Genomic DNA, 60,442 nt, shown 5'->3' with positions numbered 1-60,442 from the left:
TATTCAATTTAAACGTTTACAGAGTTCACAACTGGGTACAACTCGAAAACAAAATCAAAATAACTCAGGATGTTCTGAACGCATCCTGCTCTCAAGCTCCCAAGTGGCTTCTTCAGTACCTCGGCGCTGCCATTGAATTAGAACCAGAGGAATAACTTTATTACGCAAGACCTTATCCTTACGACCCAGGATACGAATAGGTCTCTCTACATAAGTGAAATTTGTATCCACCTGAACTTCAGATGGCTGCAGAATATGAGACTGATCTGTCACATATCGTCGCAACAGAGATACGTGGAACACGTCGTGAATACTGGACAGATACGGTGGCAAAGCTTTCTGATATGCTAAATCGCCAGTGCCCTCCAAGATCTCAAACAGACCGATAAATCTAGGAGACAACTTGCCCTTGAGGCCAAATCTGAGAATCGTACGAAAAGGTAAAACTCTCAGAAACACTTTTTCCCCAACATCAAACTGCAAGGGCCTACACTTAGTATTAGCATAGCTGGCCTGACGATCCTGTGCAGTCTTAATCCATTTCTTGATCTGATCAACAATATCTGCTTCCTGCTGGACTAACTCCGGTCCCTCAGCCTGTCTCTCCCCCACTTCTTCCCAAAAGAGTGGAGTACGACAACGTCGCCCGTACAACGCCTCAAAAGGTGCCATCCCAATGCTACTATGATAGATGTTGTTGTACGCGAACTCAATCAATGACAAATGATCTTGCCAGGCTGAACCAAAATCCATAGTGCACGCTCGAAGCATATCCTCCAAAGTACGGATAGTACGCTCTGACTGTCCATCTGTATCCGGATGATAGGCAGTACTCAAACTGAGAGTAGTGCCCATCGCACACTGAACAAGTAAATCTGGGGTCTCGATCGCTGACAATGCTAAAAGGTACTCCATGAAGTCGAACGATCTCCTAAATGTACAACCGAGCCATACGATCTACAGAGTACTCTCGGCTATAGGCAATGAAATGCGCTGAATTGGTGAGTCGGTCCATCACAACCCAGACAGCATCAAAATTCCTCGAGGATACCGGTAAATGGGTCAAAAAATCCATCGTGATAAGCTCCCATTTTCACTCAGGAATAGGCAGACTGTGAAGCAAACCTCCAGGTCATCGGTGTTCTGCCTTAACCTGCTGACAAACTAAGCATTTTGAAACATACTGATACACGCTATGTTTCATCCCCTTACACCAAAATCGAGTACGTAGATCCTTGTACATCTTGTTGCTCCCCGGATGAACACTCAACTTAGTGCAATGTGCCTGAGACAAGGTATCTTCTCGCAACTCTTCATCCTCCGGAATCACAAGCCTACCAGACAAACACAGAAAACCATCTGACTGATAGTGAAATCCAGACGTGCTACCCTCGTTAGCTAGACGAGCCAAACGCTGGGTCTTCGAATCAGACATCTGAGCATCTCGAATCCGCGAATACAAAGCTGGCTCATATAGTATCGCAAACATCTGGATACTCTGCATACCTTTCTTGTGCTTGAAGGTATACCCTGAAGAACAACACTCCTCGATCGCACTAGACATCGAACAAGTCTGCAGTGCGGATAGTCGCACCTTGCGACTCAAGGATTCAGCGGTGAGATTAGCAGCTCCTAGATGGTACTTAATCTCGCAATCATAGTCCTTAAGCAAGTCCATCCAACGTCTCTGCCTCATGTTCAACTCCGGCTGAGTGAACAAATACTTGAGACTCTTGTGGTCGGTGAAGATCTCAAATTTCTTGCCATATAGATAATGACGCCAGATCTTCAAAGCGAACACAATAACTGCCAACTCCAAATCATGAACTGGATAATTTTCTTCGAGCAACTTCAACTATCTAGAAGCGTATGCGATCACATGCCCATTCTGAGTCAGAACACAACCTAACCCCTGAAGAGAAGCATTCGTGTACACCATATACCCTCCAGATCTTGACGGTAATGCCAACACTGGCGCAGAAGTCAACCGCCATCGAAGCTCACAAAAATTCTCTTCGCACTCCGAGGACCACTCAAAATCAACACCCTTGCGGGTAAGCTGCGTCAATGGTCGAGCTAGCTGTGAGAAGTTCAGAATGAAACAACGATAATATCCTGCTAGACCCAGAAAACTACGGATCTCAGCAACCGTCGTCGGATGCGACCAATTAAGCACACCCTCAATCTTGCTCGCATCAACAGAAATCCTTTTCCTGGATATAATATGGCCAAGAAAGACCACTCGATCCATCCAGAAGGTAACCAAGAGTTTCCATCTTTTGCACCTTGGTACAGTGAAATGTCTGAAAACAAGTCTCCATGCGATCTAGCCAGTTCTCCGCATCCTCCGGAGTCTCACCTCCGACCAAGGGCTTAGGACCCATCTGTAAGAACCTGCGCACACTGAAACGGTTCTCATCGTGACGATGATGATGGCTTTCTCGACGACGCTCCCGATCACCATCGCCCCAACGTCCACCGATACTGCCATGACTACTCTGATCATTGTGATCCGCCATCTACAAAATTACCTCACGGTTATCTTATGAAGAATCTAAATCCCAAGAATACTATGCATACTCTGATACCATAAATTTAGTGACCCTTACCAAGATCACCTACTAATCAAAAACTTAAGCATGCAATTAACTTAATAAAATAGTAAACCAAAATTAAACTGCGGAAGCAATAACAATTTACAATCCCAAGGAAAGGAATCTATAAATATCCAAATAGTTATACAACCAAATCGAATACTGCATAAACCCAATACAATAAATCCCTAGGCGAAGTTCCAGCTTGTCATCCACTGCCTAGCCCCTCTTGGATCCACCCGCCTCATCCAATCGCAAACCTGCCCCATGGAATAGGGTGTCTAGATACACAAAGTAAGAGACGTGAGCATAAAACGCTCAACACGAGAGTATGAGTATACATGCATGCAAGTGTACCATCTACTGACTAGAGGTCAAGAATCGGATAACAAAGATAGACCGGTCTCTAGTATGTAGCACGCTGTGCCGTCGCTTCAGGAGGTGGCTCACATACCGAAAACCAGTGGATACTCCGGACCCAAATTGATGGAAGCCCATCCACTAACAAGATAGAATAAAACCCTACTACCAGACATCTCAAAAAGAGATAGCTCAATATGCAAATGTATGCAGCATATAATCATGTCATATAAATCATGCAGTCACATAATACATCCATACTCAGTCAGGATATCTCGAACAGTACTTTCGTACCTCAATTACTAGGCAAGTTCTATCAGCTTTAGGTCCACGCCTAAAATCCGCACTACACTGCCAAATGATACTAATATCATTATAGTGCTCTAAAAGCGTTAACTAAGCTATTGCATACTCCTAAATATTTTTAGGAAGCAAAAGCTATACCTGCGTCCGTCGTCAGCCCGTTGCTGTTGCTTGCCTCACTACTAGGCCACAGCTCCGCTACGACGTCTGGATCGCTACCCCACTCCCGGATTCCCAATGGGATGTCTAGAATTCCCTAGATCTAAGCTAGAAGACTAAGGAATCTAGAGAAGAGAGGTGAAAGGTGTGCCTGGAAATGAATCTCGGCACCTCCATTTATAGACATCAAACGGAACGTCCGTTCCTCCATCATTGCGTCCGTTCTACCTTTGTTTCGTTTGTTTGCCATCGTTGCGTCCAAACGCCACATCATGTGCGTAAGCAGTGACGCATTCTTGCTGGCACAAACGTTGCGTCCTATCCTAGGACATTGCATTCGTTCCTCTTGACCCTTTGGACCATTTCTGATCATTCTGGGTCTATTTACGGACTTCGATAATCCATTAAGAGTTCCCTTAATCATGTTTAACTTAACTAACATGATTTATTGTAGTGATTAACACTTAATCACCAATTTTGGGTATGGGTTACTACTTTCGCTGAGGCTAATACTTTCCCATATAATCATCCTACCTTTGGTTTGTGTTTTGTGTTTGTTCGTCATATGTCTTGCTCGAGGGCGAGTAAGATTTAAGTATGGGGGAGTTGATAAGTATGTTTTTGTGCTATTTTCAAGTTTAGTTTGCATGCTTTTGTTGTGTCTCATCAGTTTTTTTTCATTTCTTTTATTTATTATTTTATGCATGTGGTCTACATTTCATTTTCCTTGGTTTGACTTATGGTACAATGAAAAAATCAAGAATTTGGAGTAAGACAAGAGTCGCAAGAATGAATTACGGAGCAGCAATGGTCAAAAATTTTATTTTTAATGCTAGATAGATCCAAATCCGATCTTCACCGTTCAAAATGAAGTTCAAGATTTATGAAGCTGCTGTCTAAATTTCAGCTCGATCAGACGGCTAGAGCTCCATATATGAATTTTTTAAATAAGCTGCGCGCTAGGAAGAAAATTTGGCGGCCAACGGCAACTTCTTGCGCTGGGGCGCGATCTGCACAAGAAAAACTTGTCTTAGGACAGAAAATGTCTTGCTGGAGCGCAAGATCTTGCGCTCGAGCAAAAAATCGCACAGAATCAGAAAATAAAATTTTCGAAAATTAAAACTCTCAACTTTCCGGGCTTTATTTCTTGGGCTTTCAAAGACATATAAATAAGAGAGTTCAGAAAGTGATAAGGAGAGGAGATCTCATCATAGGAAGAAGGATGGCGGAAAGGGCGTGGGAGATTGAAGACTAGGAAGATCACTCCATTCTAGTTTCTTCTTTCTTCTTCTTCATTTTATTTTTGAATTATATTTTCAATTTTTGAGTAGTTTTTCTTCAACCAAGACCACGAGATTGAGTTCAACTTAATTTATGTTTGAGACTTGGTTACATGTTTGAGATTTTGAATATTTTCGATTATTGATTGATGTTGTTTAATATTTCGTGTGAATAGTATGATCACCTCTTTACATGTGTGTTGATTAATCACGAATCGAAAGAGGATTGATTAAAGATAGCTTCAAAAATATCAATTAACATATTGTTAAATCGACTAGAAATAGTATTCGGTTTCAGTATGCGGTTTTTGGTGGAAACTTAATTTTCATAAATATTTAATGAGTTTGAGAAGGATTATAATTATTAATTAATTCATCCCACTTGAATAAGTTTAGAAATTCTAGAAATAGATTGTTAAATAAGATAGAAAAATTCACCGTGATTGGATTAAACATGATTTTCAGTATGTGCCACGTTGATGCATAAATTAATTCGATACCTTCGTGTGTCTTGGTTTTCTATTTTTAATTAAATTTATCTTTCAGAAATTTTAATTCTTATTTTTTTAGTAATTGAATTTTTATTTAATTCATCGCACCTTTTTTATTATTCTGTCTAGATTAATCTAAATAATTAAATCTTGAGAATAAACTACAGTATCTGTGGGATTGATATTTGGACTCAATTGTCCACTTACTATTACTTGACCTAGTGCACTTGCTAGTCATATCCGAAATTTATGGTCAAGTTTTTTGCGCCGTTGCCGGCGACTGTTTAGTTAATATTAGGATTGATTATTTGCTTGAGACTAGACATATTTTTATTTTTTTTATTTTGTTTATTTATTTATTCTATTTTATTCATGTGTGATCTACCATTTTCTATTTTTATTTTTGCAAGAATTTATCTTGTGTAATACTTCGAGATTTTCCATCAGCAAGTATTCACAAGTTTTACCCAACAATACGGAGAACCAACTGAGATATTCTCTTCCCATATTTATTCTATTTTATTCATGTGTGATCTACCATTTTCAATATCATGTTTAGTGATCTTAATTGTGTCTTTTTAATTCCAATGTTCTTCTAACATTGCACTTATGACCTTGGGTGCACCAAAATTTTGAATTTTTTTTTTGAAAAACTCAACTCCATCCGGGTCATGGACGAGGAATTGAAATCCTAACTACCAAGTACAAGGCTAAGTATGCGGATTAAATAGGTTTGCTTTTCCATTAAAGAAGAAATAAAATTATTTTTGAAAAATAATGAAAACTTCAATCGGGTTTCAGACAAGGGATTGAAATTCTAATCGCCTAGTCTAAAACTAAGTCTGCAGATTCAGTGAGGTTGATGCTCCATCCGGGCTATAGACGAGGGGATTAAAATCCGAATCCTATCACAGTTATGTCTAAGTTTGCGGGTAATGTATGGGGCTTAAGAAAGTCGGGTGCAAAATTCGGCGGTGCGTAAGTAAAATCTCGAGGGAGGTGTGTTTGTTAGAGGTAATTGGAAAAAAAATAGATTCATGCGAGTGACTCTTGTATTGATGTGTTATTAGGTCGCTAAGCAGCTTTGAAAATAGATTCTTTCTAAGCTGCATGTAACTAGAATAACATCAGACACACACACGTTCACACTAAACCGAAGGTGTATTATGAAGAGTTGAGGGCGTTTGTGATTTTGGTTTGTGTTTGAACATCGCTGAGGCTAATACTTTCCCATATAATCATCCTACCTTCAGTTTGTGTTTTGTGTTTGTTTGTCATATTTCTTGATCTAGGACGAGCAAGATTTAAGTATGAGGGAGTTGATAAGTATATTTTTGTGCATTATTTTGTGCTATTCTCAAGTTAGTTTGCATGATTTTGTTGTGTTTCATGAGTGTTTTTCATTTCATTTATTTATTATTTCATACATGTGGTCTACATTTCATTTTTCTTGGTTCGAATGAAGGTACAATGAAAAAATCAAGAATTTGGAGCAAGAGAAGAGTTGCAAGAATGAATTACGGAACAGCAATGGTCAAAAATTTATTTTTAATGCTCGAGAGATTCAAATCCGATCTTCACCGTTCAAAATAAAGTTCGAGATTTATGAAACTGCTGTCCAAATTTCAACTCAATCCGACGGCTAGAACTCCAGATATGAATTTTTTAAATACGATGCGCGCTGTGAAGAAAATTGGGCGCCCCAGCGGCAACTTCATGCGCTGGGGCGCGACCTGCAGAAGAAAAACTTGTCTTGGGACAAAAAATGTCTCGCTTGAGTGCAAGATCTTGCGCTCGAGCGAGAAATCGCACAAAATCAGAAAATACAATTTTTGAAAATTAAAACTCTCAAATTTTCGGGCTTTATTTCTTGAGATTTCAAATACATATAAATAAGAGAGTTCAAAAAGTGATAAGCGGAGGAGATCTCATCAGAGGAAGAAAGACGACGACTAGTGCGTGGGAGATTGAAGACTAGGAAGATCACTCCATTCTAGTTTCTTCTTTCTTCTTCTTTATTTTATTTTTGAATTATGTTTTCAATTATTGAGTAGTTTTTCTTCAACCAAGACCACGAGATTGAGTCAAAATTAATTTATGTTTGAGACTTGGTTACATGTTTGAGATTTTGATTATTTTTTATTATTGATTGATGTTGTTTAATATTTCGTATGAATAGCCTGATCACCTGTTTACATGTGTGTTGATTAATCACAAATCGAAAGAGGATTGATTAAAGATAGCTTCAAAAATATCAATCAACATATGGTTAAACCGACTAGAAATTGTATTCGGTTTCAGTGATCGGTTTTAGGTGAAAACTTAATTTTCATAAATATTGAATGTGTTTGAGAAGGATTAGAATTATTAATTAATCCGTTCGACTTGAATAGGTTTAGCAATTCTAGAAATAGATTGTTAAATAAGATATGAAAATTCACCGTGATTGGAGTAAACACGATTTTCAGTCTGTGCCACGTTGATGCATAAATTATTTCGATACCTTCGTGTGTCTTGGTTGTTTAATTTTAATTAAATTTATCTTTCAGCAATTTTAATTCTTATTTTTTTAGTAATTGAATTTTTATTTAATTCATCGCACTTTTTTTTATTATTCTATCTAGATGAAGCTAAATAATTAAATCTTGATAATTAATCTACAGACTCTGTGAGATCGATACTTGGACATATTTTTCACTTACTATTACTTGACCTAGTGCACTTGCTAGTCATAACCAAAATTTACGGTCAGTACCCTACAGATCTATGGTAAAAAGTCGAGCTTTACACATATTTAAAATATAAAAATCGAAATAATAACAATGTTAGTGCAAGAAACATAATATCTATGCTTGGTGGTTCAAGGATTGACATAAACTTGCCTAGAACTTGAAATGCACAAGAAAATGGAAGGAGAGCAGCTGGCTTCGACCTGCAACTGCTAGGACCTCCAAGGGACGACCTCCAGACGGCGTGGTGGTGGTGAGTGGTCGGCAGTGGCCGAAAAGTGCTTAAGGGCTGCGGGATTGTATGGAGAGAAAGTGAGGGGCGACGGGTTAGAGGGGCTAGGGTTTGTGATTGGTTTATTTTGTGTTGTGTTTTAAGTTTTAGGTGTATAAATGTGTGTATGTATATGTGTATGTATGTATAAGCATGTGTGTGAGTGTTGAGAATTAAAAGTGTTACTCTCACTTGTAAATGTGTTATTCACTCATTACAACTTTAACACTACTAACTTTACACCTATTAAAATTTTTAAGTTTGAAAATCCCAAAATTAAAATATTAAAATTGAATTTTACTAGTCCGGTCTTGAAAATGCTAATTTTTGAAAAAGTTTTTAAAATAAACTCAAGAATGCAATAAAAGCGATTTTAGACACTGGGAAAATCCAAAAATCAAAATTTCATTTATTTTTCTCAATTCTCACAAATATTAACTCTTGAAATAAAATTTTAGAATTTACCGCCAAAATCCACCGTCGCATCGCGTCGGACCCAGAACCACTGAACTTAGAAACTCAAGAATTCTTTTAAAAATCAATACTTAAATATTTTGATGTCACAGTGATAAGTAAAATATTTAAATAATAAACAGAACGATTAAAATAATTTAAATAAACTAAATGAATGTTTAAAAGTCATTTAAATAAATACACAAGCGGAATAAAAACCTTTAGAATAATGGACAATTATAAGCATTTAAAATAAATAAGCTAGACATTTAAAATAATTTTAAATAACTAACCGCTAAACTTAAGTTATTTTAAATAAATAAGTTGGACAATTAAAATCATTTAAGTAAGCAAGCTTGTACCTTTAAAATCTTTAAAACAATTCAGTTGCACAATAAAATTATTTAAATAGATAAACTTAAACAATTAAAAACATTAATTAAATAGCCAGTACAATAAAATCATTTGAATAAATAATTAATATTTTATTAACACATAATTCAAGTAAAGAATTTAAATCAATTAAACTTAAAAATATTAATCATAATATTTATTTAATTTTAATGCATGCGATTTAGTAGATTGGATTTTAGGTGATACAGAAGCAATTTATTTTAGATATATGCCTTCGAAGGCTTACATTTCTTGAGGTGCTTCAGTACCTTGTGATAACGTTTTTTTATCTAAAATTTTAATTTTTTAATTTAAAGAAAAGAAAAAGAGAAACATGGCAATGTCCTATTCATACTAGTCAACAAATATGATAGAATAAGCTAACGACTGAATTTGCTTTTCCTTGCTTTTATCAATATGCATTTTTCCACAATTTTTACCAATTTAAAGATCGAACTTTTCAAAATGATATATTGTAATGTATTGAGTTTGTTTAATTTTATGTATTTTGACGATTTCTTTTGTTCATTTTTCTGCAGAAATGAGTGGGATTTTTTCCAATCAATGAAGGAGAGATCCAACTCGCCGTGGTGTATCCATGAACAAAGGGATTCATTATTAAATATATATCCAATATTTTGTATTATCTCTGTGAATTCCCCGTTGGATTTCTGATAGATGGTAATGCTTGTTCGAGGAAGCCAACCTCCTAAGAATTGTACAAGGGAGAAAGGAAGAATTTTCAGAAGAAGATTTTTATTCAGTTTTTGTTTTTGGTTACAAATCAATACAATATTCTCCCTTTTTCATCTCTATTTATACTCATTCTATTCTTGTGTAACTACATAATCCACCAAATGTGTTGGTAAGCTCCTCATTCTTGTGCTCATGTTGTGTTGTACCATTAATAGTCGCATCATTACCCTTCCCCTGTAGCACCACCTTGTCCTCAAGGTGAACTGAAGGAAAACATTTTTGGAAAACAGACAAGTCTTCCCAGGAAGTTTCCTCTAAGGGCAAGCCACTCCATTGCACCAAAAGTTGGGGTATATTGTCAGCACCTCTACAAATCATCCGAGATCCAACTACCGCCAAAGGAGTAATAATAGAGTGATTGTCCACCATTACATCTGGTAAAGAAAAAACAGGACCCTGTGCTGGATTTGGACACAATTTCAGGACGAAAATGTGAAAAACATCATGAATTTTACACTGTGGTGGAAGCTCAAGCTTATAAGCCACAAGTCCTACTTTCTTCAAAATCTTGAAAGGACTATAAAATCGCTTGCTAAGCTTAGTGAACTTCTGGCCAGAGACTGAAATTTGCTTATGTGGTTGTAAACGAATGTAGCACCACTTCCCTTCCTCACAGTACACCTCCCTGCGATGCTTATCTGCAGCAGCCTTCATCCGAGATTGTGCAAGCTGCAAATTTTCCTTGACTGATTGTAACACTTTATCTCTATCAATGATCCAATGATCTACAGCTTCCATGGCAGAAAAACCAGCAATGTAGGAAGGTAGAGTCGGGGGAGCTTTGCCAAAAACCACTTCGAAATGAGACATTCGAACAGCAGAATGATAGCTTGTATTATATCGAAGCTCAGCCCATATCAAATACTTAACCCATCGATGTGGTTGTTCTTAAACAAAACCCCAGAGGTACTGCTCAAGACAACGATTCAAAACCTCAGTCTTACCACAGTTTTTTGGAAATGAGGATAACGATAAGGTTTGACATTGACAGGTTGTGATTGTGGGAGGAGATGAATATGGTGATCAATGGCTCAAAAAGGAGGAAGTGCTTGAGGAGCCTCAATTACATCCTTAAACATGTCAAGCAGGTGAGAAAGCTCCAGAGATTGAGTATGTGCTCTACTGGAATCAGGCCCTTCTGCTATTAATGAGAACAATTGAAAACAACCTGAGATGTCCTCTGTATGTGAGAGGCGGCGCAACTGATGTAAATGGACCTGCTGCCACTGCAACAAAGGATCTACCTGTAGGCGCACAAGCTTGTTTTCCCAAGAAAATTATAATCAATTGTAATCTGGCCTAAAAGTTCCAAACACTGAACACCAAGTCCCACCTCAGCCCCTTGAAGTTGTAAGACAAAGAAATCAATAAGAAATGTCTCTGACCCAAATTTGATTTGAACTCTAGGGCAATGACCTTCACAATGCAAGGTTTGACCATTTCCAACCAAGACCTTACAATTTGGAGAAGAATGGATTGGAAATTTTAAGAATTTGGCAACCCGATCCTGAATAAAATTGTGGGTACTGCCTCCATCAACTAATGTTTGAACCAAGAGGCCCCCAATCTGACCCTGGAATCTCAATGTACGTGGAGAAACCTGACCGGCCATAGCATGAAGGATAATTTCCGGCATGGCTAAAGGACTGTCATTCGAATCATCGTCATCCAAGGACACGACCTCCTCGATATCATCATCAGTGATGAAAAAAAACAATTTACCTTTACAACGATGATTCATAGAGTATTTTTCATCACAATTATAACAAAGACCTTTCTCACGCCGAGAGGCCATCTCTGTAGGGGATAACCTTCTGATAAAGACCAGTGGTTTATCACGGCCATTACGTGTACCCGAAGCAGGAACCACCGGAGTAGGCAACAACGGAGGAAGATGTGAAGCCTTAGTGTGCCCCCACGGACGCTCTGATTTGGAAAATTCATGATATGTGTGTTTTAGTTGCATATTTTAATGAAGTTTTACTATCGTTTAGCATGCATTTATTTAGTTGATTTAAGTATTTTGTTTATATTTCATGCATCATGCCTACATAACATGCTCCCAGATTTATTGTGTAGGAAACAACATTTTATGAAGATTTATTGTGTAGGAAACAACATTTTATGAAGAAAGTTTGGAGTGCAAAAGAATTGAAGAAAAGAAGCAAATAAAGAAGATAAAAAAGTAGAGCGGTTTGTTAGGAACAGCTCTACCCAACAGCTCTAACGAACAGCCCTTCAAAGAGTGCTATTGCTCTACTCAACAGCTCTTACTGTTCACAACAAGAGAAAAGAGGAGAAATAATGGAGCGCGTTAGCGCTTGTGTTCAGTGCCATAGAGCGCGCTATCGCGCTAGGAAGAAAGGCTAGAGAAGAGGAACATCGCATGGATTGAGCACTATCGCGTTGGCTGTTTTTGCGTGCAAAAATATTTCCGCTCGATCGGTTGATTTCTACCGATTGAGCAGGACACAAAAGAATGAAAACAGTAGGAACCAAAATTTTTTCTCGCTCGCTCGATCGGTCAATCTTTATCTTTACTGGTCAATCTTTACCGATCGAGCGAGAGATTGGGCGTAGAAAAAAAAATAAAATTTCGGGATTTTAAAACTCTTATTTGCTTTATTTCGTGGGCTTTAAATGACTAAGCGCTATCAAATTTTGGCGCCGTTGCCGGGGAAAGGCGTTTCATTTATTTGTGTTTTTTGTTTTTTTTTATTGTTATTATTCCTCCTAGTGCTACTCTGGTTTTTTTTTTTCGTGCGTGCAGGTGAATCTTCGGAAGAAGAAGACTTTCCATACGACCCAGAGATAGAAAGAATTTTGCATAGGCGAAGGAGGATTCTTGCGGTGTAATACTTCGATATGTTAAATCAACAAGTATTCACAAGTTTTATCCAGCAACACGGAGAGCCTTTCTACGCAGCATGGAAGAGATTCAATGATTTAGCAACCATCTTCCGGTATCATGATTTTTCTAACTATTGTCTCCTTACATATTTTCTTAATGGTTTGGATGCAGTGACAAAAAAAATGGGTAATTTATGGAGCTTTCACAGTCGGTATTTCAATATTTTGCCGAGATGATGATACCATGAGACACCTGTTGGATGATATGGCCGAGTTTGACTATTACTGGTATTCACACTCTCAATACCCGGATTTTACAGACCAACCATTTGAGCTTCAAAATGAGGAGGGAAGTTGTTCGCAGTTGATCTTACATCCGCTAGAGGATATCATGAGCAAGCTTGTGGCATCGACTGTGGAAACTATAGAAGATCTGAAAAAGTCTAGATGTGACCTTGTGGAGCACATGGAGAATATCAAGAAATCACTCGTCCATGAATACCGAGAACATGAAGTGAAGCAAGATACTCAAGCATTGACCAACCCAATTTGGTTTAATGATGATGACTTAGAGAACCAGAATTGGGAGTGCGAATCAATTCCTGCTGAAGATTTAGAGGCGTTTGAGTCTTCTCTTCTTATTGAACCGCAGTCGGAAGATGTTATGGAAGAAATAAGGTATGATGGAAATATGCTGCCACTCGAGTTTGAGGATGAGGGAATTCAAGAGTCTATCAATATGAGCTCATCGATAGTATTATCATATACACATCCCCAAAATCTTTCTCTTCCATCAGTACCAGTTTCAAAAGATGTTGGCGTCCGAGAGCCAACGGAGGTGTTCTCTTCCCATTTTTACCAGTTACTTTGGAGTGTTGTTGAGGTGACGAGCTTTAACTGTTTACATCTAGCCAAGCTTGAGGGCATATGGAACAAAGACCCATTTGTGGTGTCATATGACACTTATTTTGGGCGTCAGCCGCTCTTTGAGGAGTGCTTCTGAGGGTCAAGCTGAAGACTAAAAATCAAGCGCTGGTTGGGAGGCAACCCAGTATTCTTTCTTTTATTTAGTTTTTCTCTTTTATTTAGTTCTTATGTTTTATTTTCGTTGTTTTCAGAAACCTAGCCGCCCCATCTGCAGTCCAATTTTCATTAGGAGTCTCCCATTATTCAGTCTGAGGCCAAAGAGGACGACAACGCCAACACTTGAACCAGGGGAGTTCTGTTTTAATTTTGCATCTCATTATCATTTTGTTATTTGTGTTGTGTGTTGTGTTTTTAGTGCTAGAGCATTGAGGGCAATGATTTAGATAAGTGTTGGGGTGGTGCATTCAGTATTTGGTATTTTGTCTTGCATTTGTTTTTTGTTTCGTATTTGCATATAGTTCGTAAATTATTTCATGTGTGTTTTGTGTGCATAAGTAAAGCATGATTTCTAGCCTTTCTAGTCTATGATGAGATGGTTGAAAAATTTTGAAATTTTGAAAGAAATTATGAATTTTTGAATTTTTTTTTACTCTTGATTGGATATGAGAAACTGGAGGTTGTTTGTTGAATATTTTAAGCACGCATGTTTAAACCAGTGAAGTGTAGTGATATATTAGATTTTGTGGATGTCTGTTGGACCATTGCACGACAATAGGTGGGTTGTGGATCTTGATTTTGTTCTATGAATTTTGATGAGACTCTAGTAAGACACTTATGATCTTGGGCGCACTTAGAGAAAATTTTTTTTTTTATACAAATCCATCCGGGCCTAGAGAGGATTGAAATCCTAATCCTAAAAGATTAAATTCAAGGCTAAGTATGCGGATTAAATGGGGTTGATGCTCCATCCGGGCTATAAACGAGGGGATTGAAATTCTAATCCTATCTTAGTTGTAGCTAAGTTTGCGGGTAATTATTGGGGCTAAAGCAATTCCGGATGCAAAATCCGGAGGTGTGTAATTCATTATCTCAAGGGAGGTGGGTATGTATAGAGGTCGTTGGAAGGAATGGAAACTTGAAAAGTGAAACTTACACTGAATTGTATAGGTCGGCGAACAGTCTTGAAACTTGTCTTCTGAAGTTGCATGTAACTGGGGTAACATGACACACACACACACATTCGCATTCGACTGAAGGTGTATCATTGACGATTGAGAGTAACTATGAGCTTGTTTTAGATGAAAGTGGTTTTCTCTGAGGCTATGATGTGTATACTCATTCTTGCTTATGTATTTGTTTTGTTTCATTTTGTTTTGCATGACTTGCTCGAGGGCGAGCAAGGATTAAGTGTGGGGGTATTTGATAGGTGTGTTTTAGTTGCATATTTTAATGAAGTTTTACTTTCGTTTAGCATGCATTTATTTAGTTGATTTAAGTATTTTGTTTATATTTCATGCATCATGTCTACATAACATGCTTCTAGATTTATTGTGTAGGAAACAACATTTTATGAAGAAAGTTTGGAGTGCAAAAGAATTGAAGAAAAGAAGCAAATAAAGAAGATGAAAAAGTAGAGCGGTTCGTTAGAGCTGTTAACGAACAGCTCTACCCAATAGCTCTAACAAACAGCCCTTCAAAGAGTGCTATCGCTCTACTCAACAGCTCTTACTGTTCACAACAAGAGAAAATAGAAGAGAAATAATGGAGCACGTTAGCGCTTGTGTTCAGTGCCATAGAGCGCGCTATCGCGCTAGGAAGAAAGGTTAGAGAAGAGGAACAACGCATGGATTGAGCGCTATCGTGTTGGCTATTTTTGCGTGCAGAAATATTTCCGCTCGATCGGTTGATTTCTACCGATCGAGCGGGACACAAAAGAATGAAAACAGTAGGAACCAAAATTTTGTCTCGCTCGATCGGTCAATCTTTACCGATCGAGCGAGAGATCGGGCGCAGAAAAAAAAATTTTTGGGATTTTAAAACTCTTATTTTGCGGGCTTTATTTCGTGGGATTTCAAGGCCATAGATCTTTAAACAAAAAAGAAGGGAGATATCGAGTAGAACTAGAGATTGGAGACGGCTGAAGAACACAGAGAAAACATCTGGCGGCTAGGTTCTATCTTCTCTGTTTTTAGATTTTTATCTTTCTAGTTTTTATTCTTGGTTGAGGAAGACGAACCCTTGATTTTATTTATCTTGTGAGATTCAGATTTTTATTGTTTGATTTTTATCGAGTATCAAGAGTTGTTCTGGTTTATTTTATGCTTGTGTGTTTGATTATTAGATTGATCACCTGATAATTCTTTCATACTATCTACTGCTAAATTAGAATTCAAATCCGTAATTGTTTGAACCATCTAACTTGTGAAGCAACTATGATTAATATTTTCTACTGTTGAATTTGTTAACTCGTAGGAACAACAATTGACTAGATTAAATACAACTGCTGGTGTATGTGTTGTCTAGATTCATCAGTTTTACTAGTTTGAATGCTACCGTGGATTTAAATCTAGTTTGCTGTTATCGGGTTAATTTATTGGTAAGGGTTAATTTAGAATGTTGTTTTCTAGTTAACTAAATTTAAGGTGAAACAGGAATTAAATTTTCAATGATGAATATTCGATGTGAATTAATTATTTTTAGGAAATCGATGATCGAGTGAATGATTTCAAGGGTGTAGTCGACCGATACAAAGTCTCGTTAATTTATTGATCTTCCTTATTTTTAATTCTTGCATCGTAGTTGATAAAATTCCAAAATCCCCTTTCCAGTATTTTTAAGAACACAAATAAATTTCACTTTCCTCGTGGGAACGATCCCTACTCTCGCTACTACATGTTTAATTGTTTAATCTGAGTTGGGTTAATTTGGGCGTGACACGACTAAGCGCTATCAATTCACCACCCGATCACAAACTAGATCTGCTTGCTGCAAATTTGTCATCAAATAGACGAGCTAGGCCCATTGCCTGAACCAGAGAATGCGGCTTATAAACTTGGACTTCCCTGTGCAACTCTGGTTGAAGTTCGGAGACAAAACAGCTAACTAGACACTACAAGAAAAAAAGGATACGACAACGGATATAATCCGTTGTCGTAGGGGTCAAAAAACCGTTGTACTTTTAGGTGTTGTCGAAAGTATAACATACGAAAACGGTTTATATCCGTTGTGGATTCCAACATACGACAACGGTTCATAACCATTGTCTTAAGTTTCCTTTTACGACAGTTATAAACCGTTGTCTATGTTGGTATACGACAACAAATTTACAACAGTTTATATCTGTTGTCGTATGTTGACATTATTCAACCACATTTTAAAACCGATGTCTTATGTAGGTGTACGACAACAGTTCTGCAAGAGTTTAAATCCGTTGTCTTTTGAGGCTTACGACAACAGTTTTGCAACAGGTTAAATCCGTTGTCGTTTTTTAAATAAAAAAAAATTAATATACAAATTTTCAATATTATAAATCAATCAAAATTTAAAATTTTTAAAATGAAATTTAATATAAAATTTTTCAATATTACAAAAAATCATATCAAAGCAACAAACTTTACAAGGGAATCCTGAAACTTGGTAGTTCATTCTTTGATAAACACAAGACACTTCACCATAAAAGCATCGAAAATGTTTCTTAGGAATCTGCTTGGTTGCACAGTATGCATGTATTAGCTGCCTTCGTTGCCTTGAATATTTCATCTTTACATGTAACTTCAACCATGCATGTATCTCTTCTCTGTTGTTTGCTTGTGTATTAGTGCCACCTTGTTTTTCACACTTTCTGCATAATATTTGTTCTTCTCTAGTTTTTCCTATAGATTACAAGTCTGGCTCAACATATAAAAAGCTACATTAGCAAAACTCAGCATATAAAAAACTAGAAGACTGCTAACACATATGATAACAAGATGCACTCTAATCATTCTCATGGAAAAAGTGACTGACCAAAATCATATATAGTTATATTAGAATATAATAAAAGATATCTTCATTAGTAATCTGCAATGCAATCCAAAATCAATATAGCTGAAGCCAATCACACAACACTACCGAAATTAACAAACAAACAAACAAAAGAAGACAATTATCCTATAAAAATCAATATAATGCACCAAATTATAAGCATGATGATAGATATATAAAAACAACTATGCATCACAAATTCATCAATGCAAGAGAAAAAAACCTGTAGATATGAGAATATATCACCAATCGTGACTCCTAGAATATATCCAAGCACCCTAGAATCACATCAAACCAAGAAACACACATTGAATCTTGTACAAAATTTATTCTATTTGACCAATACGTACATATTTATTTGTACATACAAGCATTTGTGTTATTTCTGTAAGATATTGCAGTTAATTAATTGATAGCTATTTCAGTGTGCAAATACTCTGGGTATATGATTGTCCGGGTATAATAATTGTCATTTAACCCAATGATATTACATATTATATAACAATACGGCTAACTAAAATATTGGAACCAATATTGACTAAAGAATGACTATATGCGGGTAATCTGGAATACATACCCAAGTATACCTAAAAATAATAAGGCTACTTGTCCAAACCTAAAAATAATAAGGCTACTTGTCCAAATGCTAGAGTTATGATGACAGATCTGTTATCAATAACCAGTACTTGATGCTCGCGAAAGACCCATACTGACCTTATATATGTCATTTTTTTATTAACAGCAATCAAATTATAGTTTTGTAAAGGGTTTACTTATATGGGTACTTGATAGTCAGAGCATATCTTAACATGTTAATGTGACTAATATTATTTGGCAATAAAGATAATGCCTAAAACACATAGATTATAATGCTCAAATTGGATAGCACTGCACTCTTAATCTCCAATTGCCTCGTTCACATATTAGACTTTTATGTAGTAATAAAGCATAGTACATTGAGTAAGAAAATTTATACCACATAGTTTGGGTAACCTGGTGAAGTTATATTATATCTACAAGATGAAGCCCTCATTCAATAGTCCTATCGTCCTACAAAGGATAGCTTTGTCAAACTCCTACAGAGGTCAAACAAATAATTTCACCTCTTCAAATCCATAATTCACATAAATTATACCCAAGCACCCTAGAATCACATCAAACCAAGAAAGAAACACGAAATTGAAACAAAAAAAAATATAAGAAAGAGTACCAGCGCTGCATGAAGTGGGTGGATCTTTCTGAAGATCCTTGAGCTCCACCCAAATCCGTTTAGAAGCCATTTCAGCAAATCGACTCTGGAAATCCCTAATCTGCTATTTGTAATTTAGGGGAAAAAATAAAAGGAAAAATGGTGAAATTTGTGCGTGGAGAGAAAAAGAGATGTGGCTGTGGACTAACCCGACGAATTCGATTGGAAGAAATTTGATACTTTATGAATTTTCGAGTCAAGAAAACTGCCATACCGTTGTCCATGTACAAAAAAATTTTAAGCATCTAGAGACTTGATTTTTGTTGTACTTTCACAATTATGCTCTTGTACGTGAAGAGCATGTGCTGGATATCACTTTTTCTTATGGAATTGAAGACATATCCTGCAAGAAAACAATTGTTGATTAAATATTGGATTGGCATGGTTCAGAAAACAATTTGTTGAGCACAAAGCCTATGGAAATCTTACTCCAGCACTTGCCTCTTTGTTCCAATTGGTTATAGTACTACTTTACCAGAACTCCAAAATGAGCAACATAACCAAGAACGTATCCTAGAGGCAAACCGAACACATAATAGCAACCCAAGTTAATGTAAGCTGCTAGGGATTGCCATCCACTTCCTATGGCAATGCCTACATGGTGGTTTTACCAAAAGGATTAGACCAAGTTTAAAAGTCACGAGTGAATTGGATGTTCATACAGTGCGAGTGAATGAATCAAATATAATCATACCTGATATCACTAGCTGTAGGCTGTTGAGAACCATCGTAATTCCAAGAAGCGGCAAAAGATGAGCCACAACCCGTATCATTTCTTTGCTTCTGGTAAAGATTATATCAAATAATTTCGAGTTGCTAGAACAACAATCATGCAAACAATCCCAACCAGTAGTGACTGAAAGATCGTCATGTAAACCGAATATTTCTCTTCTCTTGGATGTCCCATGCCGAGTTCATTCGAAACCCGTACACTAAAATAGATAAGATACATGGCAAGGCGATCGAAATGGTTTTCCACTATTAATTATATATGAAGAACATGGAAGCAAAAACAGATTGCAAGAATATTATATGGCTTCTCATCACTTATAAGTGATGCCTTTTGCCATCAACTTGACCACCGGTATTATCGTCTTCTTCTATCATGTCCTTAAAATTTGAACCCTAATTACACTCAAGTAATAATATGGATAACAAAATAATATATTAAATTGGCACGAAAGTCCTAATATGATTAGATTAATTTAAGAAAAAAAATGAAATGAACCAACTTTTAAGAAAATAATAGTATATATATTGAGAGCATAACTATCACTTTATTTCAAAATAAGAGAGCATAGAAACCTATAATAACAATTTAAAAATATGAAATTAACTAACATTTGGACAAATTCGATCGAATAAACGTTGAATACACATTAATGAATGAAGAAGCAATATTTGTCGTATTTATTTCAGCAAATTGCGTGTGCATATCCTTACCAAGAAAGCTTTGACAAATTGAAAAGTTATTATATATGTATATATATAACTCTGAGTGAAATGTTTATAGGTTTATTTTACCTTGTAGCAGCATTAAATCCTATGAAAACTGTGGATTCCCAACCGTCAATATTTGTGCTGGACGAGGAACCAAAGAAAGGATACACCTATGATAACATCTGAAAACAAAGTAAAATGAGGCTAAATACTAAGCAATTAAAGATGTTACATGAATGGAACTCACAAGATAGAAAGGGCTCCCACGATAAAAATCGTGTTTCCAAGCACAAATATACGATACAAAATAATCAGAGATAGCCAATTACCTATTACAAATTAGCAGACGTGCAAGCATTGAGCCACTAAAGCAATTAGCAGAAACTATATGAATTAGACAAGCAGGTTATTAACTAACTAACTGATCATATATATTGTAGTAGCCCGTAACCAAAATCAGTAATTAAGGAATTAATCATAATTACTTGGATAGAGTTCGAAAGCTCCGAAGGTAAGTTTGGAAGTTCCGAATAGGATCGGAAGCTCCGATGCAGGATCGAAAGCTTCGATGGTATTACATCAGGCATGACGTGTGGCAAGATCGGAAGTTCCGATCAGGATCGGAAGCTCCGAGCACCCCTATCCGAAGTCAACAAGTGATATTTTGACACGTGGCAGATCAGGATCTTCGGAAGCTCCGATGGCAGGATCGGACGTTCCGATCGAGGTTCGGACGTTTCGATCGAGGATCGGAAGCTCCGATCGTTGTCTATAAATAGAAGGCCGAGAATTCAGTTTCAATTGCCAATTCCGGATTTCCTCTCTACTCTAGTCGTATTCAAGTTGTTCTAGCCTTCCTAGGCTTGACCCGGGAGTCGTCGAGGCGTTCGATAGTCGTAGCAGAGTTGTGCCCAAGTTCTGGAGGCATCGACATCAAAGAGCTAACGACGGACGAAGGTATAGCTTTTGCTTCCTATAAATATTTAGGAGTATGCAATAGCTTAGTTAAGGCTTTTAGAGCACTTTAATGATAGTAGTATCATTTGGCAGTGTAGAGCAGACATAGGCGTGAACCTAGAGTTGGTAGAGCTTGCACTGTTTGGAGGTACGGAAGTACTGTTCGAGATATCCTGACTGAGTATGCATGTATTATGTGACTGCATGGTTTATATGTCATTGATTTATGCTGCATTCATTTGCATACTGAGCTATCTCCTTCGAGATGTCTATTAGTAGGGTTTTTCCCTATTCTGTTAGTGGTTGGACTTCCATCGATTTGGGTCCGGCATATCCACTTGTATTTTGGTATGGGAGCCACCTCGTGAAGCGACGGCACAGCGTGCTACATACCAGGGCCCGATCTGTCTCTGTTATCTGATCCTTGACCTCGAGTTTATAAGAAGTTCACTTTGCATGCATGTATACTCATACTCTCGTACTGAGCGTTTTAATGCTCACGTCTCGTACTCTGTGTTTCTGGACACCCTATTCCATGGGGCAGGTTTGCGATTGGACGAGGCGGGTGGATCCAAGAGGGACTAGTCAGTGGTTGACCAGCTGGAGCTTCGTCTAGGTTTTATTTCTGTTGTTTTGAGGTTGATACAGCTATTCGATTTGGTTGTATATTATTTGGGTAAATTACAGATTCCTTTACTTGGGATTGTATAATGTTTATGGTTTCCGCAGTTTTATTCTGATATCCATTTATTTAAGTTAATTGCATGCCTAAGTTCTGTTAGTAGGTGATCCGGGTAAGGGTCACTACATTTATGGTATCAGAGCATGCAAAAGTATTTTTGGGATTTAGTCTTATCAAGAGGTATTTTTGTAGATGGCAGATCGTGATGACCAGAGTTCTCATGGCAGTATTGGTGGGCGTTGGGGTGATGCCGAGCGAGAGCATCGTCGAGAACGGCGTCATCGTCATCATGACGACGAGCGTTTCACTGTGCGTCGATTCTTAGCTATGGGTCCTAAGCCCTTAGTTGGAGGTGAGTCTCCGGAGGATGCGGAGAACTGGTTAGACCGCATGGAGACGACTTTTCAGACTTTCCAATGCACCGAGGAGCAGAAGATGGAGACCCTGGGTTATCTTCTGGATGGACGTGCGCGCAGGTGGTGGAGGTTTACTTCTGCACCTTTTGTTGCGGCGAGAGGAGTGGCCACCTGGGCCGAGTTCCGCACAGATTTTTAGAAGCTGTATTTTCCTCCTGCACTCTATCAGTCGAAGGCAGGAGAGCTACTGAGTCTGCGACAGGGAGCCATGTCTATCGATGAGTATCAGCAGAAGTTCTTTGATCTGCTATCCTATTGCCCCGAGATTGCTGACAGCTCTGGGACGAAGTATAATCTGTTCCTTCAGGGCCTTAACCCTGAGATCCATGATCGTGTGGCGGTTGGCGACGACATGTCCTATGAGGGCTTGGTGAGCCGTTGTCACCAGGTGGAGGACAACATTCGGCAAAACAGGTCTTTCCCTTAGTCGAGGCCTGCTAGTTCTCTGGGTCCCTGTGCCCAAACTTTTAAGAAGTCTGGATCTACTTCTTCTTCCTCTGGCTCTGCTGGTGTTGTCCGTTACGGTAAGAAGGACAAGTGTGATCACTGTAGGAAGAACCATCCATCCGACAAGTGCCGAAGAGCTTCTGGAGCTTGTTTCCGTTGTGGAGAGACTGGTCATATCCGGAGGTATTGTCCACTGTCTGGGGGAGGCGGTTCTGGTTCTGGTTCAGGATCTGGTTCTCAGGACACCATTCAGCAGCGGTCGCAGGGACAGCCTGCTGGGAGTTCTCATTTGAGGCCACGAGCTTCTGGCCAGGTGTTTGCCTCGAGGCATGATCAGGCAGTGGAGGAGAATTTGAAAGTCATCGCAGGTACATTTTTGATTTTTGGTATACCTTCTCTTGTACTTATTGACACTGGTGCATCTCATTCCTTCATTTCTGCATGTTTTGTTAAGAGGCATAAGTTACCATGCATTGCACTAGACGTAGTGATGTCTGTTTCTACTCCGACGGGCCAATCTGCTTTGGCTAAGCGTCTAGTGATGGGTTGCCCTTTAGAGTTTGAAGGGAACATTCTGTTAGCGAATCTCATGGTCCTGGCGATGGACGACTTTGATTTCATTCTGGGAATAGATATGTTGACTACCTATCGAGCTTCAGAGGACTGCTATCAGAGATTAGTACGCTTTCATCCGAAGGAGAGTGAGAGCTGGTTTTTCTATGGTGAGGGAGCGCGACCCCCGATGCCTTTGGTATCAGCTTTGAGAGCCTGTCGAGCTCTAGAGTCTAGCGGGGAAGGCTACCTTATCTATGTAGTTGATTTGTCCGCTGAGAGTATTGGGATAGAGAGCATTCCTATTGTGGATGAATTTCCAGATGTATTTCCTGATGAGATTCTGGGTTTTCCTCCTGCTAGGGTAGTCGAGTTTGGCATAGAGTTGATGTCGGGTACTTCACCTATTTCTCGAGCACCGTATCATCTGGCTCCGTCAGAGATGCGTGAATTGAAGAATCAGCTACAGGATCTTTTGGACAAGGGGTACATTCGTCCTAGTGTATCTCCTTGGGGAGCTCCTGTTCTCTTTGTAAAGAAGAGGGATGGGTCGATGCGGTTGTGCATTGACTATCGGCAGCTGAATCGAGTCACTGTGAAGAACAAGTATCCGTTGCCTCGTATTGATGACTTGTTTGATCAGCTGCAGGGCACGTCAGTTTACTCCAAGATTGACTTGAGTTCTGGGTATCATCAGTTGAGAGTCCGTGATCAGGACGTAGCCAAGACTGCATTCTGTACTCGCTATGGGCATTACGAGTTCCTAGTGATGCCATTTGGTTTGACTAATGCGCCGGATATATTCATGGATTTGATGAACCGTGTCTTCAGGGAGTATTTGGACAAGTTTGTCGTGGTCTTCATTGACGACATCTTGGTGTATTCGCGTAATATGGAAGAGCATGTTTCTCACTTGCGATTGGAACTGCAGACTCTTCGAGATGAGCAGTTGTATGCCAAGCTGAGCAAGTGTGAGTTCTTGATGGATAGAGTGGTCTTTCTTGGCCATATCATATCCAGGGAAGGGATTTCTGTTGATCCAAGCAAGATTGAAGCGGTACTTAATTGGTCGCGTCCAACGACAGTTGCTGAGATCCGTAGCTTTCTGGGTTTAGCAGGGTATTATCGTCGCTTCATTCTGAACTTCTCTCAACTAGCTCGACCTTTGACGCAGCTTACCCGCAAGGGTGTGGATTTCGAGTGGTCCTCCGAGTGTGAGGAGAATTTCTGTAAGCTTCGACGGCGGTTGACTTCTGCGCCGGTGTTGGCATTACCGTCAGGATCTGGAGGGTATGTGGTATACACTGATGCTTCTCTTCAGGGGTTAGGTTGTGTTCTGACTCAGAATGATCATGTGATTGCATACGCTTCTAGACAGCTGAAGCTTCATGAGGACAACTATCCAGTCCATGATTTGGAGTTAGCAGCCATTGTGTTCGCTTTGAAGATCTGGCGTCATTATCTGTATGGCGAGAAATTTGAAATCTTCACCGACCATAAGAGTTTCAAGTATTTGTTCACTCAGGCAGAGTTGAACATGAGGCAGAGACGTTGGATGGACTTGCTTAAGGACTATGATTTCGAGATAAATTACCATCCGGGAGCTGCTAATCACACCGCTGATGCCTTGAGTTGCAAGGTGCGACTATCTGCACTTCAGACTTGTTCGATGTCTAGTGCAATCAGTGACTGTTGTACTTCAGGTTATACCTTCAAGCATAAGAAAGGTATGCAGAGTATCCAGATGTTTGCGATATTATCTGAGCCAGCTTTGTATTCACGGATCCGAGATGCTCAGATGTCTGATTCGAAGACCCAGCGTTTAGCTCGTCTAGCTAACGAGGGTAACTCGTTTGGATTTCATTATCAGCCAGATGGCTTTCTGTGTTTGTCTGGTAGGCTTGTGATTCCGCAGGATGAAGAGTTGCGAGAGGAGATTTTGTCTCAGGCACATCGCACTAAGATGAGTATTCATCCTGGGAGCAACAAGATGTACAAGGATCTACGTACTCGTTTCTGGTGGAAGGGAATGAAACGCAGTGTTTATCAGTTTGTTTCGAGATGTTTGGTGTGTCAACAGGTCAAGGCAGAGCACCGACGACCTGGAGGATTGCTTCACAGTCTGCCTATTCCTGAATGGAAATGGGAGTTTATCACAATGGACTTTGTGACCCATTTGCCGGTATTCCCGAGGAACTATGATGCTATCTGGGTTGTGGTGGATCGACTTACAAAGTCAGCACATTTCATTGCCTATAGCCGGGAGTACAATGTGGATCATATGGCACGGTTGTACATTCAAGAGATCGTTCGACTTCATGGAGTGCCTGTTAGCATTGTTAGCGATCGGGATCCTAGGTTTACTTTTAGATTCTGGGGGAGTGTTCAGCGTGCGATGGGTACTACTCTCAGTTTGAGTACTGCCTATCATTCGGAGACTGATGGTCAGTCAGAGCGCACTATCCGTACTTTGGAGGATATGCTTAGAGCGTGCGTCATGGATTTTGGTTCAGCCTGGCAGGATCATTTGCCATTGATCGAGTTCGCGTACAACAACAGCTATCATACTAGTATTGGGATGACACCTTTTGAGGTGTTGTACGGGCATCGTTGTCGTACTCCACTCTTCTGGGAAGAAGTGGGGGAGAGACAGGCTGAGGGACCGGAGTTTATCCAGCAGGCGTTAGACATTGTTGATCAGATCAAGAAACGGATTAAGAATGCACAGGATCGTCAGGCCAGCTATGCTAATATCAAGCGTAGGCCTTTGCAGTTCGATGTCGGGGAGAAAGTGTTTCTGAGAGTGTCACCTTTCCGCAAGATTCTCAGATTATGCCTTAAGGGCAAGTTATCTCCCAGGTTTATCGGTCCGTTTGAGATCTTGGAGAGCATTGGCGATTTGGCTTATCGACTAGCTTTGCCACCGCATCTATCCAGTATTCACGACGTGTTTCACGTATCTCTGTTGCGACGGTATGTGGCGGATGAATCTCATATTCTGCAATGGTCTGAGGTTCAGGTGAACAAGGATTTGACCTATGTTGAGAAACCTATTCGTATCCTGGATTATAAGGATAAGGTTTTACGGAACAAAGTCATTCCTTTGGTTTTAGTTCAGTGGCAGTGCCGAGGCACTGAGGAAGCTACTTGGGAGCTTGAGGACAGGATCCGTGAAGACCATCCTGAGTTGTTTTGATTTCATTCTTAAGTTGTATTCAGTTGCAAACTCTGTAAACGTTTGATTTGAATAAGAATGTTTCTGATTTCTGTATTACATTTAGTACTTAAGATCTGATTTCGAGGATGAAATATCTTAAGTGGGGGAGAATATAGTAGCCCGTAACCAAAATCAGTAATTAAGAAATTAATCATAATTACTTGGATAGAGTTCGGAAGCTCCGAAGGTAAGTTCGGAAGTTCCGAACAGGATCGGAAGCTCCGATGCAGGATCGGAAGCTCCGATGGTATTACGTCAGGCATGACGTGTGGCAAGATCGGAAGCTCTGATCAGGATCGAAAGCTCCGATCACCCCTATCCGAAGTCAACAAGTGATATTTTGACATGTGGCAGATCAGGATCTTCGGAAGCTCCGATGGCAGGATCAAAAGTTCCGATCGAGGTTTGGACGTTCCGATCGAGGATCGGAAGCTCCGATCGTTGTCTATAAATAGAAGGCCGAGAATTCAATTTCAATTGCCAATTACGGATTTCCTCTCTACTCTAGTCGTATTCGAGTTGTTCTAGCCTTCCTAGGCTTGACCCGGGAGTCGTCGAGGCGTTCGATAGTCGTAGCAGAGTTGTGCCCAAGTTCTGGAGGAATCGACATCAAAGGGCTAACGACGGACGAAGGTATAGCTTTTGCTTTCTATAAATATTTAGGAGTATGCAATAGCTTAGTTAAGGCTTTTAGAGCACTTTAATGATAGTAGTATCATTTGGCAGTGTAGAGCAGACTATAGGCGTGGACCTAGAGTTGGTAGAGCTTGCACTGTTTTGAGGTACGGAAGTACTGTTTGAGATATCCTGATTGAGTATGCATGTATTATGTGACTGCATGGTTTATATGTCATTGATTTATGCTGCATTCATTTGCATACTGAGCTATCTCCTTCGAGATGTCTGTTAGTAGGGTTTTTTCCTATCCTGTTAGTGGTTGGACTTCCATCGATTTGGGTCCAGCATATCCACTTGTATTTTGGTATGGGAGCCACCTCCTGAAGCGACGGCACAGCGTGCTACATACCAGGGCCCGGTCTGTCTCTGTTATCTGATTCTTGACCTCGAGTTTATAGGGAGTTTACTTTGCATGCATGTATACTCATACTCTCGTACTGAGCGTTTTAATGCTCATGTCTCGTACTCTGTGTTTTTGGACACCCTATTCCATGGGGCAGGTTTGCGATTGGACGAGGCGGGTGAATCCAAGAGGGGCTAGTCAGTGGTTGACCAGCTGGAGCTTCGTCTTGGTTTTATTTCTGTTGTTTTGAGGTTGATACAGCTATTCGATTTGGTTGTATATTATTTGGATAAATTACAGATTCCTTTACTTGGGATTGTATAATATTTATGGTTTCCACAGTTTTATTCTGATATCCGTTTATTTAAGTTAATTGCATGCCTAAGTTCTGTTAGTAGGTGATCCGGGTAAGGGTCACTAAATATATACATATATAAACAGAAATTATTTTGAAAAATGAAAGAAAAAAACAGCTCAAATTAAATTTCATGTTAAAGTGAGTGTAGAGGTGGAAGCTGGACCATCACGGAAGGTGGCTGCTATACGGTCCATAAAGAAGTTGGGGGCAACATGGACTATTCTTGACAGGTAGCAAGCTATTGATCATGTAATTAATAATTTTATATATGTATGTCATTAAATTTTATTATACATATATATACATATATATAAAATTAATAGGGAGAAGAAGAAAGACAAGCAATACTTCATGGATCGGCTGTCTTGTGGGATATCGTGCAAGAAAAGTAACAACACTGAGGTCCTATCAATGAGCATGTTTCTTATGATGAAATGATACCTTCTTGAATGCATTGCTAACCAAAAAAGTCATATATATATATAAGCATGAAGAATCTGCCCCACTAATTATCCCAAGCAAAGAAATAGCATCTTGTTGTTATCGGAATGAAACTAACAAGATAGAAAGGGCTCCTACGGCAATAACCGCGTTCTCAAGCACCAATATACGATACAAAATAATCAGAGATAGCCAAATACCCGTTACAAATTAGAGGACGTGCAAGCATTGAGCCACTGAAGCAATTGCACAAACAGGTGAGGGGCAGAAGTACACACCCCTCAAATTGCTCTATCTCGCTGACAGCCCAGCCACTACAACAAGAGAAAATCAACCAAACACCACAACCACAAGCTCCAGACCCACCAGATCAGCCAAAGAAGAAAAAATATCAAATCGCACAAAGAGCTTCCTTCACAGATGAAGAACAACGCAAGCAAAAAACCCAGTGCTAAATGATTTGAATTCCAGTAACAAAACGATGCAAAATCATCCTAGGATTCAAAAACACACAACCCACAGTGAAATATAAAGATCCCGAAACCACGACAACTCACTCCCAATTGGCCATTAAAAGACAACGGAGAACGTGAAGACTCTGGCAATCATGATCACCAAACAAAGATAAAAAATAAAGAGATGACCTGCTCCGGCAATCGATCGACGAATAGGGCGACAAGATGAGCAGGGTCAAAGGAAGACGGGTTTGGCTAGGGCTTGGGTTCCCTTCTCTTTATATTTTTCATTTTTTCAGCGTTATATATATATATATATTATGTATATATATATATATATATATGCAATTTTGTTTTTAAGAAAAAAAAGAAAAGACAACGGTTTTAAAAAACCGTTGTCGTAGGCCATAAAAACCCGCTCATAGACAACGGTTTTAAAAACCGTTGTTTTTGACATATATAAGACAACGGTTTTTTAAAATCCATTGTTGTATTTCATTAAAAAAGGGCCAACAACAACGGTTTTCGTAAAAACCGTTGTTAAAGGTCAAAAGACAACACTTTGTGTCTAAAACCATTGTCTTTTTAGTGTGGTTAATTAGCATATTTGTTGTAGTGAGAAGAGGCTCAGGAACCCCCCGACTGCGGTTAGACCACTGCTCAAATGAGTGTTGGTAATCGAGTAATGATCTGGATTGCACCAGTTTACAGAGCTGACCAAAAGAGTCCTCAAATTCTGACGGTCCAAAACATTTTTCCACGGCAACCAAAAATTCCGCCCAACTAGCCAACAATTAATTTTTGTGCATCCAATCGTACCAATCGAGCGCATCCCCATCCAAATGAAATGAAGCTATGATTAAACGTTGGGGATCGGAAGTTTGATAGAAGTCAAAATGCCTTTGAATGCGAGAAATCCAAGCGGACGGATTGGTGCCAGAGAAACGCGGAACCTCTAACCGCATTGTATTGAATGGAGTTTGGGCATCCAGCAATCCCGATGCGGACGGCCACTGGCGAGGAACAGGCGAGTGCACCGGTGAATCCATGGTGGTTTCCTCTTGCGAAGTAGGGTTCCGGCGAATATACTGCTCAAATTTCGCATCCAAAGTTTGTAACCCTATCGCCAAATCCTTCATTGAATTATTGAGTAATTCAATGTTATTCGCCTGATTATCTTGCATTGTTGCCAATTTAGTCAAAATCTCATCGATTTTTTCCTGCCGCGTTCCATCGGCCATGGTGAGAATCACAATGAAACGAGAGCACCATTGATAGATGGTAAATCTTGTTCGAGGAAGCCAACCTCCTAAGAATTGTACATGGGAGAAAGGAAGAATTTTCAGAAGAAGATTTTTATTCAGTTTTTGTTTTCGGTTACAAATCAATACAATATTCTCCCTTCTCATCTCTATTTATAGTCATGTATTTGATACTACACTTTCACCCTTTCTATGACCTTATTTGCCTATACATCCTTCTGTAATATCCCTATTTACTCCTTCTATTCTTGTGTAACTACATAATCCACCAAATATGTTGGTAAGCTCCTCATTCTTGTGCTCCTGTTGCGTTGTACATCATCAATAGCCGCATCAATTTCTCAGCAATCAAGTATAAATTAAGTTTGGTTAGCATATTAACTTGTATTCTTCCTGTCATACTCAACATTTTGTTTATTCTAGCTTTAATCACTTCTACATGTATCAAGAGATATAGTAAATAGCAAAGGATTTAAGGATGTCACTTGAGCCAACCACAGGTTCTGTTTTTAGTCTTTCTAGCTTGCCTTCTTTATGTCTGAAAACTTGATTGTTCAATTTTACTTTTGGCCACTAATCGTTCATCTATTTGTGGACGGTTATGATCTTCATAACAAAATAAGTATCAATGTTATCCTATTCTTTTATTTGTTTGATTATTTATTGAAAGCTACTTGGTCCTGGGAGTTGTACAAAGTCCATTCTTCTAGTTTAACAAGTCAAATCAATATATAACTTAGCTTTCCCAATTAAAAGCAAAACCATGATATACTAGTTCTTCCTGCAAAATTCCACTTTAATCATAAAAACCAACCATTTTTATGGAAATTTTATTTGGTGTTTCTCTCAGTCTTTTGAATACCCAAACAGAACCATATTGTCAGAAATGCGCGGATCTCACTCTTTCATGCACAGTTGTCGGTGATAGGTTAGTAATACTGTTTCTATGACTTGATCTCATTAGTCATTACTTTTATTAACCTCCTTGTATTTTCTAGTTTATGATTTAGACGTCAAAATTTAGTTCTAAGTTCCAAGATTGATTTATTTATAATTTGTGGATTCTTGTCATATTTGATTGAAAATCTGCTTTATATTTCAGCCTCGCTTCGGATTTTGGACTGGTGAAGATTGATAGCCGAGTATGAATAACACAATTTGTCGAAACTTAGTTCTTTGGAGCTTTCAAAATTGTTCTTTGGAGCTTTCTAAATAGTGAAAGAGAAGTGTTGAAAAGTGAAAATGAGCCGAAAAATCAGCAGAATTTTCAGGAATTCAGAAATTTCAGTTATGAAATTAGTCATGAAAGTTACAAAGAAGTGGGGAGTACAAAAAATGTTGTTAATGAAGATTTGAATGGGATTGTTGGAGTTGTAGCTAATAGTAGTTTTCTTGTGAGATGTATTGGAACTGTTACTTTTTTCTTTGAAAGCATGTTATCTTCTTTATATATTATCTTTGCAACTAAGCATACATCTTTCTAATCACAATTTATGTTTTGGCATGTAGGACCATGGAATCATGCAGCATCTCCACCAAGGTATTAATACCCTCTTGAACAGTTTTTTCCACTTTTATTTATGATCTTTTACTATATGTTTATGTAACTTTTCAGGGACTCATATTCATGTAAGTTTCAGCTTTTGATGGAGTCATATACCATATTTGTTGTCGCATATGAATCTCCTTCTGTTTTTCCAAAATGGGAATTATTATGTTGTCAAGTAATAAAGATTTTGTAAACTTATGGGCTTGAGATGCTCTATAGATCTGAGATGAATTCTCTTCTAGCACTGACCAATGTGATGTTGGTATTGTTGGAATGTTAAGAAGATGGTCTAGGAGGATGATATTGACTATTGGTTTCTTCCTTGCTTTGTTCACCTCTCATTTAATGTTCATATTTAAATACTTGATTGATTGAGACTACTAACTCAAATATGTATTTACCAGATCTGATTCCAAAAAACATGAAGAGAAACCAAAGTTGAACAAGTTGTCTATCAAGAGAAAAGAAATAGGTTCAGAAGCAAGGGCGGAACGCATCTTTAATGCTTATTCAGACTTACAGTTGCTTGGTGTAGTATAACGAGAGAGACGACTGCAGAAGCAGAAGAGACGTAGGTGCCAAGGACAAGAAAATGAAGTATTCTTAAGGGAGAGTTTCAAGATTATCAAGATATTAGCATAGTTTTATTTTCTAATGTGCATGAATTAGGATTAGAATTTAGAATTTTGAGTCATTTGTAATACTAAAATATTTTATAATAAATTTTATTTTCGGATTTTGTGTAATTTATAATATTGGATAATTGTATATTAATTTTTTTTTGTAGTTGAAAAACAACAAGAGTGAAAAAACGTTGTTTATTGCATGTTTAAAACCGATGTTAAAGGTCATGTGAGACAACAGTTTTTCAATCAAATGGAATTTTAATAACATGGATTTTAACATCAGTTTCAGACCCCTCTTTAACAACATTTTTTCACACTTATCTATTACCTTTTTTGTTGTAGTGAAAACATAATAATAAATAAACAGCGAAGATAAATCGATACAACCAAATAACTGGCGGAATACAACCAGCCCTTAAACCAACAGTGAAAGATTGTTTATTAAACCTTATCGAATAAGGTACTAAAAATAATATCCTCAAACTGAAACCTGATGCCAAAAACGTCGAACTCAAAACTACTGCAACTCATCGACCGCTACCTCCTGGTACATCCAACCTAAGCCCTGTCCCAGGAAAAACTGAGGACGTGAGCGATAATGCCCAGTAAAAAAATATGATTATACACATGCTATGAATTCTAATACAAATGAATGGGTAACAAAAACCTATCACGATAAAACTCTTGTTCAATCAAATGGCGCCATGGTATGTAGTACACTTGGTCATCTCATCAGGAGGTGGCTCACACACCAGAATGAAACTGTGGATATCGGTGACCCGATGCATTTCTAAAGTTTTTAATGATACTAGTGAACAATTATCCGATGTTTATTATCCTACTTCACATTTAGTTTCATCACATTGTTCCAACATTTCATGTATTTTTAATGAACATATTAAATCTAATGATGTTACTTTATTTCAATGTATTCAAGTTATGAAATAAAAATGAGAAAAATAATTTTTACACGTTCCTAAAATATTTTTATGTGCTTTTTTTTATATCCTAGACTTAAATTAGATGGTTTACTAGATATGTTGTAGTAACCCGTAACCCAACAATGTGATTAAGGAAATTAATCATAATTAATATTCCTAATGTTCGGACGGCCCGAGGAGAAGTCTAGAGGATTCGAAGACGTTCGGACGATCCGAAGTAGTTCGAAGGCTCCGATCGTGATCGGACGATCCATCGGTGGTTCGGACGGTCCGATCATGTCTAGGGCTTACGTCATCAATTACATCAGCAAGTTGACGTCATGGTTGATGCATTGATGGGACTTTCGGAGGCTCCGAACTGGGTTCGAACGGTCCGAACTTTGTCTATAAATAGAGGGTCCGAGAGCTCATTTCACTCGCACCTATCCTCTCTTCTCTCTTGATTCCTCAGCCTTCTAACTTAAATCTAGGAGTTCTAGGCGTCCTATTATGAATCCGAAAGTAGCGGAGCGATCCAGGCATCATAGCGGAGCTGTAGCCTAGTTTTGAGGCAAGCAACAGCAAAGGGCTGACGATGATGCAGGTATAGCTTTGGCTTCCTAAAAATATTTAGGAGTATAAAATAGCTTAGTTAAGGCTTTTAGAGATTAAATATTGATGCATGGGTATTTGAATTGTAGATGCCGTAGTGTGGACTAGTAGGCATGAGATCTAGACCAGTGGTGTTAGGATTTGACCCGCAGTGTTAGAGGTACGTAAGTACTGACCGAGATAGCCGACATGATATATATACTTATATGTTGCATGAGTATGTCCTATATGTTTTCCCTAATTTACTGCTTTAGCACATGCATGTTTTATACGGGACTACATCTTGTGAGATGGGAGTCATTGATAGTTTCCATAGGGAGCTTGTAATTCATCATGGACTCGAGTCAGGTATTGTCAGTTTCCATGTGATCCTTGTGTCCTGTTTTGGATTCAGGTCAGGTTTTGGGGAGGCTCAGCCCCTGGTTTTGCTATCACTAGGAGCGACCATAATGGTGGAGTAGACGCTATAGTTGATAGGGTGAATATACGAGTACCCCGCGGAGTCGCTCTCTGGCAAGGTACTGTATATTTGGTGGCGCCCTGAGTAGACTGTTTTACCCATGATTTTAAAGTCATTTGCTTGCTGCATATTAGTCTATATATCATTGCTTTCGTATTGAGTGATGTCGCTCACGCCCTGTGTTTGGTGTTCTTGGGATACCTTGTGTTTGGGCAGGTTTGATGCTAGACGATCCAGGAGGCTCGCACCAGGAGTGAGGCCGGTGCCGGAGGCAGTGAGAGTTAACGGTAAGGTTATGACCCTATGAACTTTCAATTTTGTTGTATAAGGATTATACACTTTTGTTATCGTCGGCTGTATTCTGCCGATCAGATTTGTTGCATTTTGTGTAATCCGCTATTCATGCTTTTAATATTATTGCACGCGCTTATTTACTCTGATTAGGTAGTGGATCCGGGTCGGGTCGCTACATTTATTGGTATCAGAGCGCATTGCAACTGGGAATTAACCAATGCAGATTAATACATTATCTGTTATTAATTGACATATGGTAGATTACGATGAGAGTCACGGCAGTGGAAGAGGTCACTGGGAGGATCGTCCTAGACATCGCGAGGAGTGAAGTAGTTTCGGCATGAACCGATTCCTTCAGATGGGTCCGAAGCCTTTGGTAGGTGGCGAGGCACCCGAAGTCGCCGAGAACTGGATCGAGCGCTTAGAGAACTGCTTTCGACAGTATCAGTGTACCAAGGAGCAGAAGATGGAGACGTTGGGTTTCCTACTTGAAGGCAATGCCAGGAAGTCGTGGATAACCGTATCTACATCTATCATAGCAGCCAGAGAAGTTGCTACTTGGGCAGAGTTCCGGGCGGCTTTTGAGAAGCTATATTTTCCACTGCATTTAAAGGCCATCGAGTTGTTGAGCTTGCGGCAGGGGATGATGACTATCAACGAGTACCAACAGAAGTTCATCGAGCTTCTCCCTTATTGTTCACAGTTTTCCGGTAGCTCTACAGCGTAATATACTCTATTCCTTCAAGGTCTTTAGCCTGAGATTCACCAGATGGTCGTTGTGGGTGGTGATCTGACTTATGAGGACTTGGTGAGATGTTGTCACCAGGAAGAGGACAACATTCGGAGGAACAGGGCCATGAGTTATTCTTCTTCCAAACCGACTAGCTCTTTGGGGCCGAAAGACCAGTCTTTCAAGAAACAGGGAGACACTTCTTCTTCTTCCTCTGGATCTGGCGGAGTGCACCGATTTAGTGGTCAAAAGTGGAACCGTTGTCAGCAGTGCAGACGGAGGCATCATGCAGGTCAGTGTCCTCGAGTGACCAGCGCATGTTTTCAGTGCGGACAGAAGGGACATATGAAGAGGGACTATCCTACTCTGATGGGAGCAGCGAGTGGATCCATAGGCATTCAGGAATCTGTGCAGCAGCAGCAGTACTCTTAGCAGCAGCATCAGCATTCGCAGACATTGCCACGACAGACATCTTCTCGAGGTCATTTTTCCTTACGGCCACATGTTCAGGGGCAGGTATTTGAACTAAACCAGGAGCAGGAGGAGGCAGACAGTGACCGTATGATTGCAGGTACCTGTAGCTTGTGTGTTTTTCCTGCGTATGTCTTGATTGACATTGGTGCGTCACACTCATTCATCTCAGCATGTTTTTTTAAGAAGTATAGATTGCTGTATATTCCTTTAGACATGTTGCTAGTTGTCTCTACTCCGATGGGTAGCAAGGTTTTAGCTAAATGTCTAGTGGTTGGTTTCTCTTTGGTTTTTGATTGGCATCAACTTAGTGCTAACCTGATGGTTTTAGACATGGAGGATTTCGACTGTATTATTGGGATTGATCTCTTGACTACCTAAAGATTGATAGTGGATTGCTATTAGAGGTTTGTTCAGTTTCGTCCTGAGGATGGTGAGGCGTGGTACTTCAATGGTGAGGGAGGGCGACCCCCGATGCTAGTGATTTCTGCTCTGAAAGCCAGGCGTGCTTTAGAGTCTGGCGAGAAAAGCTACCTTATCTACGCCATCGATGCATCCTTGGAGATACCAGACATCCAGGAGATACCCGTAGTTCGTGAGTTTCCCGATGAGTTTCCAGAGGAGATTCCAGGCTTACCACCAATGAGGGAGATCAAGTTTGGCATTGAGTTACTACTAGGGACAACACCGATTTCCAGAGCTCCGTATCATTTAGCACCCTTAAGAATGAGAGAGTTGCAGAATCAACTTCAGGATCTTCTTGATTAGGGATACATTAGGCCGAGTGTTTTGCCATGGGGAGCCCCAGTCCTTTTTGTTAAGAAGAAAGAGGTGTCGATGCGTTGTTGCATGACTATCGACAGCTTAACCAAGCAACTGTGAAGAATAAGTATCCTCTACCGCGAATAGATGATATGTTTGATCAGTTACAGGGTACTTCTATTTATTCAAAGATCGATTTGTGCTCGGGATATCACCAATTGCGGGTTAGAGAGGAGGATATCTCTAAGATATCATTTCGTACGCAGTATGGTCACTACGAGTTCTTAGTGATGTCGTTTGGTTTGACGAATTCTCCATCAGTTTTCATGGATTTGATGAACATGGTTTTCCGCAACTTTCTGGATAAGTTCGTGGTAGTGTTCATTGATGTATCTTGGTATATTCTTGCAGTATGGACGAGCACGTTTTCCATCTTCGTACAGTATTTCAGACACTAAGGGAGAGACAGTTGTACGCTAAGTTGAGCAAGTGTGAATTCTGGATTGACCGAGTTGTTTTTCTTGGTCATGTGATTTCACGAGACGGTGTTTCAGTTGATCCTAGTAAGACGGAATCCATTTTGAACTGGTCGCGTCCAAGAAAATTTCAGAGATTTGTAGTTTTCTTGGGATGGCAGGCTACTACCGAAGATTTGTGGAGAATATTTCTCAGGTCGCTAAGCCTTTGACTCAGCTGATGAAGAAGGATGTACCTTTCATTTGGACGTCAGAAAGTGAGGAGATTTTTCACGAACTACGGCGCCGTCTGACTACAGCTCCAGTGTTGGCCCTACTGTTGGAAAACGGTGATCAGATCAATCAGAATTGATACCCGATGCAGCGGAAGTTTAAAAATTTTATATGGAACGATTCCATATCATGGGTATCAAAACTTTACGATTAAATTGTGCGTGTAAAAATTAAATAACAATTAAATTTTTACCTTGAAATCTCGAAACGAGATTATGGACACCAACAGATAACTCTGCTCTTGTTGTATATCCCAGGAACTGATGGACGAACAATTCTTCAATCAGGTCCACGAACAGAAGTTTAATCCCTCTGATAGATTGCACTAGAAAATCTATCAGAAGTTTCTACGAAGAGAATTAACGAATTTGATCCGTTAAACCAGACTGCAAATTCAAAATTCACCGGCTGGAATTTTCAAAGAGAAAACACAGAGAGGGGCGGCCGAATTCTCTAGACTGGAGGCTAGGGTTTTCGAAAATTTTACCTCTATTATTTAATTTCTGTACTGCAATAACTTATTTATAATGTGGGCTGCTAACAGCTTTGGGCCCATTAGTCATAAGTTCAAGCCTGACAAGCAAAGCCCGCATATTCAGAAATTAATATAAAATTCATCGTGACTCAGATTGATAAACCAATTTCACCAATGTGCACAGAAACCATTTCTGCATCTTTTAAAGTCAAGATAAATTTTCTGAATCTGAATTCAGTGATTTCCAAAAATGCCCATCCCTATGTCATTTTAGGAAATCTTACTCTTCTACTCTGATATAAGAAGTCCTACTTCTTTGTTCATTAAATTCGACTCTTTAAATTTAACTATCTCAACGGGGATTAAAAAACCATTACTTGTGTGACCCTCAATGGTTCAGGGATACAGCTAGCCGTGGGCTCACAACTCCTTGTGACTCGAAACAACAATTTCCGACTTGCCCATCGAATCATGGTAAGAGCGCCTAGCAACATCGCCCCATGATTCCCTAGGTATCACTGATAGTGCCTGCAAGAACCAATAGATTTTGGTTAGCTTACAGTACGGTCCCTTCATCCATATATCCCGATCGAATCAACAACCATTGGTAAATCGAGAGTCGTTCGAGATTCGATAACTATGCAATGCATCTTGAAGATCAAATAGTGACATCGCATGTGCTACTAAGAAACCATTTCTTAAAACACATCATGTACTCTGGCCAGAGATTCGTCACACTAATATCTCCTCAGATTGCATAGGATATCCACACTAGCAAGTATGTGGTGAATCCTTGACAACAAAGCATCGACTCCTATATGTGTCGTAACTGTACCCAATCCCGACACCTGATGACCCCAATAGAGTCGGTAAATGAGTCAAAGTACAGTACTAGCATATAGAGTCTCAATGATGTTTCAAGTAGTAAGGACTAATGGTGTACAACCAAAACCGCGGACTTTATCCACTCGATAAGTGATAACCACTTGGAAAGTCCGGATAGGGTAGTTCGATCATTCATCGTATGAATATCCATTTGCATGCTTTGAACATCTCTATGTTCCATACCAATGAAACGTGGTACTCGGCATCGCAAATGCTAGTCTCAATCTCGAGCGATCCTTATCCTTATTAACGGACGGCTCAATCGACTTGGAACTGTTTAGAATATACAGTGACTATAAGATGTGTTTCATGATAGCCATCCCCATGTGCCACCACATCTTACATACACTATAGTATATTCAAGCTCTTCATCTAAACATCTTATAGTATGTCACAACATAATAATATGATAAAAGATAAAGTAAACGCCTTTATAAAAGTGTAAATTATATTAAACAAAAGATTGTTTATACATAGAGTCATCAAAGCCCTTAGCCACAAGTTGGCTCATAGGGCACCCACTCTTTCAATCTCCCACTTGCCCTAAAGCCAACTAGTCATACTACGCAGTCCCATTGCTTCGCGATGTTTGTCAAATAATGGTCCTGGCAAGGGCTTAGTAAGTGGATCAGCGATATTGTCTGCAGAGGCCACTCTCTCGACAGTGATGTCTCCTCTTTCCACGATCTCCCGGATGATGTGGTATTTCCTCAGTATGTGTTTGGATCTTTGATGAGACCTTGGTTCCTTTGCCTGAGCAACGGCACCCGTGTTGTCACAGTACACCGGGACTGGACCAAAAACTTCAGGAATAACGCCCAACTCTTGGACGAAATTCCTCATCCAAACGGCCTCTTTAGCAGCAGCTGATGCCGCAATGTATTCTGCCTCAGTGGTGGAATCCGCTGTGGTGTCCTGCTTGGAACTCTTCCAAGAGACAGCACCGCCATTGAGCATGAACACAAATCCAGAGGTTGACTTCGAGTCATCCACGTCACTTTGGAAGCTAGAGTCGGTATAGCCTTCCAATTTCAGTTCTCTTCCTCCATATACCATGAACATATTCTTAGTCCTTCGTAAGTACTTAAGAATGTCCTTCACGGCTTTCCAATGCATTTGACCGGGATTAGCTTGATATCTGCTCGTGACACTCAGAGCAAATGCTACATCCGGTCTGGTAGATATCATCCCATACATGATACTACCTATGGCTGACGCATATGGTACATGTGTCATTTTCTCTATCTCTTCATCAGTCTTGGGACACATGGACTTGGATAGAGAAACTCCATGACACATAGGTAGATTTCCTCTCTTGGACCCATCCATTGAAAACCTTTTCAATATGGTTTCGATGTAGGTTGCTTGAGTGAGTCCTATCATTCTCTTAGATTTATCTCTATAGATCTGTATCCCTAGAATATAGGATGCCTCACCCAAATCCTTCATCGAGAATCTACCTGATAACCATATCTTTGTTGATTGCAACATCCCTACATCATTCCCAATGAGTAGGATGTCATCAACATAAAGTACTAAGAATGTCACAGCATCCTTAACTACTTTCTTGTACACGCACGGTTCCTCCGGGTTCTTGATGAAACCAAAATCCTTTATTGTTTCATCAAATTTCTGGTTCCAACTTCTTGATGCTTGTTTGAGACCATAGATCGATCTCTGAAGCTTGCATACCTTATGCTCGCTTCCCATGGATGTGTATCCCTCAGGCTGCGTCATATAGATCTCTTCCTTAATGTTTCCATTAAGAAATGCAGTCTTCACATCCATTTGCCATATCTCATAGTCATACCAAGCAGCTATGGCAATAAGGATTCTTATGGACTTGAACATTGCAACTGGTGAAAAGGTTTCATCATAGTCAACTCCTTGTCTTTGAGTATAACCTTTCGCCACCAATCGTGCCTTGTAGGTCAATACCTTACCATCAGGCCCAAGCTTTCTCTTGTAGATCCATTTACACCCTATTGGAACAATTCCATCGGGAGGATCTACTAAAGACCAAACTTGGTTTGTATGCATCGAATCTATTTCCGACTGCATAGCTTCAAGCCATAAATTTGAATCCGCATCAGAAATTGCTTCCTTGAAGTTTCTTGGATCACATCCAACGTCGGGTTCATCTTGATCCCCTTCAAGAAGAAGACCATATCGAATAGGAGGTCTAGAAGTCCTCTCGGATCTTCTAAGTATAGGCGTGTCCTCTGAAGATTCTTGAGGTATGGGATCATTATTTTGTATTTCGGGTTCTTCTCGAATTTCTTCGAGTTCCATCATCTCGCCTTTCTTATCCAATAAGAACTCCTTCTCCAAGAAGGTGGCATTCCTTGAAACAAACACTTTTGTTTCAGTAGGATGATAGAAATAATATCCGATTGAATTCTTCGGATACCCTACAAAATAACATAAGGTGGATCGACTATCCAACTTATCTCCCACTATCTTCTTCACGTAAGCTGGACATCCCCAAATCCTCAAGTACGAATACTTAGGAGCTTTGCCATTCCATAACTCGTATGGTGTTTTGTCCACTGCTTTGGTGTGGACGTTGTTCAACAACAATACCGCCGTTTCAAGCGCGTAGCCCCAAAACGAAGGTGGAAGCTCAGTGAAGCTCATCATGGATCGAACCATGTCCAACAAAGTTCGATTACGACGCTCCGATACACCATTCAGCTGAGGTGTCATAGGAGGAGTCCACTGAGAGAGAATCCCATTCTCTTTCAGATAGTCCAAAAACTCGGTACTTAAGTATTCCCCGCCTCGATCCGATCGAAGTGCTTTAATACTTTTACCTAGCTTGTTTTCTACTTCAGCCTTGAATTCTTTGAACTTTTCAAATGCTTCAGACTTATATTTCATTAAATATAAATACCCATACCTTGAATAATCATCAGTAAATGTAATGAAGTAGTTGTGGCCAAATTGAGTACCAATTCTAAATGGACCACAAACATCTGTATGGATCAAATCCAACAGATTTTGACTACGCTCAGGTTTCCCCTTGAATGGAGATTTAGTCATTTTTCCTTTCAGGCAGGATTCACAAGTAGGTAGAGAGTTAATATCAGACATATCAAACATGCCCTCTCCCACTAGCTTGTTCATCCTCCTTGAGGAAATATGACCTAGCCTAGCATGCCAAAGGTTTGCCGGGTTTTGACTATCGATTTTCCTTTTGTTCGTTGTTACCGGTTTATCAACATAATTTATTGGAACGTCTTTTAATTTTAAGTTATATAGATCGTTTTCAAGTTTTCCATTTCCAATCAAACATTCATTCTTGTAAATATTGCAAATCCCATTCACAAAATTGCAAGAAAAACCATCTCTATAAAGCATAGAAATAGAAATAATGTTTTTAATCAAATCTGGAACAAATAAAACATCTCTCAAAAGTAACTTAAAATCGTTCTGCAAAATTAAATAAACATCTCCCACAGCTTTAGCTTCAACTCTAGAACCATTTCCGAGCCTCAGCTGGGTCTCACCCATTCTAAGCTTGCGACTTCTTGTCATCACCTGCAAATCATTGCAAATGTGAGATCCACATCCGGTATCTAATACCCAAGAAGTAGTATTAAGTAAAACATTTATTTCAATATAGAACATACCCTTCGCAGTTCGCAACTGCTCTAGATATTCCTTGCAGTTACATTTCCAATGACCGGGTTTCTTGCAGTGATGGCAAACATCCTTGGACTTTTCCATGTTTTAAGCCTTTGTCTTGTTCTTCTTCTCGGGTCCGGTTTTCTTGGGTGGGGCAGAACGTTTCTTACCCTTTGTACTTGGCCCCTTCTTAGCTGAAGAAGAGGAGCCCACCAAGAGAACTGGTTTATCCTTCTTTAAAGTGGCTTCATATGTTACAAGAATATTGACCATCTCTTCAAGGGAGGCCTCTATCTTGTTCATATTGAAATTCACCACAAATCCGTCAAACGAAGAAGGAAGAGAAAGAAGTAATAAGTCCACATTGATTTCATGCTCCAACACCAAATCAAGCGTTACCAACTTCTGTATGAGCCAAATCACTCGTACCCCATGATCACGGACCGAAGTCCCTTCACGCATGCGACACGTCATTAGCTCTTTTACAGTAGCGAACCTTTCAGCTCTCGATTGAGCCCCAAAAAGTTCCTTGAGTTGTACGTGAATGTCAGCAGCATTCACGGTATCCTCAAATCGCCTCTGGAGTTCATCAGACATCGAGGCTTGCATATAGCATTTGGCCTTGATATCATGGTCCCACCATATATCAAGTTTGGCCAACTCTTCCGGACTTATATCAGCTGGTGCTTCCTTCGGAGGAGATTTTTCTAACACGTAGAGCATCTTCTCCGAGGTCAAGACAATCTTCAACTTACGGAACCATTCCGTATAGTTTGCACCAGTCAGTTTATTTTGTTCGAGAATAGAGAATAGTGGATTGCGCGAATTCATCTTAATGAAATACCGAAAAGAAACAGACAATAATCAGTGATTGTTTAATTAATTTACTAAGACATAAAATAGGCAAAATTTATTTTATGAATCTCACTCCCACTATTTTAACGATTTCACTACCCTCTAGTGAAAACGGGAAACTGTTTTCCTTAGTGGGAACATGGAGTCCAATTGACAAACTATGGTCCCGAATAATATCAGCCAACCATAATTTTCAAAAGGTAGAGCCCAATTTCTTCCAAAGCAACCTCCACGTTTTTACCTCATGTCCAATAAGGGCCCAATAATATGATGTCGTTTATTGTGGCATGTCAAGATGATCCATCAATATTAAGTTGTGATGGACGGTCGCCATGTGGATCCCCCAATAATATGAGCCGATCCCATGGGAGTTCCACCCAACTTACAACATGTGTCGATCCAATGTATAGCTTTCCGACGAACGGGCCCCCCAATAATATGAGCCGGACCGTATCCGCGGGTAGCATCTCATACATTGATCGTTGATGGAAGGTAGGAACATTTAAACAATATTTAAATTTCCTTTATTTATCTTGATATCAATTTTAAATCATATTTAAAATGAGGGATTTTAATTTTGAAAATTTGTCTCATCATTTAAAATTTGTATGTTTGCGGGATTCATACAATTTAGTCTAAAACATGCATACAACGATAATATCATATATTATATAGGATGATCGATTCCATTTCTAATCGACCCGTGGTTGCCAATCACGAGTCTAAGTCCAATCCTAGGTAATATGCAGGTATGCAATGCAATCCTATTACATTGAGCTTCCAATTTACATTTCTTCAGTCTTTATTGTCTGCTGGGCCCACCTCCGTCTTCAATTCTTCATCTCCCACTAAGTCTAATGTATTTACAATAAATAACTATGACAAGTAGGGGATACATTTTAAGGGGTGGGAACGGGCCATAAACCAGGCCCACTTTTATTACATATGACAATTCATATTGGGCCATAAACCAGACCCATTAATAAATCCAAAAACAATAAAAACAAATGTAAATTCCCTAACATACACTTACAAAATTGGTCATGGCAATCGATCATCCTTATCCAATAATATTTAATTCAAAATTAATTTATTGGATAACATGCAATGGCAATTTAAATTAAAAGGATAAAATCATATTCCATATATAAAATTTTATTTTACATACAAAATCATATTTTATCTTTTTATCAAATAAAATCATATTTTACATATAAAATCCAATTTTATACATAAAATCATATTTTACTCAATATTTCCATAAGATCATATCTTATCATCAATTGTACCAAAAATAATTAATTTCATAAAATTTGATTTAACGGATAAAATCTATAAATTTTCAAAAAATTCAAATTTATCCAAAAATCAATTTTAAAATTTTCGGACTCGAACAATTCGATCCGACGCCTCGTGGACCAATCAAAAACAATTTTTGATCGGACCAAAAATAGAATTTTAACATATTAAAATTTTAATTAAAAATAAAAACTAATTTTCCCGGGCCGCCCGGGACGATCCCGGGCAGCCCGCGCCCCAAAAGGGGCTCGGGCCGGGCAGCCTGTCGCTGCCCCTTGGGCAGCGACGATCGCTGCCCTGGGCAGCAGCGTGCGCTACCCAGCGCAGCGCTGCAGTGTCGTGCGCTGCCCTGGGCAGCGACCATTGCTGCCCGTGTTTTGCCCGAAAAAAAAAATTTATTTTAAAAAATTTATTTTGTTTCAAAAACCGAGGCTTAAAAATATTTGTACAATCGATTAATTTAATCGCTTGATCTGAGCAACCTGGCTCTGATACCACTATTGGAAAACGGTGATCAGATCAATCAGAATTGATACCCGGTGCAGCGGAAGTTTAAAAATTTTATATGGAACGATTCCATATCATGGGTATCAAAACTTTACGATTAAATTGTGCGTGTAAAAATTAAATAACAATTAAATTTTTACCTTGAAATCTCGAAACGAGATTATGGACACCAACAGATAACTCTGCTCTTGTTGTATATCCCAGGAACTGATGGACGAACAATTCTTCAATCAGGTCCACGAACAGAAGTTTAATCCCTCTGATAGATTGCACTAGAAAATCTATCAGAAGTTTCTACGAAGAGAATTAACGAATTTGATCCGTTAAACCAGACTGCAAATTCAAAATTCACAGGCTGGAATTTTCAGAGAGAAAACACAGAGAGGGGCGGCCGAATTCTCTAGACTGGAGGCTAGGGTTTTCGAAAATTTTACCTCTGTTATTTAATTTCTGTACTACAATAACTTATTTATAATGTGGGCTGCTAACAGCTTTGGGCCCATTAATCATAAGTTCAAGCCTGACAAGCAAAGCCCGCATATTCAGAAATTAATATAAAATTCATCGTGACTCAGATTGATAAAACAATTTCACCAATGTGCACAGAAACCATTTCTGCATCTTTTAAAGTCAAGATAAATTTTCTGAATCTGAATTCAGTGATTTCCAAAAATGCCCATCCCTATGTCATTTTAGGAAATCTTACTCTTCTACTCTGATATAAGAAGTCCTACTTCTTTGTTCATTAAATTTAACTCTTTAAATTTAACTATCTCAACGGGGATTAAAAAACCATTACTTGTGTGACCCTCAATGGTTCAGGGATACAGCTAGCCGTGGGCTCACAACTCCTTGTGACTCGGAACAACAATTTCCGACTTGCCCATCGAATCATGGTAAGAGCGCCTAGCAACATCACCCCATGATTCCCTAGGTATCACTGATAGTGCCTGCAAGAACCAATAGATTTTGGTTAGCGTACATTACGGTCCCTTCATCCATATATCCCGATCGAATCAACAACCATTGGTAAATCGAGAGTCGTTCGAGATTCGATAACTATGCAATGCATCTTGAAGATCAAATAGTGACATCGCATGTGCTACTAAGAAACCATTTCTTAAAACACATCATGTACTTTGGCCAGAGATTCGTCACACTAATATCTCCTCAGATTGCATAGGATATCCACACTAGCAAGTATGTGGTGAATCCTTGACAACAAAGCATCGACTCCTATATGTGTCGTAACTGTACCCAATCCCGACACCTGATTACCCCAATAGAGTCGGTAAACGAGTCAAAGTACAGTACTAGCATATAGAGTCTCAATGATGTTTCAATTAGTAAGGACTAATGGTGTACAACCAAATCCGCGGACTTTATCCACTCAATAAGTGATAACCACTTGGAAAGTCCGGATAGGGTAGTTCGATCATTCATCGTATGAATATCCATTTGCATGCTTTGAACATCTCTATGTTCCATACCAATGAAACGTGGTACTCGGCATCGCAAATGCTAGTCTCAATCTCGAGCGATCCTTATCCTTATTAACGGATGGCTCAATCGACTAGGAACTGTTTAGAATATAAGTGACTATAAGATGTGTTTCATGATAGCCATCCCCATGTGCCACCACATCTTACATACACTATAGTATATTCAAGGTCTTCATCTAAACATCTTATAGTATGTCACAACATAATAATATGATAAAAGATAAAGTAAACGCCTTTATAAAAGTGTAAATTATATTAAACAAAAGATTGTTTATACATAGAGTCATCAAAGCCCTTAGCCACAAGTTGGCTCACAGGGCACCCACTCTTTCAACTACCATCTGGATCAGGTGGATTTGTAGTTCACACCGATGCTTCTCTCCAAGGTTTGGGATGTGTGTTATCGTAGAGAGGTCATGTGATTGCCTATGCCTCTAGGCAATTGAAGACTGATGAGAAGAACTATCCCGTACATGATTTAGAGTTTGCGGTCATTGTCTTTGCTCTTATGATATGGCGTCATTATTTTTACGGTGAGAGGTTCGAGATCTTCACTGACCATAAGAGTTTGAAGTACTTGTTCACTCAGGCTGAGTAGAACATAAGGCAGCATCGTTGGATGGATTTGCTGAAGGACTACGATTGCGAGATCAAGTACCATCCAGGCTTTTCTAATCCAATTGCGGATGCTCTTAGCCGCAAAGTGTATGTGAGTTTGCTTCGTACCAGCTCAATTGCACGAGTGGTAGAGGAGTGTTGTTCCTTGGGTTTCACTTTTCGACACAAGAAGGAAAATCAGGGAGTTTGCGTTTCGTCAGTACTTGCCGAACCAATGCTGTATACTCGTATATGTGAGTCGCAGACCGTTGATCCGAAGACGCAGAAGTTAGCCCGATTGGCACAGGATGGGAATAATTCTGGTTTTCATTTGCAGAATGATGGTCTGTTGTGTCTCTCTGGACGTGTGGTGGTTCCTGATGATTCCACACTAAGGGAGGAGATTCTGACACAGGCTCACCGTAGTAGATTCTCTGTTCATCCAGGAAGTATGAAAATGTACAAAGATCTACGTACGAGGTTTTGTTGGAAAGGAATGAAGCGCAATGTTTATCAGTTCGTATCTCGATGCCTTGTGTGTCAACAGGTCAAGGTAAAATTTTGACGACCCTGTGGTTTGCTCCAGAGTTTAGAGATTCCTGAGTGGAAGTGGGAGCATGTGAGATGGATTTTTTCACCCACTTGCCGATGTCTTTCAGGAATTGCGATGCCATTTGGGTTGTTGTCGATCGATTGTTGAAATCCGCGCATTTCTTGCCTTACAATCGGAACTTTACATTCGACAGAATGGCATATCTATACGTGCAAGAGGTTGTTAGTCTGTATGGAATTCCGTTGAGTATTGTCAGCGACAGAGATCAGAGGTTTACCTCTAGGTTTTGGGGTAGTTTCCAGCGAGCTCTTGGCACTACTCTGATTTTGAGTACATCTTACCACCCGAAGACCGACGGGCAGAGTGGGAGGACTATTCGTACCCTCGAGGACATGCTTCGATCAATAGTGACAGATTTTGGACCAGCGTGGCATGATCATTTGGCGTTGGTAGAGTTTGCTTATAATAACATTTACCACAACAGCATTGACATGGAACCATTCGAGGCTTTATACGGACGCCGCTGTCGTACGCCTTTGTTTTGGGACGAAGTTGGCGAACATCAAGTCGAAGGTCAACAGATGATTCAGCAGATGACCGATGCAGTGGATTTGATCCGTAAGAGGATTAAGGCAGCCCAAGATCGATAGGCTAGCTACGCTAACACTCACCGCAGGCCGTTACATTTTGAGGTAGGGGATGTTCCTGCGAGTGTCGCATTTTCGGAAGGTGATGAGATTTGGACTCAAAGGCAAGTTGTCGCCGAGATTTATCGGTCCTTTCGAGGTTCTCGAGAAAGTTGGAGATGTGGCTTATCGCCTAGTTTTGCCACTGTATCTTTCTAGTATCCATGATGTGTTTTACGTGTCCTTGTTGAGGTAGTACGTGGCAGATGAGTCGCACATTTTGAATCCGAATGAGTTGAAATTGGATCAAGATTTGTCCGATGTGGAGAGACCTCTCAGAATTCTCGACAGAAAGGACAAGGTGTTTCGCAACAAGCGCATACCTCTAGTGATGGTGCAGTGGCAGCATAGGAAAACTGGAGAAGCAACTTGGGAGCTGGAGATCCGGATGCGAGCTGAGCATCCAGAGTTGTTTCGATGTTTTGTAATTTTCTTTGTAAGAAATATTTGTACTTTGTAATTTTTAGTTGTAATAAAAAACATTGTTTGAATTTCAATGCTTTTCCTCTAGACTTAAATTTCGAGAATGAAATTTCTTAAGTGGGGGAGAATGTAGTAACCCGTAACCCAATGAAGTGATTAAGGAAATTAATCATAATTAATATTACTAAAGTTTGGACGGCCCGAGGAGAAGTTCGGAGGATCCGAAGGCGTTCGGACGATCCAAAGTTATGTTCGGATGCTCGGATCGTGATCGAACGATCCGTCGGTAGGTTTGGATGGTCCGATCATGGCTAGGGCTTACGTTACCAAGGTTATGTCATGGCTGACGCATTGATGGGACTTCGAACCCTCCGAAGTCAAGATCGAACGCTCCGATCGTTTTCAGAGGCTCCGAATTGGGTTCGAACGGTCCGAACTCCGTCTATAAATAGACGGTCTGGCAACGCTTTGTCGCGTCGCGCCCAAATTTCCCAACTCAAATCAGATAAACAAAGTATGCAGTAGTGTGAGTATGGATATTTTCCACGAGTAAAGTGAAATTTATTGTGTTCTAAACAAAATAAAAAAGGGTTTTGAGTTTTGAAATTAACTACTGAAAATTTAAAAGCAATATTTAATGAAATTATATCAACTATCATGCAAGATTAAATTATAACAAATAAATCAATGAAAAACAAGTCTTGGTATCGGTCGACTACACCCTTGAAATTATTCATTCGATCATCGATTACCTAGAAATAATTAATTCTATCAAATATTCATCATTGAAAATTAAATTCATGTTTCACCTTAATCTTAGTTAACTAGACACAAGCGTTCTAGGTTAACCATTACCAATGAATTAGCCCAATACAAGCAATTATATTTAAATCCATGATAGCATTCAAACTAGTGAAACTGACGAATCTAGACAACACATACACAAGCGGATGCATTTAATCTAGTCAATTGTCGTACCAACAATTTAATAAATTCACAAGCGGAAAATATCAATCGTAGTTTCCTCGCAAATTAGTTTATTCAAACAATTACGGATTTGAATTCTAATTTAGCAGTAGATTGTATAGCGAAATCCTATGGTGATTAATCCAAAAATCTCACATACAAGAATGAAATAAATCAGAACAAATTTTGATACTCAATAATAATTAAAAACTGAAAATTTGAATCTCACAAATAAACAAAATCAAGGGCTTGTCTTACTCAACCAAGTTCTAGAAACTAGCCACAACGATTCATGAAAAACGAAAGAAAAATCAAAAGAAAAAGAAGAATTCTTAAGAAAGGATGAATAAAAACCTAGCCGCCAAGGAATACTTGGTCTGTAAGCTTCAAAGTCTGATAATAATCTCCACAAAATGGAATAAAGACCTAATAAAATGCTAGAGTCCAAAATAAAAGAGTTTCAAAAAATAAAAATTATTTCCCGAACAGCCCGTCTAGCTCGATCGGTAGAGTTTGACCGATCGAGCGAGATATTCTCTGTCCCGATTATCCTGATTTTCTTCATACGGCCGCTCGATCGGTAGAATTTGGCGGATCGAACGGCCAAAACTCTATCTTCAAATCTCTCTTCTTTCATGTCCCTCGCTCGATCGGTAAAGTTCTACCGATCGAGCAGCCAAAATTCTGTCCATAAGTTCTTCAAAATTCCGCATTCTACCAAATAAACCGGGAAACAAGTAGTGAAACACGATAAATGAAATACAAACGAAATACGTAATTAAAACACATAAATGCATGCAAAACAACAACAGAATGATGCTAAAATATGTAACACAAACACAACTATCAAATTACTCCACACTTAATCCTTGCTCGCCCTCGAGCAAGTCATGCAAAAACAAAATGAAATAGAACAAACACATAAGCAAGGACGAATCATGTATAACATATCCTCAGAGAAGTTTTGTCCACACAAAAACAAGTTCATACTACTCTCGATTAGCAATGATACACCTTCAGTCGAATGCAAACGTGTGTGCATGACATGTTACCCCAGTTACATGCAACTTCAAAAGACAAGTTTTAAGACTGTTTGCCGACCTATAACAATTCAGTGTAATTCTTCACAATCAAGAACCCTCCTCTCAACAATCCATCAACACAACACAACTCTCTTGAGATATAATTACGCACCTGACAATTTTAAAGTCCCAATAATTACCCGCATACTTAGCTATAACTAGATAGGATTCGAATTTCAATCCCCTCGTCTATAGCCCGAATGGAACTACAATCACATGGAATCCGCAAACTTAGCTATGAAATAGTGAATAGAATTTCATTCACCTTCCAAGCTCTGATGGAATTGGTATTTTAAAAAATTTTCAAGAATTCAACCCCATGTTATTTGCATACTTAGCCACAAACAATACGAGTAGGATTTCAATCATTTTGCACGCAACCAGGATGAAGTTAATTGTTCATCAATGCGTTATAAAAATAATTCAAAAAGATGAGCCCAAGAGTGTATATGCCATATCAGAGAGATCATCGAAATTCAAGAAACTATCAAGTTCCGCAAACACCTATTGTAGTGCAATGGTCCAACAGACATCCACAAAATCTAATACATCACTACACTTCACCGGTTAAACATGTGTGCTTGAAATTTTCAACTAACAACCTACGGTTTCTCATATCTAATCAAGAGTATAAAATTTCACAAAAAATTCAATTTTTTCTTCAACTTCCTCATCATAGGCAATAACTTCATCCTCAACTCATGCATTTGAACAAACATGCAAAACGCTACAACATTTCACAAACTAAATGCAATTAATTAACAAAACTAAATTCAATGTTATGAATGCACCCCCCCCCCCCCCCCCAAACACTTAAATGAAGCATTGCCCTCAATGCTGCAAAACACAAACACAAACAAACAACAAAATTGTAATGCCCCGAAAAATACCCAATTAAATAATTTATGAGAATTGGAATTAAATTTCTAAGTTTCATAAATTAAAGGACTGCAATTGAAGTTTGGAGATAACCATGGACTAGATTGCAGTTTTGGGAAAGATCAGGGACTAAACTGTAAATATGGGTTGACCTATTAATTGCATCAATTATTAAGATTATATGCATGTGATATGCATTCACCCATTTTTAGAAGAAGAACAGTGAGGGAGAGAGAAAGCCATAGTCAAGGCTTTTCAAGCTTTTCAAGTCCCGATACAAGGAAATCCAACCGGTAGAATTTTGATTTGAGCATGGATTTGCGATCCTCGCAACAAGAGCTACGTTTCTACGTAAGTATGATTAAATTCTACCAAGTTCTAATTTTGAGATGTTGCTGGATTTGGGTTTTATGGTATAAATATGTTCTTGAGATAATGGAGATGGTATATCTAAGACGGTTTGAGAAAATACCATCGTTTGAACATGTTTTTGATTTTTGAAGTATTTTCAGAATTTCTGAAAATTTTGGATGATGGATTTCAAAATTTAAGGATGATTTTGATGATGATATTATGATGGAATTGTGATAATATTGATGTTGAGAAATTTGGAAATACTCGATTTTTAGACGTTATGCCGTCGGATTGAATTTTGAAGAAATTATTAAATGATTATTTTAGCAAGGATGGCAATGAATGATATTGAGAAATAATTTTGTCCATTTCAGATTTTGAATTGGAATTTATTGAATTGGAATCGCAAGAAATCGAGTTGTTTAGAGTTAGATCAAGATTGAGAATGATTATTGTTCAAAATGCGATTTTTGGATCGAACAAGAAATTGATATGAATTTCATATGAATGTAGCTTTCAAGACTTGAGCATTTCTGGACTTGGAATTGAGGTATGGATAGACAATGAAGAGCTTGGGATTGAATCCTCGAGAATATTTGAGATTCTCGAGCCCAATAAATCACACACTTATTAGTTATATTATTTGAATTATATGAATTGATTGAATAGCATGAAATTATGAATTTGATTTTATTCAATGATTATCGATATATGACTCATGCTAATGATTTGATATATGAGATGAGATGCTCAGATTGAGCAGAGATTTTGATATATTGAATTGCATCATCTCATTCATATTGAGCCATACTTTGTTCAGATTTGATGGCAGACTTGCCTAGATTGCAGCGAACATTTGGGTCTATATTTGAGTGGCATGGAATGTAGAGCAACTTCCATGACCAGAATACTCTATATAGGAGTGCCGAAGTCCGGGGTTGAGAAGCTCAACGCCCACCCCGATTGGGAGAGTAGGTGGTGACGTTGTGTTTTCGATTCCCTTGAAATCCCTAAGATCAAGATTTAGACTGAATCAGAGAATTGATAACCCCAGATTCTCGAGCATGCATTTCTTCCATGCATTATCCATTTGAGATTACTTATGGATTTATATTGATATCATTGAAGTGTTTAATTGCTCATTTGTTTCTGTCATTCATACTGAGTTTTTATACTCACCGGTTTTTCGACTGTTACTTTGTCTTGTGTGTGTGCATTGCAACAGGTGGTTTGGGGTCAAGCTTTAGAGAAACATAAAGATTTGAAATGAGAGTAGAAGTGGAGCTCGGGTCTAGCAGACGAATAATTTTAAATACATATTGAAAACATGTTGAATTTTGGAGTTTCAAACTTGTTGCATTTTATACTTGTTTGAATGATTTTCGAACATCTCTTTATTGTATATTGTGATCCAGACTTTGAGAGGTCACCATTCCGGGTTTTTGGAGCAAGAAAAGAAGAATAAAATAGGTATTTTCGAAGCCTGCGCAGGCGCGGCCGCACATCCAGTGCGCAATTTTGTGCAACGGAGGCGCGCCCACGTGCCCTAAGGGCGCGGGTGCGCCGCTGCGCTATACTGAAATTGGAAAGGCGGCGGGTATGGTAGAGCAGCAGGGACCGAAGCTGGATCAATGCCGAGATGCATATATATGCCATGAATGAGAGCATCCACAGCTCGAGAGTTATGAGCAGCCGCAATATTGAACTCATTTTGGTGATGGGCAAAGGCGGTAAGCTCGCGGATGGAATCAGCCTGGGAGCGACGATAGGGCGGAGGTGGCCTTGGGGGTTCCTGACGAAGAACAAATCGGTCATCCTGCACAAAGTGCTTGACCCGGTAGACTATCTTGGCCTCAATTGCAGTGGCGTCCACTGGCCGCATGGGTTTCAACTATTCTTCGTCAGAACGAGTGGGAACACCGGCGTGGACACACAGTGCTGTAATAATCATCGGGAAGTAAAGACCCAAGGTGGTGGAAGCAATCGATCGACGGATATCACTGTGAATCATGCGTCCCAGATTTATTGACCAACCCATATCGAGAGCGTAAAGATTTAAGGCACGCTCAAGATTAACTTCACTGGTGTGCAATATCGGCATCAGACGCCGAGTCAGGAAGGTATACCAGGTGGCCGGAACCAAGTGCAAATAACGTTCCTTAAAATTCATTGAAGACACCGGATCAAGCCACGAAGCTCCAAGGTAGGCCAGTTGGCCGATTACTTCATCCAAATCCGGGTCAAGTTTAAGGCTTTGATACTGTTGCAAAAACGTGTTCAGATCAATTAAGAATTGATACCCGGTGCAGCGGAAGTTTAAAAATTTTATTTTTCGATATGCAACGATTCCATATCATGGGTATCAAAACTTTACGATTAAATTATGCAAGTAAAAATAAAATCACAATTAAATTTTTACCTATTCAAGCAACGGCTTGATTATGGACACCAACAGAATTTAATCTGCTCTTCTTGTATATCCCGGGAACCGATGGCTTCACGATCAATCTCTGGAATAAGGTCCACGAACAGAAAACAGAAACCCTCTGATTGATTGCACTAGAAATCAATCAGATGTTTATCGATGAGAATAAACAAATTTGATCTGTTAATTCGGAATGAAATTTTTCACAAAAATCACAGACCGAATTTTCTCAAAAGGGACAGAGGAATTCGAAAATTCCCCTTGAATATTATGAGTGATTTTCGAAAATTGCAAGATGGAATGCTTATGATTTTTGAACTCTACTCATATATTTATAGATAATTTCTAGACTAGATTAAGTTATGATTATATTAGGACTCTAACTCTTTAGGGCCCACAATCCATAACTTAAGCCCAACAAGCCAAGCCCGTTATTATAGAAATTAATATAAAATTCATCATGACTCCGATTGATAAACCGATTTAACCAATGTGCACAGAAACCATTTTTGCACCTTTTAAAGTCAAGATAATTTTTCTGAATCCGAATTCAGTGATTTCCAAAAATGCTCATCCCTATGTCATTTTAGGAAATTCCACTCCCTTTTAGTTAAGAGGTCCAACTTTTCTTTCATTAAATTTAACTCTTTAAATTTAACTATCTCAACGGGGTTTAGTAATCCATTACTTGTGTGACCCTCAATGGTTCAGGGATACAGATAGCCGTGGGCTCACAACTCCTTGTGACTCGGAACAATAATTTCCGACTTGCCCAACGAATCATGGTAAGATCGTCTAGCAACATCGCCCCATGATTCCCTAGGTATCACTGATAGTGCCTGCAAGAACCAGTAGATTTTGGTTATCGTACAGTATGGTCCCTTCATCCATATATCCCGATCGAATCAACAACCATTGGTACATCGAGAGTCGTTCGAGATTCGATAACTATGCATTACATCTTGGAGATCAAATAGTGACATCGCATGTGTTACTAGGAAAACCGAGTAACCTAAAACACATCATGTACTCTGGCCAGAGATTCGTCACACTAATATCTCCTCAGATTGCATAGGATATCCACACTCGCAAGTATGTGGTGAATCCTTGACAACAAAGCATCGACTCCTATATGTGTCGTAACTGTACCCAATCCCGATACCTGATGACCCCAATAGAGTCGGTAAATGAGTCAAAGTACAGTACTAGCATATAGAGTCTCAATGATGTTTCAAGTAGTAAGGACTAATGGTGTACAACCAAAACCGCGGACTTTATCCACTCGATAAGTGATAACCACTTGGAAAGTTCGAATAGGGTAGTTTGATCATTCATCATATGAATATCCATTTGCATGCTTTGAACATCTCCATGTCCATTACCAATGAAACGTGGTACTTGGCATCACAAATGCTAGTCTCAATCTCGAGCGATCCTTATCCTTATTAGCGGACGGCTCAATTGACTAGGAACTGTTTAGAATATACAGTGACTATAAGATATGTTTCATAATAGTGATCTCTCTTTATTCACTATCTCATCTTACTTACACTATAGTATATTCAAGGTCTTTATCAAAACATCAATAGTATATCACAATATAACAATATGAAGAAAGACAAAGAAAATACCATTATGAATGTAAATTATATTAAACAAAGATTGTTTATACATAGAGTCACAAAAGCCCTTAGCCACAAGTTGGCTAACCGGGCACCCACTCTTTCAGATACTGGGTATCATCGAAATACGGAGTCTCAAGCAACGAATTCAACTCATTTGGCTCAAAATATCAATTTTCCTCTAACGACCGCTTTGCTATCCATCCTCTCCGCAGTATTTGCGTAAAATTCATGCACAATAGGAACGATCGCGGCTGGAGGTTGTTTGCATAATACTTCTCAACCACATTGAACAACTACAGGATAAATCTCGAGATTTGAGGGATCAAGTTCAAATCCGCGTTCGGGAATAGGAGAGAGGTTTACCTTAGCGTGATCGTATCGATCACGAGCTGCTTGGCATACAAATTTTCCGATGAGGTTCTGGGAGGAACGGGCCGCTGTGGCGCCTTGAGAAGAGGATTCTCCAATGACTCGAACGCGCTTCGGTCCCATGAGAAATCAGAAATAGAGAAAGCCAAAAATCCGGAAAAGTCGGAGAAATCAGAGAACATGGCCGGTGGATTAGTAGAGAAGATGACCGGAGATGATGACTTCTGGAACAAGGTGAACCGGCGGCGTAGTAAGCAAGGAAATCGGCTGGCAAATAGAGGTGGGATGGATGTGCGATATCTGCGAAATAGAGATGTGAGCGGTGTCCGGACGAGAAGATGACTTGAGATGATAACCGGAGCGGCGGCGTAGCAAAGAGATCGGCCGGGCGAGAGAGTGATGCAGGCATGCGAGAGAGAGAAATGGCGTGCGAGTGAGTGGCAGGTTCAGGAGGCGAACTTGGGGGAGTTAATACGGCCAGCAACAGAGGTGAGAAGGGTGTGTACGACGTGAGAGATGGTCGAAGATGATGACCGAAGATGATGGCCTAGTCGTTCCCGCGATGTAAGATGAAGAAATTTTAGTGCAATTAAGATGTTAAGCGTGTAGGGGCTAGGGATTTCAGAAAGAGGGGAAGAAAGAATGAGAGAGGGGATAGGAGAATCGCGATTTTAATTGCGAATTAAAGGGCTCGCTCGATCCGTTAAAGATAGCCGATCGAGCGAGCCAAAATTTTCGACTTAGCAAATTTCCAGAGAAATTTTCGCCCAATCGATAAACCTTGACCGATCAAGCGAGACAAACATTTCAACACTTCTGCCCTTCCAGAGAAAATCTCGCTCGATCGGTAAATTTTGACCGATCAAGCGAGCAACAAAAATTCCAAAAAACTTTCGAGGCAGAAAAAATCTCGCTCGATCAGTCATGTTCTACCGATCGAGCGAGCTTAAAAACTAAAAATATTTTTGTACTTTTATATTTTCTGAAAAACAAAAATAAAAACAAGGAAAAAAACAAGAACTAGAAAAATAAAAATAAAGGGAAGGAAACAAAAAAACACTGGGTTGCCTCCCAGTCAGCTCTAAATTAACAGTCAGTCTATAGCTCGACTGCATGCTGCGATTTATTTGATATCCGGTGGAGCATCAGGTGTTAGATCATTGGTAGCTCTTAATCATGTCACGCCCAAATTACCCGACTCAATCAGATAAATAAAAACATGCACTAGTGTGAGTAGGGATCGTTCCCACGAGAAAAGGGAAATTTAAAAGTGTTCTTTAAAATAAAAGGGGGTTTTGAAGTTGAGATTAACTACTAAAAATTTCAAACTAATTTATAATAAAATTCTATAACTATCAAGCAAGATTTAAAATTAAACTGAAAAAATCAATAAGAGACGAGACTTGGTATTAGTTGACTACACCCTTGATATTCATTCATTCAATCATCGATTCCCTAAAAATAATTAATCCTATTAAATATTCGTCATTGAAAATCAAATTCCTGTTTTACCTTAATTTTAGTTAATTAGAAACCAGCGTTCTAGATTAACCCTTACCCCATAAATCAACCCAGGTAACAGCAATCTAGATTTAAATCCACGGTAGCATTCAAACTAGTAAAATTGATGAACCTAGATAACACAAACACCAGCGGTTGTATTTAGCCTAGTCAATAATTCATCCTACAATTTAATAAATTCAACAGCAGAAAATATCAAACGTAGTTGCTTCGCAAATTAGTTCATTCAAACAATTACGGATTTGAATTCTAATTTAGCTATAGTTTGCAAAAAGAAATCCTAAGATGGCCAATCCTAAAATCTCGCATACAAACATGAAATAAACCAGATCAAATATTGATACTTAACAAGAATTAAACACTACGAATCGAATCTCATGAATAAAATATATCAAAGTTTTGTCTTCCTCAACCAAGTATAAAAGTTTAGCCAACAATACTCATGAATTCTCTACAAAAATTCATGAGAGAAAATAAAATTAAGAAAAGATAGATAAAAACCTAGCCATCCAGAGAGAGTTCTTTGCGTTCTAAGCGTGTAGAATCTCTTATATTTTTGAGTTCTAGATGATATTTAAAGTATAGAGTCCTTCCCAAGAAAGTTTCCTATTTAAAATATAAATTCCCGACTTTTTGTCTCGCCCGATCGATCGGTTAAATTTGACGGATCGAGCGAGCATAAAACTGCCAACTTTCAGTCCAACTTTTATTTCTGCTCCCTCTCGATCGGTTAAATGTTGCGGATCGAGCGAGCAACTTTTTTTCCAGCGAGCAACGATTTTGAAAAATTCATATCCAGAGACTTAACCGTCGAATTGAGCTGAAATTTGGACAGCAGATTCAAAACATCTTGAATTACATTATGAACGGTGGAGATATGATTTGGAGATATCTAAAATTAAAAATGATTTTTGGATCATTGCTACTCCGCAATTCTTCTCTTATCTCGGCTCTTTCTTCCATCTTTAGCTCCTTTTCTTCACTTTTCCTATATCAAATCACATACAATGATTAGGAACTATAACATGAATTTAACCAATAAAATACACCTAATCATCACAAATTAACTCAATCAAACATAGAAAAATACCATCACATCAATCATGCTCGTTCTCTCCGTCATTTGCTTGGACCCCTTCATGATAATGTTTCAATCGCTGTCCATTCACCTTGAATATTTTCGAGGTATCCAAGCTCTGTATCTCCACTGCACCATGAGGAAATACATTAGTAATAACAAACGGGCCAATCCATCTAGAACGCAACTTACCTAGGAATAATGGAAGTCGTGAGTGATAAAGCAGGATTTTTTGACCGACTTCGAACTCCCTTTTAGAAATCATCTTGTCATGGAATTCCTTTGTCTTGTCCTTGTAGATTTTGGAGCTGACATATGCATCATTGCGGATCTCTTCCAATTCCTGCAATTGCAACTTTTGATGATCGCCACTCTCATCCATCTGCATGTCAAAGTTTTCGATAGCCCAATAGGCTCTATGCTACAATTCCACGGGCAGATGGCATGGTTTCCCAAAAATCAGACGATATGGGGACATCCTAATCGGAGTCTTAAACGCGGTTCTTTAGGCCAACAAAGCATCATCCAATAGCAAACTCCAGTCCTTCCTTGTAGAATTCACTGTTTTCTCCAGAATAGATTTGTTCTCTGACCGCTAAAATCGGTTTAATAAAATCAACTGGCAAGCGTACCAGGTCAAGTTATAGATAGTGAATAAAATCAGATGTCGAACCCACATGGACTGAGATTATTCCTACTTAATCTAGACAAATAAATAAGAGTGATTTCAGGATTTTAAACTAAGAAATTTAATTATAAATAATATTCAACTCAAAACACATCATAAACTTTTAATTAAAATTCAATTTGGGAAAAGCTCGATCAAGGACACACGTAGGTACCAGACAATTCATGTAACAAGCAGTCGATTAAGGACTCAGACTTAATCTTAATTCAAAGGAATTTTTCTAATTTGTTCAAATGACTATTTCTAGAATAATCAAACCTATTCAAATATTGACAGATTAATCTTTCATAATTCTAATAAAATTTGAATGCATGACGAACTGTGAAAATTTAGTTTACACCCAAACCGCATAATGAAACCGATTTCTATTTCTAGTCACTTTTACACTATGTTGAATATCGAAGTGATCAAAATCAAAACCTCCTCTAACGACTTGGAATCAATTAACATATAAGCAAATAACTGGCCAGGAAATTCACAAGACAAATATAAATTCGATAATCAATAAATTAAAATCAACTCTGAAAATCTCAAATAAATAAATCAAGTTGTCTACATAAATTGTCTGGCTCAATCACGTGGTCTTGATCGAAAAATAAAACTACTCAATAAAAAAATTCATGATTTAAACAAAGTTTTTAATCATGAATAATCAAAAGAAAATAAGAAAAGAAGAAAAAATCTTCTCTCCCAAGCAGTTTCCGCCTCCCTCATTGATTGCGTCTGAAATTCTGGAACTCGGAACACTCCAAAGATATTAAAATCCTTTATTTATAGTGTTTGGATCCCCCTAAAAAATTAGTTTCCTTCACAAAATATAATTCTTGAATTAATCTGACTCCGCGAC

At 38.9% G+C, this 60,442-nt stretch overlaps 2 protein-coding genes across 2 annotated transcripts; both read left to right on the top strand.

The window, feature by feature from the left end:
- Positions 1-34,827: 34,827 nt before the first annotated feature.
- LOC140874207 (uncharacterized) lies at positions 34,828-35,214 on the top strand. The gene has a single exon (XM_073277489.1). The coding sequence runs from the start codon at positions 34,828-34,830 to the stop codon at positions 35,212-35,214; it is 387 nt and encodes a 128-aa protein (XP_073133590.1).
- A 42-nt stretch (positions 35,215-35,256) lies between these two features.
- On the top strand, positions 35,257-48,149 carry LOC140874206 (uncharacterized). The gene is made up of 4 exons (XM_073277488.1): positions 35,257-35,509; positions 47,015-47,405; positions 47,494-47,499; positions 47,606-48,149. The coding sequence occupies exons 1-4, from the start codon at positions 35,257-35,259 to the stop codon at positions 48,147-48,149; spliced, it is 1,194 nt and encodes a 397-aa protein (XP_073133589.1).
- Positions 48,150-60,442: the final 12,293 nt, after the last annotated feature.

This window comes from Henckelia pumila, chromosome 1 (assembly GCF_033568475.1).
Source record: "Henckelia pumila isolate YLH828 chromosome 1, ASM3356847v2, whole genome shotgun sequence".
Taxonomy (NCBI): Eukaryota; Viridiplantae; Streptophyta; class Magnoliopsida; order Lamiales; family Gesneriaceae; genus Henckelia; species Henckelia pumila.
The sequence above is the reverse complement of the archived record's forward strand: the minus strand, read 5'-3'. Positions and strand labels throughout refer to the sequence as shown.

What these genes read in the sequence shown, in the direction of transcription:
- LOC140874207 (XM_073277489.1), top strand. Translation starts at nt 34,828, where the DNA reads ATGAACCGATTCCTTCAGATGGGTCCGAAGCCTTTGGTAGGTGGCGAG.
- LOC140874206 (XM_073277488.1), top strand. Translation starts at nt 35,257, where the DNA reads ATGGTCGTTGTGGGTGGTGATCTGACTTATGAGGACTTGGTGAGATGT. An exon ending in CAGACGGAGGCATCATGCAG is followed by an intron (nt 35,510 to 47,014) that starts GTCAGTGTCCTC and finishes AGTACCATCCAG; the next exon opens with GCTTTTCTAATCCAATTGCG.